Raw genomic sequence first — 72,089 nt, forward strand, 5'->3', positions numbered from 1 at the left:
ATGACAGCATTTTGGAAGTGCTTGTTTTACTACTGCCTGTAACTGATCCGTGTGGAAAAAGCACAACTACCACTGGAGCATTCTAATTGATGTATTCAAATCAGAAACCTAAAAGTCACTCTAACTAATTGTGCATTTGGGATAGTGAGTGGAATTTGCTTTTACTAAATGTTTGCACTTCAGCTAAATGCTGACATAAAATTGCTACCTTTAACACATCAGCATTTAAACATTGATGTAAATGTTTGCATGTTTCACAGCTAGAGTCAAACTGAAAAGGTTGATGCTGCTACGTCAAAGATCAAAATTACATTGGAATTGTTATTTTTATTCTTTATTTTTTATGGTTTGCTTTTGAACAATGTACTTTGCTCCTTGTGGCGTTTTTGTTCATGTCAAATGATCGTTTGATTTGAAGTATGTCTAAAGCTTCTATTTGCATGGGTGATATTGTATTGCCAATAGGCAGACAAAATCATGTTTTAAATCTCAGTTCAAAATGGCATTTATCCATAGACCCACTGTTAAACAAACACACATTCAGGCAGAGCATATATTTTTACATTCTGTGAGGTCAATAAAGCAATCAAATTTATGCAAATATATTGACTTTTCCACATCGTCCAATTCAGAAATACTCTGCATAAATTGATCCCATAAAAGGTGCTAGCAGTTACTGCCTTGTTACGAAACCACAAAGCTGATTTAAAGGAAGCATAAAAGGAACCCAAGCCTGAGTATAATGTTTGATCAGGATTTGAGTTTGATTCAATTTCTATAGGCCCAGGAATACCTTTAAAAAAAATAAAAAATAAACAAAAAACCACATGTTCGGCAAACTTTGTGGACCATACCAAAAAAATAAATAGGTAAAAACAATGTATTCCATTTGGAAGGGGCGGCATTGTCAAACTTGTTCGTCCTACTCTTCAACCACAAAACATAATACATGTTAGTGTACTGTTTGTGAAAGCAGCTTTTTTTGTGCAAAATGTATTAATTTTCTTCTACTATATAAAGGAGAATGGAACTTTTGAAGTTTATTTATATCTATTTTTTTTTTCTTTTTGTAGAAAAAATTGCTGACCTGAAGATACTTCGGTGGTGCGCATTTTTCTTCAGAAACTAGTTCTGTGTGCATTAGCAATGCATCTTGCCTTTATCACTTCACTTTTATGCAACAGTTCAAATAAAACTCTAATTAAAAGTTCTAGTTGCATATGTTAACTATATTCAAAGATGCATTTCATTGCAATGCAAACCACATGTATTAAAATAACAGTAGGCTACTGCGACACCCAAAGATGGGGTTGAATTAATTCCAAAAACTTGTAAGACAATGGATATGGCAATTCTGTGAGTGTGGACAGGATATTCATATTGTCTCTAGATAGATTCATTGTCATAGAAGAACAACAGAATGAAGAAGCAGCAAAGCCTGTCGGGAATGCATTTTATATTGTTGAATGAAGCCTCTTTCACTGTACAAAGGTGCCGTGCACACTGAAAGAAATCCTGGTACAGAAACAGATTGACTTTCAGTGGCAGTGCCTTTTGTTGCCATGTCCTTTTTGTTAAAATAATCTCCCAATGGAGATTAAGGAAGAAAAGACTTGATCTGTTTTAAAAAGATTGCACAAAATGTATTTAAGTTTCCGCCCCTGTGTATATTATCTGTTATATGTTGCATGTGGTGTGTTAAATGTTGGTGTATAGTCATTGGTACACGGGATATAAACAGGTCTGTGTAACACGAGTGTTTAAAATGTATATTTGTATTTAGGCACGAGGCTTGCACAGCACTTCACGTGCAAGTAAAAAGTAATAATATGCCAGCACTGGGAGTTGCACTTCATTAATTCACGTGCAGTTGTACCGAGACTCCAATTGAATGATTGATTAGCAATCGAGTCTTGGTACAGCTGCATAAAAACAACATGTTTTCACCCACTCGGGGTTGGGTGTTCGGTGAGTGGAGAACGGGAGAGAGAGTAGGAGAGTTACAATTTCAATTGCTATTGCGTGCTGGTGGGACCAGCACGATACTTGTTTATTTAACTCACCGTGTTTGTCGATCTGCTCGCCGTTTGTAAAGTGTTAGTCCGTTTTTGTTTGTCTTTATTTTGCCGAATGTGCCGTGTCCTGTGTTTCTCGTGTTTGTTTAAACCTTTTTATTTACAATAAACAGGTGCAAGCAAGTGTCTCATCATTTCACATTCATCTGTTCTGTCTTTGTGTATTTCATTCCTTCCTGGTTCTGACGCCGCCCACTTCGGCCGTCTCTGTGACAACATTATATACATTCAACTGTACATAATAAGTCTGGTGACACAATAAACCACACATGTTGATGTGTGTATTGGACATAGTAACAGAATATCCAGGCCTAAGTGACATTTTACTAAGAGAATTAAATTTATTAAGAGAAAAGGGCCTGACAGAACTATGATTTGCTCAATATTATTAGTTAGTCATTTAGGAGAAAATTGTATCCAAAAGTGACTTGGAGACTAGGAGCTGAACTAGGCATTAAAAACTGCTGCTGCAGAGTCACTTACAAATAGGACCTCAGTTTTGTTTCACGGACTACTCTGGGGCAATTACTTATTAGTATTATTTGTTTAATTTATCCAAGTACTCTCAGCGTAAAATTGAAATCTGAAAGATGTTGTTATTTACTGTGGTGCCTTATTCAATGTCAATAGCTAAAAACTGTTCCCCCAATGGTCACACAAACTGTCAACAGCAGGTTATAAATCCCTAAGGGAATTTCATCTACTGTATTTTGAAAAGGACAATAGGTTTACTTATAAGATTGCTGCATGGAGCTGAGAAAAATAAAACACAATCAATTGCTTTCCAAGACAGTAATTAATGTAGAATTGGTCATGTCGTTGTGTTTTGTTTTAGTCAATTACATTATGAGGTTTAACAAAAAATACAAAAAGAACCTTGTATGCTCAATAATGAGCTACTTAAAATAGATTGGGTGAAATGGTGCTTAATGTTATTAGGAAGACTTTGTCTCCATGCTATCTTAAGACAACAGAAACCAGAATAGTGTAGATAATTATTAAAATAGTTACTTTGCTGTTTATTTTTCAGCAAGTACAGAAATAGATCGATGAGTATCCTGTTAGATATAATACAGCTTGCGGAATTCTCGTTAATATGTATTCCCATTCTAGGTATGATTTAGAATATTGCTAAAATGCCCACTGGAGTATTCAGTAGTGCATTCGGATGCCAAAATAAATGTAACATTTCCCTAGCTACACAGTGCAATAATTGTAGCAGTATAACTGTATTATTACACTAACACGATGTGGTAATGTAATATTTAAGACTGCTATTGCTGACATGCATAATAGTTTGACAATACAATAGTATACAATAATGCCCCCCCCTCCCTACCCTGTACATACCAGAAAATGCGTGAATGATAACCACAAAACAAGACATATTGTTTTCATAGATGTCTCTGTTGTATCCTCAAGCTATTTTTCTTTTGCCAGAAACATAATACAACTTGTTGACAACTTGCACTGACAGAATTGGAGATCAACATATTCATCTTGCGATGCGAAACCATTGAAAAGAGCAGATGGGCCTGCCATTGGTAATCCTGCATTTACAACTCCACCTTATTCAAACGCATTTGCTAAGGGTCAAGCCTTACAATTAATGTATATCACAACAATAAACTAACAATAGTGTGTTATTATTATGCAGAATTTCAAACGGTGTGATTGGTTGGCATTGAAAAGTGGAAGTAAAGCAGAGGGTGGCACCTAGCTCTTGAACCTCTGCAGGCGACGGTGAGTCCATTATCTATAGGTCAACACCAATTTCAATAGGAAGGTGCCAAAAAGTGTTTTTTGGCTTATTCTATCTTATCTTTGGAAATAAAGCCACATTTTAAATATTAAACAAAAAGGTCTAGGAACTGTATTCAGAGGCAGGGCTAAATAAAAATGTAGTTCTAAAAGAAACAGTCAGTGCAGAGAGACATTGGATTACTACTGGTAACTTTTAAAACTCCACATTTAATAAACAAACGTCAGTGTACCTAGCCTCCTAGGGTTGTTTTGAGAAGAGACTGTATGCCCCAGGGTCAATTTTTAAACCACACCCTATAACTGTTACACTATGCTTCTTCAGAAGACTATTTCTCTTGGAAATGAAAAATAAACCAAGCAGGAACGAAAGCAATGCCGGGTTCCCAGAGGAAAGAAAACCTACTCCATGTGAGAATTCCCAAACAGTCTCTTGTTTTCTTCTTCTAAATGGGGTTATAAACCAAATCTTTAAGACATTTCCATGCCTCACTATAACAACACTCACAAGTGCAGTGGATGTTTTTGGTTTCCCAGACTTTTCTTTTAAAAAGTTTGAATCCCTATTTTCCAACTAAGAAACTGAATAATAAGACCCCGTCTGAGCCTTACACTCACGTTCTGTACTGCATATAGGAAATGATGCGAGGTGAGTTCACAGTGAATGGGTCAAGGCACGCAATGCAGGTTTCAAAGCCTTGGTTATTACACCTTTGACCTTATGCAGTCCTTTCTCTTCTCTTAATTAACCTGTATTGTAATCAATACCCTGTCTCCTTTGAACCAGAAACCAAATTAATGTATGTGCTACCCTGCTTTAAAATGTACCAAGCCATTGCTTTGCCTGCCAAAACAAGAGCTAATCACATTAATGCAGGTAACCCGACCCAGCCTTTATGTAAATGTTGATGAATACCATTGAGAACAAAAGCTTTACCCGTTTCTAGGCAATTTGAATCAGGATTAGTTTTGAATCTGTAAACTGGGCTCAGATTTTTAGTTAAAACTTTTGTAATTAGGAGCAGTTTTCCGTGCTACACTTTGTACCAGCTGCCAATTTCCTTTAGTCGCTGATATTAATCAGGCCACGAGAATGCCTGTCGACTGCTTTTGGAGTGTGCTAAATTAGTTACATCATGCAACAGCGGAGGAGAAACACCAACTAAACTTTAGTCACTGTAATCGTAACACTGGGGTGTATTGGAAAGCAATGCGTCGTTCCATGCCATCCACCCAGAGACCCAAAGCAACCTTCACAGCAAATCCAAACCCGCTGAACTTTTGTCTGCACATTGTTGTGTAGGTGATGATACTAAAACTAATTTAGATGGTATAAATAGAAAGCTCTTTTAGTTCCACAAGTAACAGCCTATTGAAATTCCTATTGTTTAGGTCTTTAAAATTATGGCAGGTCAGGCAGTTGTATTTCAAAGAGGACAATCCTGGAAAGCTTTAACCTCTTCACTGCTGAGTCATTGAGACTCAACCTGATGATTTACGTGTAAAGCTACAATGGTTCACAGTCAATGTTCAGATACATTAAAAAATTTGAGTGCTTGGTGTTATACTATATCATACTTTTAAATCTCAGTTACAAAGGTGTCTCGTTTCTGACACTGAAACTTGCTTGCCACTGGGTGACGAGGGAATTTTCAAATGAAGTGCATGTAATTCAGACTAGCATTATGGCCTTGTAAAGTATGTATGCAATACATAATCAATTGGAGGGAAGATACAAAACTCATTTCACTCATTTTCAATATTCATGGGGTCTAATAAGCAATTCACGTAGAAAACATAAAATAAAATATTCATATCAAATCAAATGTACTTCTGCCATGTGGAGGGAGTGGTGTAATTTTCTTTAGAAAGAGATGCAGCAAAAGCACAGTAGAGAGAATGCTGTAATGAAATTTGCCAGCACTTTTTTTTGTTTTTAAGAAACATATAAGATAGCTGGCTAACCATCTGAGATAGCAGCTGTCATGCATGTTTCATTCCAGATTTTATTTAATACGCATCACGCAGAGGTTATAATTTTTTTTTTTTTTTTTTTTTTTTTTTAAATCATTTGCTAAATGATCATTTCCAAACCACAAGCCAAAAACTAACACACACAACGTACAGCAACAGGAGGTCGGAGTTATACTTGTATGTGTGAAACCGCTGTGTTAATTTGCTTGATTGTCAGTTGCAATACAATGGCATCTTGTGACAAATTTGCCCATTAAAAACAGGTGTCTATGTACTGTTCACTTTAAAATACATTTTAGCAGCACTTACATTTTACTCATTAGCGCAGTACCAAGTCACTCCATTGCTCTGAATGAACGCTAGGTATAAGATGCTACTTCTGCACTGAACACCAAAATGGCATTCCATGTACAATCTACACAAACTGCTATTCCACTGTAATTAAACAGTTTTACCAGATCTAAACTAGTAAAATGTGTTTTCATATGTATTTGCAATCTTAGTTAGTGCCGCACTCAAATATTGCATATTTATTTTGTTCGCTAAGGCGTCTATCTAGCTCTATAGTAAATCCTGTGGTTGATTTCCACAAAAGCTGAATATAGAGCAGATAGAGCCAACCATGTTAAAATGTGGAGTCCTGTCTGGCTGCTTAAACCCTGACCTTCCCACAAAAATATGAGTTTTCTTTTTGGCAAGCCATTATCGCTGGTAAATAAAACTGATATTGGGCATACACAAACAAAGTCACATTATTATTAGAATTATTGTTGTTTTTTAAATGCAGTTTTTGACATGACTTCTCTCCACCTACACTACCCTTCAAAAACATAAGCAGACAAACTAATATAGCACAAGGGAAAATCTTCACTCCACTGAAGATGGGGAGGGGGAATAAATGGGGGGGGGGGGGGGGGGGGGCTGACAAGGGAGCTTGATTTTTCAAAGCACTGATTTACTGAGCAGTTTGGATTTAGTTTGTCAACTTTTCCCCCAAATCAGTTTATTATACAACACGAATGGGGTTTATAGTCGATTCTAACTGTTTTCAGAATACAGCATTTTTGGGATACATAGCTTGGTAGTGTGTCAGTATCACAATTGTTCACCTTGGATAGTAAATACATATGGTTTTACGGATTGCAAAGTTGTTTCTCAAGTTGTGTGATTTTATTTATTTATAGTATCCATTTTCTGAATATTTTTTATATCAATGCACTATTTTACATAAAAAATTGCAACATTTAACCTCTCAAAATAGACCAATTAAAAGCTAAAACGCGATGAATTCATTGTAAACCCTGTCAGTGACATTACCATTTATGCATTTAGACATTAAAAAATATTGCATTGTATTGGCTACTGACAATTACAACATTCCCAGGTCATTATTCACTAAAAAAAAACAAAAACAAAAAAAAAATATCCAAACCTTACTTCAGATTTTCAGCTCTACATATTTAAAGTTTATGCAGTTCATAGCACCGTTTTAGACTGTTGAATTTAGTCAATATATACATTACATGCCTGAAGGTTGGTTGCTTGTTACAGCTGTAGCCATTTAACTACTGGGATACATCTGCAATGGGTGCTTCATTTGAAAAAGTATGCTGTGAGGGGGAAAAAAAAACAAATATTTTGAATGAAAATCAATTTAGTTTTGCAATAGTGAGAACAACCATGAACAAATGAGCACACAGTGAATTTTTTTTTTTTTTTTTTTTTTTTTTTTAAATACAAGATTAACAGTGTCTGGTTGCATAAATAAACAGAACGCTATTATAACAGAGAGAAAGGTTTCCATGACCGGTTTTCTTATTTGTTATTTGACCCTTTTTGGGTCCAGTTGCCGTGTCAATGGGCTTTTGTAGCATGGCTATCAGGTTTAAATCAGCTTGTGAGCCAAAAAAATAGATTTTTGATCTTAGTTTTATAGTGGATTTGAACTATCCAATTAGTAGAACTGTTCAAACCCCCCCCCCCCCCCCTATTATTTTACATGCAGCTAAAATGACAGACAGCACTGTTTCTGAGTTCAAAACAGAGGCAAAATGAAAATATGAAGGGGTGTTGAGGACAAGGAGCATTTTCACTCGGACTTCTTGAAGTTACTTTACATAATTAAAATAATTTTAAAATGACAATACACTTAATGATTTATTATTTTATTTTTCAAAATATGTCCAATATAAAAACTCCCCCTAGTCATTTTACAAGGACCGATTTAAAAAGAACCAATATGCCTGCCACCAACACAGATTTAAAAGATGGCCACCACTTATTAAAATGCAGCAGAGTGGTGGACATAAGGCTAATGGGATGTCTGGACACAAGCCATACCCTTTACATTTAATATTGGCAAAAAAAAAACAAAAAAAAAACACAACAACACACAACCCAAAAACACACAGCAATTATTTCCTTTATAGGCAAAAATTAACAGACCAGCAAAACAATTGGTACAAATAGAAATTAGCACCAACACTGGTTTCTCTCAGAGAAATGCAATATACACACACACATAGATATCTAGAACTGCTGGCAGTATGCAATTTCTTCTTGGGATGAAAACAAATTCAAAAGAAATGTCTAGGAAACCAGAGGACTAGATTAAATGGCTTGGCCAAACACAGCTGTTTGTTTTGGAGGTGGTGTAATTGTCAGATTTACAGTTCAAAGACTAGAAATAGGGTGGAATAATAATTTAAAAAAAAAATTAAAAAAACCACACACATTTGCAAATACTCCAAATTGAGCATAATGCTTAGATATGTCAAATGTTTGTGTACAAACGTACAAGTAAGGAGAATATGGAGTGAATAAAAAAACAAAAAAATAGTCTGGTGCGTGCACTCCCCCCCCCCCCCCCCCCCCCAGTCTAAGCAGCTAGGAGGAATGCAAAAACAAAAATATATATTTTTACCAAAGGGCAAAAAGAACACCAACCTGTCATCAAGTAAACCAGTTCAATTGCTTGGCAAGTTATTGAATCTTTCATAGACAGTAAAGGTTAGCGACAGTCCAAAAGCCTTGCTAGAGCACTCACACAAACATTTTCTCAGCATGAAGCACGATCTAGTATGGCTTTGTGAGCACGCCATTCAGAACTGCACAGCACAGAACATTATTGCAAAGGGTTACTCCCCAGATTTAAACACATTTTTTTACAGTAATTCTGTTTTCCCCCAGAACACACTGAACAAATTAAAATAAACATGCTTGACATGATATAGACCAGATGACAGCTGGGTGAAGGATGAAGTCCAAAAGGTGAGAACATACTAAAACAGTGATTATGATATATATATATATATAGATATATATATATATATATATATATATATATATATATATATATATATTATAGCATTAAGAATACATGTCTTTTAAAAGGCAGTTAAAAAATTAAATTCTCTAAAATTGAAAAAGGTGACCTATAAGGAAAAACAATCTGAATCAATTTTCTACGAAGCTCAGCTTTTACAAATTACTGCACGCCGTTTTATATACATTAAACAAATCGGAAGCTGATCAATTTAGTAAAAAAAATTTGATTGAAATTTATTTTGATGATTTAATCTACTGAGACACCCATTTTGCTCCATTTGCTCCGTTGTTTCATCATATGCCTTGAACCATTATGATTTCAGAGCTGTGGATTGTACACATTATTTTTTATTTATATTACTACTGCACTGGTTTTTAAATGTGAGAAAAAGAGCATTACTACATGTACCTACAAATAATCACACCTCAACCAAAATAAACTGCAGGACTTGATGAAGATTTCTAACACCACGATGCCAATTAAAATACAAATAGGTATGGTTAGAATCCAAAAATCACACAATTGCAGTTATTGAGAAATTTTCTAGGTAAAGGAGTATAGAAGGCTACTATGACTTTTCAATCTTATATTTGTAGGCAATCATTTCTACCAAAATCGCAGTGGAATATCAGAAAAATATAATTTTCCACAGAACTGCCTGGAAGCGTCAATCAGCCTCTTCCTCGCTGTCGTTTATCCGTTTTAAAAAGTCTAAAATTCTCATACCTACAAGACATCCTTTTGATAGAATTAAAAGGACCTCTAAACTGCTCGAGCAAAAAACAATACACAAATGAGCTTACCCTTTCAACCTCAAACTGGCTTCTACAGACAACAAATCAAGCTACCTGTTTTAGCGAGCCATCCAGTTTGTATGGAGTCTAAATCAATTATTGGCAAAGATTTAAGTTTTTAAACCAGGATTTGTTAAAAGTTCCTGCAGGCTATTTTGGTGTGGCAGTACGCATGTCTAGCAGAACAAGTTTAGATATACTGTGGACTAAATGAAAGAAAATAAAACAAAAACTTTTTTTTTTTTTTTTTTTTTTTTATTTTCTTTTAGGCTACCTCTTGTTATGCTTCTTTTTGCTAGACATGTGAATAAAGGATAAAAACTGTACAATTAGTGTTAAAGGCATATCTTATTGAATCAAAAACGCCAGCCCCAGTGCTGTCTGCAGGTTTGTTCAAGTCCCCTCCAAGGTTGTGTTGGTTGTTCATATTCTGCTCTTTGTTTTTTTACCCCCTCACCTCCCTAACAAACCTTTGAGGCTGCCATGTTTGGTTTTTATTCTTTTTTTTGTATTACTTGAAAATAAGTCATAAGATAAAAAAAAGGACGATAGTGCGGTTAGGCAGAGAGTTCAATATCAAGTTCAAAAAAACAAAAACAAAGCGCTGGGGTGGGTGAATCTCCTTCAATGCAGTGTTTCATTGCAGAGGCTAAAGTTCAGTTCGGCAATCATATTTGCAGGCTACTACCTTCCCTTTTATCCCCCCCTCCCCCTTTCACAACAGACAACACTGGCGTGGAACTAAAGAGTCCCGTCCTCCTCTCGGAGGTTCCTTTAGAGGTTAAGGCGGCACGTAGGGAGGGGGTGATCTGTAGGGGGTCATGTTCTTTGGACGAGAGCCTTTTCCTTCCATGGGAACAGCGAAGGGTGGGGGAGGCTGATAGGGGGGTGCGTTGGGATCCTCGTCCCGTAACGGGGTGTACTCTCCCAAGAGGTCCTGGTTTAGAGGGGTTGTTTCTGGGCTCGCCATGTTGGGGTACTCTGGAGGGGGCAGTGGGGGCTTCTCCTCCTGCAGGATGAGGGGCATGCTGGAGGACGGAGGAGGCTTGGAGTCATCTAGCTCATCAGCAAAGATAATGGGCACCCCTTTCTTGATGAAGGTGGCCTGGTCCTCAATGGTCAGTTTGCCCTTGCGCTTTTTACGGTAACAGATCATTGCGATGATTCCAGCAATAAGGAGAATAGCCGCCACCACAACAGCTGGGATGACAGTGTGAAGATAGACATCATCTGTGCTCTGGCGTCCAGTGTCTCTTGGTTGGAGAGGAACTGTGGGCCCTGGCATAGGTGGAGTTGTACCAGCTGGTACAAACATATAATTCTTGCAGCTGCCTGTGCCTGTAACGGTAATGTTGATGGGCTGAAACTCTGGTTCCATTGCGCTGCTGAAGAGGTGGCTTGGCTTACCTTGGCCATCTGCAATTCTCTTGCTCAGGGCCTGGATCTGTTCCTTGGGACAGGGGTCTTGAGGCAAACTATTGTTGGTCCACTCCACGACAATTGAGCCCTTGGTGATGTTCTGCAGGGTGACTGTGCTGCTGTTGCGGTCTCCAAAAGCATAAGCTAGTTTCTTGACCAGCTGAATCTTTTTGTGAATATCGTTGACCACTGTTCGTGGATCACCACTGAAACGAGCGGTGAAGCGGACAGGAGGCTTGTAGTTGTGGGGTTGGCGCCGTACATGGATCTCAAATGCATCAACGGCACTCAGACCACCCTTGTCTGTGGCATGCATAAAATATTCATGCTCTCCCACATGAGACAAGTCAGGCATACCATATAAGAGCTGGCTGGTCGTGTTGAACTGGACCCAGGAACCCTCCCCCACCAACTCCTGCTGCTTCAGTTTCAGGGTTAGTCTCAACTTGTCCGTGGTGCCATCCTGCACATCAAAGAAGGTGTCAGAGGGGATTTTCACTTCAAAGTAGGTGCCAATCCATGCATCTACTCGGTCAATATGGTTCATCAGCTCTGGCGGTATGTTGCGCACTCCAGGGTGGACAGCAGAAGACGTAGTACGTCTGGGTGTGGTTGGGGTTGTGGTGTCCATCCTTATACTTGGAGTTCTGGTAGTGGCAGGTGGACGAGGGGTCTTGCCCTTCCTGGGTTTCTTTGTCGCAGTAGATGTGGTGGTTGTGGGGGTGGTTCTTGGTCTTCCAGGAGTTATCCTGGGTTTCTTGGTGGTTGCAGATGGTGGTGTGACCACAGCTGTTGGTTCTACATAACCAGGTCTGGTCACCGTAGGCTGGATGGGTACTGTACTGGTGGTATCCATTACCCTAGTGGGCTGTACTGGGATCAAAGTTGGGGTGTGGGCAATAGGGTCTCTAGTTCTGATGGTAACAGTTGGCTTTCCTGGAAGTGGGACAGGTCCCCTGATTGGAGGGGCAATACTTTCAGTACTGGGAGCAATTGATGGAGAAGTAGGGGTTGGCACAATGCGGGTTGGGGGTTCCTGGGGGGCAGCAGTTGGGGGAAGCACCCCAATTACTGGCGTGGGTGTTGCGTAAAGTTGTCGCCGAATCCTTTTGGGCACATGGGGTTTCTTGTTTGCAATATGCCAGCCGACAACAGGATACCCCAGCTGTGCTGACATGGTGCCACCTTTAGCTGGTGCTTCAACACTACTTATGTCTGGGACATTACTCTGGTCCAGGGCACAACCCAGTTTCCAGGATAATAAGGCCCCATTTTCAACCACCTTTTTTGCATTGCCAGGGCCTGCCATGAAGGCAGACATGTCAAATAATCTGTTGTTGACAACAGGCAGAAGCTTCATGTGATGAAGCCTGACCTCCGAGAACCTCTTCATTCTGTCCAGTAGCTCCACTCGTTGCTTAGAGGTCATTTTGGTCAAATCTGCATCCAGGATCACGGTCAATATGGTCACTGGCTCCTCAGTTCCACAGATGAAAGGCTGAACCTCATTGACAGACTGAACAGCAATCTGCATGGGATCGTTGTCTGCATGCTCTTCAGGGTGAACCTCAATTGAGAAGACATCGCTCTTCCGAGGAACGTGGCTTCCGTTCGCTACAAGCTCCAGCAGAGAGGCTGCAATATAATGGACACCTTTGTCCACTTCCAGAGGAAGGCCCTGCAAAGTGTGGCTCTCAGAATCCCAGTATAGCCAAGAGGGCAAGCTCTCTTTCCCAGCTTCAGTGATCTGAAATGCAAACAAACAGAAAATAAAACATTGATCTTAAATGACCGTTTAATTTCAGCTGAAAACACCACAAACAGTTAACTGACTAATTTGACTATTATAGCCCATATAAATTGTAACCAAAAAATATTCACCATGAAATTGCATATGATCCTGTTCAAGAAATAAAAGCAAAGTGTATACTTGTTTACATGCAACATCCATACTGAAAATCCTATACACATCACCCCCCCCCCCCCCCCAAAACCACATGTGGCATCAGAGGTGCACTAGTTTCTATGGAAACCTGTCTGGAACCCAGGAAGACTGAAGGAATGAGATACAGAACTGGATGGAGGTTTATCAGGACAGGACCAAACCTAACTGTAGTACAGATTTTTCACTCACATTTGATGCGTACAGTAGCAAATTCCTTAGCTAAAATTAGTGAAAACAAATTCATTAACACTACATCTAAAATAGCTAAAAACACAGCTTGAACAATTTAATTTTGTGGCTATTCTGAAGTTAAATTAAAGACTGCTGCGCCAGTGATATAGCATTACATGTATTAACCACTACACATCCAAACTGCAGGGGGGAAACACTGCTGCTGCTGCTGCTTCTTCCTCTAACTCTCAGTTAACTATCCATTCAGTTCCACTGTTTTCTAAAATCGGCACAGAAATTTTGAAACAAAATATACATCACTGGTGTTTAAAAAGACCACTGTTCCCTCATCACAATTCCCGCATCCGTTTTCATTTCCATTTTTAAAAAATGCAGACGTGTTTTACAATTCAACTATGTGATCTGAAAAATATTGTATTTTTTTTTTTTTTTTAAACCAGATTGCTTCCATACAACATCTAAAAGAATGCAAAGATTAACATTAACTAGGTTTATGCTCCAGATGTGCTGCTGCCATTATTATTAGTATTTAATAACACAATACTATTAGATTGCCCTTTAAAATGACCTTGCAAAGTAAAGCAACAGATATCAATACTAGCAACTCATTTCGCTCTAAAAAGGATTCTGCTTGTTCAATCAAGTAATCAATAAATTTATATTTTCATAGGAAAGAAAAAGCTAAATGCCTTCATTTTTTATTTCAAGTGCATTTTAAAAATCACCCAACAAATCAACAGGCTTAGTATTACACTACAAGAATCAATATGCACACTGCAATCCTGCAAGAGATTAATCAGTATGACCACCACAAGACCTGGGATTTCAGCAACTTAAATTTTCTAAAAACAGTTATGCTCGCTGCTGACACCTCGTACAAAACATTGTTTCAGGCTTAGAGGCAGGCAGGATATATGCATCATTTTATGATGCTATGTGAACATGTGAAGTGTGACAGTAAATTATATAAGCCTCTTGATTTGAACAATAGGTTTGCGAGTACTTCGTAGTTTTTTTTTTTTTTTATTTATTTTTTTCATCAAGTGGATCAGTACATTTGGGCTGGAGCCAACTGCAAAACGATGCAGTAACTGTACTGCAAATTGAGCAATTCTAAAACAAGCAAGAAAAAAGGCTGCCCTTTAAATACATAAGATATACATGGCGTGCAAAGCACCGACTAAAAATTGGAAAGGTCCTCCACTGGGGATCAGCTGCTATAAACAGGCAGCAGTCTCTAAAGAGGACAGGCCATGCAGACAGAACTATAAATAGGACTAGCCTGAAATCTAATGAAAAATCTATTTATCAAAACATTTAGTTAAAACTTAAAACAATAATATGGCTACAACTACTGTTTACCAGTTTCCTAAACAGTCAAATATATTCATAAATCAAGGAGCAAACCAAAGACAATGATGCAATCCAAGTAGAATTCCTCACCAGTCATGGTATGCAGTTGTCATAATTAGAAGTACACTCAAACTGCTATATTGAGAAAATATATTGGAAGCATCAAAATTGCCATCAACAATCAGCATCTTAGATGCAGAACTAACATTCTTCACTCTGAAAGCAGTGTCCTGATGAACCATCCACTTCAGCCATTAAGCAACACTGCCTCACAGGTCACCAGTTCAATCCCCTAAACTTTTCTGCCTCACGTTCTTTGGAACTCCATCCGTACGGACTGTAAAAACAGCTTTTGTTTTAACTTTGAGCCATAATACCAAAGAGGACCCTGCATTGCCACTCATCTCTTATTCAGCCAGGATCACACTATGAAGATAAAGTGTCCACAAATATCGAAATTGACTGGTTTTCAGATTTCAGGTCTGGCAGGCTTGTTAAAATGTGCCAGACAGCAGGGCCAATAAACTGTGCAGCAAACAAAAGCAGAGAGGAGAAGAAAAGAAAACCTCTTGGCACTAACCAGCATGCTAATCTGGAATGATTTAGGTTTAAACAATCATGATTCTGTATGCACAGTATTTTATGCATATTCAACCGGTACAGTAGTTCCATCGCCAATGGCTCCAGGGCTATCCACAGTGGTGTTTGTCAGTGTTGGAAAGCCAGGGTTTGAACAATCGCCATTGAATGAGTAATTGTACAGATAGCAGGCTGTGTGGTATCCACCCACCTGAATCTCACAGGCAAACATGCCAAAAAAGCAGCAGGCAACACTGGGAACCAGACTATGTATGCAGTTTTGTTTTTGTGTTGCATTAGCCTAGAGTAATCCATATATTTATGAATCTCCTTCCCATGACACATGCATCAAACGTCGCTTTTTAGATTTCAATCCATGCAAAAAGAATGACATTGAGGTCAAAATTTGTGTAACCTCATGTTTCAAATATTGTCAATGCATAAGAGCATCAAGAAATGGCATTGTGTTTTGTAAAATAACTTTTTTGCATGAAGCGTAACCTTGGCTACCTTACCAGCTGGCAGGAACGCTAAAGTAGAAATTAACATGAGTTGCTTTGTCAACTGTAGCTCAAGAGGAGACAGTATAGGGACTTAAGAACTGTCCTTCTGACAAACTGCTGCACTCCCCTACTTCTCCTTCCTCCAAATCCATATATATTCACATTCTTTAGGCATTGCTACCAGAAACACAGCTTACAGACAAGTTAAAAGCAGGATGCATTGTCCAAATACTGAGTTACAGGAGTCGTCGCTTGGAAAAACAAATGTTCGTGAATAGCAGAGATGGTTGAGAAACCAGAGAACAGGGATGCTTGGGTCAAGAATCTTTAGCTACTGGAGCAGCTTCTCATCTCCATCTGGTGATGTGTGCACTTTGAGTCATCAGCAGGGAGGCATGAGAATAAATAAAATAGATCTTAACCAAACAAATATTTAGAGTGAAGTACATAACAAATTGTGACACTTATTTTAATTAAGATGTGGCAAGTTAAGCATATGGTATAATTAAAACACACAAATTAGCATACGAGTACCGTAAACCATCCATTACTGGTTAGCTAAAATGCCAAGTACACAATCTGGTATAGACCTTCTCTTCTGCATAATATAAACATGACCTTGTTATATGTCTTTGCCGAATGCTGTATGGAAACTAGATCTGGGAACTATGGCACTTATACAGGGCTTGAATTTCAGCGTAGGATCGTGGGACTACAGGTAGCTCCCACGTACGGGAAAATACTAGCATAGACATTTTAAGAAAAGCTGCAATATTCTTCCAATCTCCCTTTTTTTGAATTAGAATGCATAATTTAAAAACACACGCACCATTCTAAGTAGACGCATATGTCAAATGAAGCAAGATTTTAATCTCTCGTACTGCTCAATACAATTCTTGGCGGCCATCTTTAAGCACTGTTTGTTTTTGTAGAAGCTGTCAAGACTCAGTCTATTGCAGTAAGAGGAAAGTAAATAGTACTGGGGGGGTAATGGTATTTAGGACCCTCATTATTTTGCAAAACAGTGACCGGGTTGCTGTTCTTTATAACTTAAAAAAAATAAAAATAAATGAACCATGGCACAAGTCAAAACGACGAGGCAACAAATTGTTCTGCTTAAGGCAAAAAAAAAGGTTTGTTGGAGCCACCGCTGTTAAATGAAAAATGTGATGCAGAAAAAAGTGATGCCAGTGAAGAGAAAGGCAGAACAGATATCAGTCAAACTGACTGAAGATTTACCCATGGCTGGAGTTTAATAATGATAATGGTCAAATTAGTTGTTCAGTCTGCAGTCTCTATGCAACTAACATTTGATAGCCGTTGTTACAATATCGTTACATTAAAAGGAGACATTCTAGTGGCACTGCACACAATGCAGCTTTGAAAAAGAAATGTGAAGCAGAAGCTTCACGTCAGGCAATGGAGAGTGAAGACAAATAGAACAGTAAATACATGCAGAGGTTTTGTTGAGCAGCTTTAAGTCATTCGCATTAATACTTGTTATGCAATACAAATTACTTACCTAAAGCAACACCAGTATAAATGATAATGCATAAAAAAGTGTATCAGTTAATTCCTAATTAAATGTTTTTAAAAGCTGTAGTTTGATGTTCTGTGTTTTTAATTCATCCACAGCATGCCACTGGGTTTCTGGATTCCCTTCCACTACTAGTTTGGCTGTCACGATCAATGTCACGTTTTACTTTTCAGCAGATAAGATACCTTTTTGTTAAGCATTTGCATGCCACAGAAGTAGAATGTTGCCTACTGTTTACAGTCATGATCAACATGTCACGGATTGGCCACTAAAACTTTCCAGGTCCTACCACTGAATTATACTTTGGACTGCCCACGTGGTCGGAAATACTTAATCTTTTAAAATAGTATTTGGGGATGTAGACCCCACATTGTTTGTACAATCATCCAGTGAATAAAACATGTATAGAGGTGCTCATCTGACTAACAGTAACTAACCTTCATTATACTGCTCGTTGTGTCAAATGTTTCCACAGGAACCTTCATCTGAAAGACTCGTCCCACCACAGCAGATGAGTCAGGGATGCCGGCTGGCGCTACCATCCCCACAGATGCCGTCTCCTGCAATTCGGTTAGCAAAGACGACTGCATGGAAGCCTCCAACTGGCTTCCCAAGTCTTGTACTACCTCCACCTGCCCATTGGGCCAGTTGCCATGGACAACGGCTGCCAGCAGCCCTAGAATTATAAAGGTAGTCCTGCTCTGAGCATGGATAAAGGGCCCAGCCTCCACCGATGCTCTTCGTTTATTGAGCATTTCTCTCCCAATGCTATCGGCTCACCAAAGACCTTCAAAAAGTAATGGGCAGCATACACTGCGCTGCTGCGGCACAGATCCCTTCTGCCAAGAGGATTTGCTTTTGATTTGATCTCTGTTCTTGCTTCCAGTTTGCCCCTTCACAATCCCATTATGGTCACAGTTACTTGGGAACCTGAAAACAAACAAAAAAAAAAAGAAATAGCCTTGAATTTTAAAAGAAACAGAACAACCTTTACACCAGCTTCTGTAAAACAAGACATCCATTTAGTGGTACAGTCATTTCATCTAAGCATTTAAAAAAAAACTCATAAAAAACCCATATCACATCCTAACTGCACCCTTTGTCCAAAACCATTTACAGTTCAACTGCATTTTTTCCACAAATGAGATTGCCTGCACACCTTTGAAAAAAGTTCCAAGTTACACAGTAAGAGTCATTGTTTTGTTTTTTTGTCAAAGCTGATCTCAGCCCCTAAAAAACAAAATCTTTTATGCCGACTTTTAATGTGCGTCTGCCGGGGGTGTTTAGACACAAACTTTATACGGTTTTCCAGTTATCTCCGTCTGGCTGGAATTCAAGACACCGGAGAGGAGTGTTGGGAAAAGTCTAGGTCCCACGCTCCCAGAATGTTCTTCCTTGGTGGAAGGGGAGGGGGGAGTGGAAAAGATTATCAAAAGACAGTCTTTTCGGCCTCAAAGAATCTACAGTTCACAACTATTACATACATCATCAGTATCAGCGTTATCAAACAGCAGGTGCAGGGTGTCATGGAGAGGTGGTGAGGTCTATTTTTAAAGATTTTAGTTCTGTATAAATATTACTGTATTTTTTTCATACTAGAAAATATACTAATGTATATTAAAACTGAGCTTACAGGGGGAAAAAATATGATAATAAAAAAATTGAGATTAATAAGTCACAGGTCTGACCCTTCAGCCACAGATCATTTGGCTTAGATGCAAGTTTTAATTAACGACTTGTGGGTGCGAGAAATACAATTCCCACGACAGAAGCCATGTCTCCACAAAACATTAAATATTGTGTCCTTTACATGCAATATTCAGCCACAAACAGCATGCCAACACACAATCAAATATTACTGTGGACTACAGTACAAGTACTGTACTAAATCACTAAGCTTTCACTAAAAGTATGCTTAACAAGAGGTCTTTCATCGCCTTTCAAGAGAAATTCAAAAAATGTGAAAAACTATTGCAGTTTACAACAGTTCTTTTACTCTGTCTCATTTTGAAGGTAGTATAGAAAAAAAAAGTAGTGAAATAACTTTAGAAGAAGTCTTGCTAGGGCCAAGTACTTACATTATTCAATTTAAAAGTATCTAAGACCAATTTGTAGTGTTCCTGTAAGTTATGAACCACCATGTTAATCTCTCTCTCTGCTTGACACAGATTTTACAAAAGCTAAAAAAAGGTATTTTTTTCTTTAACAGACTTATCAAATTGATTTATACAGTTCCAATAATTCTGACAAATAACTGTGTTTAACATACAGTAGTATAGATACAGGCTAACTTTACTCCGTCATTCAGACAGTTGTTAATGTAGCACTCACTGCTAACACAAGCAGGTGAGCCATATTTCCATCCCCCAGTTACCAGGAAAACAAGAAAATGTTTTTATTAAACTGATAACTGCAAAAAACTCCCCCCCCCAAAAAAAAATACTACAACACACACTAAAAATACAGACCTAAAACTAAATTAAAAGGCCACGCCTATTCTGTAAGTTTATAAAGAAAATATAAAATGTGGAGGTACTTGACCTAATAGACACAAAATATTACCTTACGTATGCATTTTGTGAGGCAACACAGTCTACTGTTGGGGGGGGGGGGGGACGACTAACATTTTATTAAACTTTACACACAACTGCTGTACAAAAAAACAGCTTTTATCCTGTCCTGTTATTCCGGTTGAATACACCTTGCTTCCATCAGATTCCAGTGCTACTTTAAAACACCGTACAAGTTTAATTTACATGGAAAATCATTTATTCTGGCACAGCCTTCAATTTCCCAAACTTCCCAACATTGAAACAAATCAGTCATTTTGCAGCTGCACTTTTAATGCAGTCCAACCCTGATTCTTCATATGTATAGAGAAAAAAAAAAAAAAAAGTTAAACATCAACTGTAATCTCACGTTAGTGAAGTAAAATACTTGTGTATGGGTTCATTTTTAAACTACTGCTACAATAGAGAAGGGTACCAACAGTTTAAAAGTGTAGGGAGTAAAAGTTCCCATTCAAGACAGAGAAGTGTCAACTGGTTTGCCTATAAAAGGGTGCTCTGAGAAGTCAAAAAAATTGTCATGCCCGATGCTTGTCATTCTGTAAAGAACAAACATTCACCTTGTATGCTAATGCAGTACCTACAAACATTTAAAAAAAAAAAAAAAAAAGATATACGCCTAGCTACAGTTCAATTCCAGGTGATTTTAAAACACCGTGTTTGCAGTGCCAGTATCGCTCTTTAGTAAAATCACTTAACATCAGCACAGCAGAGTGAAAAAGACAGTGGAAAATGTCAGTCAGACTTGACTCACCAGCTTGAAATCCAAAAAATGAACTTACTAGCACAAAAACACACCCTGTTTAAATTTAATATATAATAAAATATTTTTTTAAAAAACCACACACAATTTAGTAGTGGGTGTGCCTATTTTAATTCATACAAAGAATCCAACACAGCACAAGGTTTCATAGAATACTATGGTATAGGCCCTAGTAGCTTACTTGTTACAGTTCCAGTAAATACAAGCTATGAAAGCTTTACCAGACTTTGATACTATAGTGCGTGAAATTACAAAACAATGCAAGTCTGAAAGTGAAGGGAAGCCATATACTGCACATTAATTTAAAAAGGTGGGCAAGTCCATGGCACTATATATGTACAGTACATTAGCCACAGTGTATCTAGCAACAAGCTCATAGTAAAACCAGGAATGGATCAAACCGCTACGCAACGGGAGTTTTATTTCCATCCATGAACTGGGAACTGCTCTACCGTTTAAATTTGTTGTTTTAGAGTGCTTTATTTTTAATGTTACAGCTCACCACAATATGACGAGACAAATATGCCTTACCCAAGCATTTACTTGAGCAAGGATCTACTGTAATGCAGCTAGAACAGTGCTAGAGTAGCTCACTTTGCTAATATTGTACATACTCCTCTGAGGAATTCTGGCTCGGCCTCAAAGAGGGAGCCGTGTGCCAGAACAGGAAATGTGTCTACAATGGGGAAAGACAGGTGTGTGATAGATACTGCACAGGAATCAAACACAACTCCAACCACCTTAGACAATCTCTTTCTGCACCACTGTCGGCTAAACTTGAAACACCTGTGATGAAATAGGATCTTGGGCATCTGCTTCACTGCCCCGCAACCATTTGTCATGCCAAATAAAGCCTTATGAAAAGGTAATGTACAAAAGCAAGCAAAATACTACTGCTTCTAGTTAAGTGCAACAAGACAATTTTAGCAAATTGTTTCTCAGAAACACATAATGGTAACTTAAATAAAAAGAATGTATCTCACTTTTAATTTTAATGTAAGCTTATCACTTAAACATTTAAAACCCAGTGCTCAAATCAGGATCTAAGACACCATCTTAAAACCAGTCCTTAACACTCGCTGAATCAGAATGAGAACCGCAGTGTCTTAATGGGGCTGCCTGCTGGTAAGCATTACCCATTATGGATACACAAGGGACAGAATTAAATACAGACCTCGTCACCCTGCAGGAGAAATATTACCTCTCCAAGGAACCATTCCACTGTCTCTAAATCAGACCACTCATGGGAGGGAGGAGAGGGTCAGTCGGTAGCAGTTGGCAGACGTTGTGCTGACAGCTGGGAGGACAGGACTCCTGTCTTTTTGCAGGAGACACCTCTGCTCTCTGGCACTGACTGCTAACCGCTAACCCCCCCCCCCCTTCCATTTATGGAGTTTCCTCTCCTGATAGAGGACACCAATCCATAGACAAACTCACTGCCAAAAAAACTCCCTGTTAGGATATTACACTTCACAGGATAAAACTACCAGTACTGGTTTTACTCCATACACAGGATAGAATATTGTATTTGATAAATTCCACAGTTATGAAAGTGTTAAACTGACACTTGGATTACACCGTGTAACAATTTTTTATTATTTTTTTTTTGTTCCTGGGTAGTAAGTGTTATTTCCTAATTGCTTATGCCTCAAAAGTATAGAAAATGGCTATTATTCCCCACAAACTTTGCTTTTGTGACCAGGACAGTGATATTTCAAAATATCACTATTTCCAATGGGAAAACGGGCAAATGTGTGTCTTTTCGTTCACATAGTCAGAAAAAAACAACATATGAATCCAAATTAACATGTATTTATACTAAAGTAATACAAAAATGACTAGAAAAGAGTTAGAAGTGAGTAGTTTTTCGAGATTTACGATTATACTGTATTTACCTAGCCCTAGAAGTAATTTCTTTGTGTGTGTGTAAAGTTCTGAATGTACCTATTTGTGCTGTGCAGTTTTTATTGATCCAGGCCAGTGCAGTATATTAACAGCAATTAAAGAAAAGCACAGCCTCCCTTCAAAAAAACAGAGAACTACAGTAGTAATTTGTGTAACAAAATGATAGGAACACACAGTTCATGGCAGGGTCCCAATTCTTTGAAAAATAAATAGTTTGAATGACAATGATGAAAATTACTTGGCAAGTAAAGGCAATGTCATTTTTACAATGCATCACAAAAAGTGAAAACATCTTCCACTCTCACTCTAGATATAAATCTGTCCAAGTCAAAACGGATAAGAATTCCGACACGGCACATCGACTGGGGCCATAAGGGTTTCCTTGGCTGCGTTTTACTAAAACAAATTGATATTTGTTTTCAAAAATGGTGAATTTTAGCTGAAAAGTAACAAAAAGTTTGCGTGAAAAGTATAAAGCAGGACATCCCTATTGACTGAGCCCGTCAGTGCCACTTTCAAGACTGCTGCTGAAAACACCTCCAGCTCTCTTGGGGAAGCCCACCTACCCATCTGCCACGATGGAAAATAAATTGGTCCTACTTACTGTATGTACAGAAACCAAATCAAACAGACAATTCACCTCAAAACTGCTCCAATTTTTAAAAACATTCAGTCCCTGTTAGCTCCTGTATGCAACATAAGGCACCAAATAAACTTGTAGTGGAAATGAACAGGAAACTAACCTCCTCTCGCTTTTATATGTAAAGGCTTGAACAGTGTGAGAAACAGACACCAGCAGTTTACTGTCAGAAAAGACATTACACCTTTAAAATATGTCAACTTGCCTCCCAGTCCCTTCCACCGTGGCCCTCCGTTTACCAGGGATAATGCCTTTAGCTCTGGGGCTGAATAAAAGATTTCACTGTTTGTCTCAATCAAATAGAGATCCATCTTGTTTGGGTACGCCACTTCTCTCACGTTTTAACACCGACTACAACAGACAGACCATTACAACTGGCTGGAACTGGCTCCTGTTAACTCTTTTACTGCCTTAGTTTGAAGAATTCCCATGGTAGTACATTTTTGATAAATCTCAAGAAAACTATGTGTGTGTCCAAAATAAAGCAATATTGCAATGTTAAGACAATGGATTTATTTTCTTAACTATGCCCTAGTTACTATGCAAACCCACATCAGTTTGCAATAATGCTGTCTGATGACAAAGTGCATTTCAGAAAAGTCATTTTAAATTTTTAAATAGATGTTGGTCTGCTGCCCAAAAAAGGGGAAAAACTTGGAATTTGATGCTTTTTTTTTTTTTAAACTGCTGCTGTTCCTTTGTGCAGTTTCAATGCTACAAGTCAGCAGTGCAAACACCAAAGCTGTGAAGTCATAAGGTTATTAAATGACGTGACTCCACACAGTACAGCCAACAAGGTCACAACCAAGACTGAAGACTGGTTAAACAGGAGTTAGTAAGTTGCAAAATGTCAAGGTCAAGGCACTAACCATTGAAGCTCAAGAGGTTGACAAGTTATTATTATTATTTATTATTATTATTATTATTATTATTATTATTATTTATTATTATTATTATTATTATTATAATAATAATAATATAAAAGCTTGAACACTTTGGTAAAGGCTCTGAGGCAGGTTTTAAAATCAATGGTTATTGCTGAACATTTAGTGTTCAAATACTGCAATAGGTCTAACTGGGTTTTAGTGGACAACTTGACAAATTTCAACTTATTTTCAACTGCAAAAAAAAGTTAGGTCCTTATTATAAGGGTACTCACAAACTAACAATCCAACTCATATACAGTAGCACTGTGGGTGGCGGCTCACTTTGCTCAAATAGAACAATCCAGGAAAACTAACAGCACTATTCCAGTTCCAACAGACTTGACCTGAAAATTGAGCTTGCTGTACTGTACATGATGCAGCTCAAACTTATTGTACAGTTCACTGAACATTCATAACTTAGGAGATGGTGAATTCAGAGAGACCTCCATTCACCACTTGCAAAGACAAACCTAATATATCTGGGTCTTGTACACTCAAACCAACAGTGAAGCTGCAATCTGGTCGATTTGCTTAAGCAAAACAGTTTTACCCTCTCTCCCCCGACCCCACCAAAAATATAAACCAACATCATCCAGCATCACATACTGCATTCTCTCATTACCACTGAAAATAAAATCAACAGCATTCAGATTTCAAGTTCCCTCCTGCTGAACAACAAATTCAGCCTACATGCTAATGCTATCCGAATGTATTCATGTCCTGTGATGAATTAACCACACAAAACAAGAAGCCCAACTTTTCATTTACTTAACTTAATATTTAACTGAGTCAGAGAGGAACATTTAACTAACCACACAGCCTGTTTCACAACAATGCTGGTATACTACACTTCATTTCCCCTCCCCCATCAGTTTCTTATCTTTCATTTTTCTGCACGAACCACCTCCAACCACTTCAAATCAAACACCCCCTTTCCTGCTTATCTCACTGTACAACAGCTCCAGTGTTCTACAAATACCATTCTAGGACTGATAAAAGGACCCTAAAAGGACAATTTGGTCTGCACCTTGAATCATCCTACACAGGTGTGGCAGTCCTCCCATTCCAGCGTCTAAAACTTGCCCTGAAGAAGTTACAAAAACTGAACATTAGACCCTAAACCTATCAATGTCTATACAAATTGCAATATTGGCTAGTAAAGAACTAAAATTTGACATTTAGTTACCGTAGCTAAATATTGCTTAGATTTGACTACACAATCTCTAATTGGTAATTTATATAAATTCAATCAAGTGTAAAGAAGGTTCTTCAGTATTTATTCTAAACACTCCTTTCAAATTACACTTAGCACCACAAGATTTAAGTGCAATAAAAAATAAACTTGTCAGGGTAATTCATTTTCAGTTTACGTCACTGTAGCATTAAAATCATTATGATTCAACCTACAGTACTTTACAGGATGTTTCTTCCCAACAGAGAACAAATTGTAAAAGAAAATGCAATTTTTTATGTGGCCTTGATGGAACATACTGTATGTGACGCTACTTGCAGCAGGATTATGGCCAAACGGGTGGTAATTTCAATACACTATCAGTATGTAAAATGTCCTAAAATTAAATTCACAAAATTAAACTCCCGTCTTCAAGGCAAACTTCAAATGGGTTCCCCACACAGAACACTGCCCCTCCAGTGCAGAGTCTAATGGTTGCCGGGTTTTCTTTCCAACTGTGTCCTGAATCTTGATGCCTGCAGTGTGAATTGGTATTAATTACCAATCAATGATAACAGTTTAAATGCCACAGGTGAACAGGTTACTCTTGAAAAACAAGCCATTTAAATGGAGCACCATTTGGCATTAAATGGTTCTCATTTCACAAATAAGAAGCTGGCAGCAGATAAGTGAAGGATCCTGGTGAAACTATTCAATACGAGTTGCCAACCTCTCAACACCTTTTTAGGGGAGCAATCTGGAAGCAAGATATTTTTCTTATCATAGGAACCAGTAATAGAACTGGATCCCGAAATTTACATAAAGTGCACTTCAGTAGTTAATAAAAAACAGGTGGTTTGGAATGCAATGTAAAAAAAAAAAAAAAAAAAATGTTTTAGGCAGAACGCTTTCTTAAATACACACTTTTCCTGGATAAGTTTGTGAACAAACAAACCTACTAGGCTATTTCCTCAAGGTGAGAAGAAAACCTTTACTCCTTGGAAGTTCTACCTCTCCCCACCAACTGACCCAGTATTTATGGTACAGAATTTTTTTTTTTTTTTAAAGAATATTTGGTTTAAAAACAACAAGTGTGCTACTTGTGGTCATTTGGCAAGCTATCAAATTATCATATTTGGCGTTTCACGTACAAAAAAAATGTACTTAACACATAGTACAAACAAAACATACAATTAATACAACACCAAGGCTAGCAATGAGAAAGCATATAACCTACCTAAAAATCACACACACACGAAAAAAAACATCACCACTTCATTACTGTTATAATATATCCTTTGGGGTTATTAGTCTAGAGAGAGGGTAAAATTATGAAAATATCTTGCTGGGCTAAATCAATTGCTAGCAGTAAGAATAAACTAAGTAAACAAGATATGCTTGAATCAGACATCAAAGAAAAATTGCTTCTTCGAACTGACTAAGAAAGAGTCTTCCACTGATGTGTGTTAAACCCGCTCCAGAAAAAGTGCCAACGAAGACACATTTTGTTTGCATCTATGCTAATAAGCTGTATGGGAATACGGTTTTAAACATCTTACTGTAGGCGAAGAAATATGATGTAAACAATGACTCTGCATAACCTACTGAAAGCAGCATGGAGCTTAGCATTCGATGCAGATTTTAAATTTTGGCTGCTTGGTTTAGTCACTTAAGTGACAAAATCAGGCTCCTGGAAGCCTTGTGACCTCCAGTTAAGCAAGGTTACAATAATAAAAAAAATAGAGTTAATGTAGAAAATATATATATATCAAACTGTTAGTTGCCTAGAGATCTTTCACTTAGTTGCAAGTTAACCAATTGTAAATGTACTGCTAACATTCAGGAATACACTGTCTGGCGGGCCACCAGTTTTTGAACATTGGGTATATGTACTTGATGCACATTGTCTGCAAAGGCCTTTGTTATGAAGAGTGGCCTACAGAGTCCACCACAGCTGAACATAGGATAATTTAGCTTTGCCACCCACAAGTTTAGTAGTGAATGGTTAAACTCGGGGTATTTAACTTAAAATCAGGTCTTACCATGTATTTCCGTTACAAACTCCATAAATAATAAATATCTAGCCTAAATACATGACATCAACATTGATTTGCGAGTAATCCCACCCCCACCCCAACACGGATACAAACACATTTTCAAACATCATCTAAAATATAAAAATCATGCATACCGCACAGATTCATGTTTATTTGACATTAATATCTCAAATGTGGTTTGTACCACGGTGTTGCGGGACGTGAGCGATCGGTTCAAGCACTGGTATCTTTCGTGTAACAGTGTACTGTATTTCAATTTCTGTTTTGCCTTTTCCCTGACCTATTTAAAATTCCCTGGGCTCCAGATTAGATTTCCAGTATTTCGTTCGAGGACCCCACTCCCGTCCCCTTATAGTTAAACAAACAGATTAGACAAATGCAATTAACAAAGAACTATAACAGCTCCATTAAAATGTATCACGTTGAAGACCTTGTCTATTTTTTTTACTCGTGTTACTACTCTTTAGGCATCGAAACTCATTTGATTATCTTGCACATTATTAATTATTATTATTATTATTATTATTATTATTATTATGATTAAATTCAAAACATTCGATAAGATTGTATTTCCCTAAATAATTGAAGTTAACTAAACAAGCAATATAACAAGCAATATAACTACTTAGTTCGTTATCAAACCAAACAAAAGCCAACATTTGTACACTTTCGGTGTTATTACATCCAAATTTGTGTGGGTTGTGTTTTTATTTATATATATATATATATATATATATATATATATATATATATATAATATATATTATATATATATATACACACATACTCACAAAACACAAAAACTAAAAACATATTGGCAAATTTGTTGTCGCCATGGCGGTACCGACAGTGCGCTTAGACTCATAAAGTTTTTTAAAAAAGGTGGGTGGGTTGTTGTTTTTTTTTTTTTTATTTGTTCTATTCTGGATGTACAAATAACGCTAAAAACTAACGAGCAGCACCGAAACAAAACTTGTAGAAGAGGGCAGCCGAGGGAATGTCACCATTAATTTAAATCACTTTTTTTTTATTTTTGCAAAATGAACACAGCCATTTAAAATACTTAAATATATTATAAAAGCATATATAACTTGTCAAAAAGAATATTTGAAGTGCAGGCATATCCAAATTTTAAGTTCAACGGGACTCCGCAGCTCTCGCCGGGTAAAGAAGTTGGTGTATGGCTTCGTTCTTGTTTCGGGCTAAACCCGACTTTTTTGCCGAAGGCCTGCCCTGCCATCCTGACTGAACCGTGTCGGGGCCCTGCAACAACAAAGGCCCCTCAATTAGCTCAACAAGCTGGCCGTGACAAGAAAGAGAAAGGCGGCTAGAGTTCAATACATTCCGAGGGAACACACTGCACTGCTTTTTTTTTTAACCTGCAGGATTAAAACAAAAGCAAAGCAGCTCTATGCGCACGCAAACAGCCGAAATGCACCTGCATAGAAGAGGAAAACGTATGCCCTTACCCAGTTCCATGTAGCAAACTGACATCATATTTTGTTTGCTGTTTTGTGGGGGTTTTTTTTTTTGTTTTGTTTTCAAATATACATAAATATACTGTATCCAGAGAGGCTGGGAGGCGCAAAAAAATCTCCCCTTCAATTCTCTCCCTACCTACAAATAGAACACTAACAGCCAGAGGAGAGGCGGCAGGCTCGACCAACAGATCCCAGCGTCCTGCCACATCGACAAGGGATTAATAAAAGAGCATAAAACTTGGAATTCAGAGACTAACCGTGTATTTTAAATCTTCCAGTACTAAAAGTGAAACGGCATTGCTGGTGTAACCTAGGTCCTCCACGTCTTCCTTCTGACCCCCGCTGTCCGTGTGTTGGGAGTCCTTCCCGTTGATATTTGCTAGCAAATGATTGAGAGGAAACACTGAATAAGAAGGAATCAGCCGATCGAATAAAAAGAGCAGAAAAAGCAACGGCGGTTGATTATCAGCCCTGCCTTTGGCTCCTTAAAAAAACGAAGAAAAGCCAATGGCAATCACATGACAGCATTAGCCAAACAGCAAAGAGCGGAGACGTCTTGAGCTGTCTCTTCTTTGCTAAATAACGATACCACTGCAGACCTAGTGAAGGGATTTTTCTTTCACTCCTGTGCGGCTTGTTGCAAGTAGCTTGCTGTCCGAACTGCTCCTTCAAAATACAGTAATTGTGGCTCCCTCCTTCTTGCTCTCGTCATTTTTTTTTTTCAATCTCCACCCACTTTGCTCTTTCTCTAGTTTTCCACCCGCCTATCTTGAGTTACAGTTACCCGACACCTAGGTATCAAGGAACAAAACGGGGCTGTTCCATTTGCATTCAGAACTAAGTGGGGCGGAGGACTGGCCACAGATTGGAGTGTTTAAAACCACCCTTCCCCAGGCTACCTCCAAAAGCCGACCCTTTTTTAAATAATTCTCCGTCTGAACAAAACAGCGCCGCACTTTGCCCCCTCCCCTACATGGATGAGAGTCAATTATGTAACCAGATTGGTTCCCATGACGACCAAACAAAAGTTTTTTCTTTTTTTTGTCATGCTGGTGGAATTTCTAGGAACATTAGGTTTATTGGCTGTGGTTCAGTGCAGTGAAGGGGGAGTCTATGGCGATACGTGACTTTAGTCATCCCATTGGAAACACTTGCCTTTTTTTTTTTGCAGTATTAATCCGTTTTTTTACTCAGTAACTTAACTGATTCTGCATTGTTCTGCTATTCATTTCCGAATATAACAAAAACCTGATTTATGTTGCACATGACAGCACATGACGTTTTAGAGCAAAATAAATCAAGAACCAAAAAGCCAGGTTCCTAAGGAAATGTGGGTATTTGACTGAACTTTTAGTATGACAATTTTACATAGTTGAAAGATACAATGTGGTTTAAAAATCAGAAACGGGGCATTTAAAAAAAAACAAAACAACAACAACATCAGTATCAGCAGGAACAATAGCTTGTTTTGAACAGATGGTTGGGTGGACACTCATTCTGTTCAAGCCAGTCAGTGTGGGTCTCTCACATTGTAAATGAGGCTGCATTGCCTAGAAGTGAAAGCAGTGGACTGGCAGATTGTATTGCTCCGATCTCCATCCAAACGCCGACACTGATTTATTGAGTGGCCCATAGGGGCAGCTCAGTTGTCCATTTTGTGCCTCATTTACATTCTACTGCTAAACTGATTAAAATACAAGAATGTTCCTGAGGTGGGCAAACTTTGACATTTCAGCTGCTTTATCTCAGTACACGTATCCCTTGCTTAATAATATTACATTTACAAAAAGCTTCAGGAAGTTTGCTGAAGTGCCAGAATATGTCCTTATTATAAGCATTTGCTGACGAAAACAAATTAAATAAAATTGGTCAGTATGCATGTGCAGTATGTGTGGTCACAGCAGTTTTTGTTGGCAAAAATACATGCCGCTGAACAGATTTGTAAGTTTGCACAATGCAATGAAAACACACACCTTGGATTTTCCAGGTGAGGGGGCAGCATATTTCTGAACCGAGCCACATTCCTGGGTGACTGTGAGTTGCTTTGCAATATATAAACTAAAAGGCTGAACAATTAATCCAAATAGGTGATATGAAAAACATTTTTATATTCACATGAGCATTAAAATAGTCACATGCCAACTGTTCTAATTGCATTATTGTAGGACATTATTGTCTGCTGTTATGGGGGTCTGAGGACGTGATCAGCCCATGTGACTGTCCTTTCCAATGCATTGGATTGTATTTACTTTCATATAATTGACGAGCCATTAGCTATGTAGCCCAGATGGAAAAGGGTGGCCCTGTTCCTGACAGTGATTCAGACAATACAAACGCAGTAGGCTTCCTCACAATGTGCTCAGTAAATGAAGGAAATTCACTGTCTGTGTTCTGTTGTTTTTCCTCAAGTCTTGACAGCTCAGGTTAAAAATGTACATAATACAGCCAGGTCACTGGCAGTCAGTTGAGTGTCTTCCCCTGGAATAGTTTACCTTAAAGTAATCAATAAACTGCAATTTCTGAATACTATATGAACTGGGGCACCACAAAGGCAGCCTAGGTTGGCAAATTCTACTTTTAATCAAATTTAGTTACAGGACCTATCCCTGATTAGGCTGTTATTAAATAGGTGGTAGCATTGTCTCCATTAAGGATTACAAAATGAAGGTTTCTGTAGTAAAACAAAAAAATTATGACTTGCAGTTTTATTAAGCATCAAGCAACAACATGCAGAAAATTTGTATTGGAGTTAGGGAATTTTCAGTGAATTGTGGCAAATGTTTGATATTCAGTAGCATAAAGATCTGGCCTTACCTGACCTATAACAATGTTCATATCTGGGTGTAATTATTACTTTAAAAAAAAAAAAAATACTTGAAAAAAATCAACTGGTTACAGTTAAAGTTAAAAGCTTACGTTTTACAGAATTTTTTTTTTTTTTTTAATCGGTTTGGTCGGACTGGAAATATTCTTTGTAGATCCAACTATCAAACCCACTTCTTCCCTCCTTTAGATTTTGATATGAAAAGCATGTTCATCACAAGTCAGGGTGATTTGCACTGTTGAAGTGCTTTGCGATTTCCATGTTATGCATAAGCTGTAGTACTTTGTACTTTTTCTTTTCTACTAAAAGTAACTACTTTATTTATTTCACAGAAAATGACATCTGTTAACACTGTTTGAAAAAGGAACCATTTACAAGTTACTGAAAAGTGCAATCAGATTACAGTAGCTGGATTGCATGGAGCGTGTTACTCCCCAACACTATATTTGTTACAGTAACATAAAACATTTCTTAATGTCAACATTGTTTAGAAAACCGTTTGGGACACTACTCTTTTTAAATGCTAAAATCAGGCATGGAATGAATCTCATTGCCACATGCATGTTTGTACCATTAGTCTGATTTACATACACAATGATCCCAGAGCACTCCAAATTATGCACCAATTGTAGGCTTCAGGGGTTATGCAATGAGCTGTTAACAGGTCTTTAGCAGACCGTGATCCCAATATAAAACGAGGGTAAGCATTTGCAATTCACAACAAAACTGTGAAATGGAGGAGTCAGGCAGACTACCGTGTCTAAAACAATGGCGTCTTGAAATTCATAACACTGCCGTAAAATATCGGAGTGCTGTTACGGACAAAAAAAATAAATAAAATGAAATCAGTATGTTTAAAAAAAGAAAAAGAACAACGATAACAAAAGAATACAAAATGTGTATAAGGCAGTATGGTTGTGACTACCATTTTCCTTTGTACTTATTTCTTTATAAGGCAGAACACATGTAACATTATTATAGGGCACCAGTTCCAGCTTTACAACAAAGAAACATTGTATATTGAGTTATAACTCCTTTTAATAACTGTCACTGAATGTCAAGTCATTTTTAATGTCACATTAACGCAGCCCTCTTGCAATGGGTATATTGGAAAAAAAAAAAAAAAAAAAAAAAAACAATAAAACCATTTTGTTAAATTATTATCTAGACAGACTCATACATTATTTGTTATATTTATTTCTAAGCATTGAATAGTTTAGAAAGCGTGAAGTCACCATCATGCTTTATTTTCAGAGCAGTGAAAAGGTGAACAAATTAAGGGCTTATTTTTAAAAACGTTTACACCTGCTTTTACAGAACCAGAATCAAACAACCTCAAAGAAAGTGTCATTGCATTAGCTCATGAAAATATGGTCACCATCCACCTTGAGGAGGGATTTCATCCTTTGGGATAAAAACTGCCGCATTCCACAGGGAATGTCGTTCAGTTAATCAAGTAAGTTACATGTGGTTTTTACAGTAATGCACCACAGGGAACAGGATTTAAACACTGTGTTAAAGTTAGTATGGAAAGTGAAAACAAATGTGTGCTTTCCCAAATAAATAAGCATCATTTTACAAAGTTGGAAAACCATGTCTTTGCTGCTATACAAACTTAAAGCAAATTACATTTTAAGATTAAAGCCAACTTAAATTGTGTTTGGTGTATCTCATGGGGCTTCCCTAATTTGTATGCAAAAATGGGACACACCACCCCTGCAGCCAAAAAACTTTTAAATTGTTTGTCTACACTACACTGCAGAAATGTAAATAAGGTGTACCCAACTACTTTTTAAACAACTGTCTGTTTGGGACAATAGTTACTCTGGCCAAGTTAAAATAAAGGATAGAGAAAAACTACCATGACTACATTTGAAGGACAAAAACCTTACAGGAAATCTAGGGTATTGCCACAACAATTATGTTTCTGTATCACTCTAAATAATACCAAATCTGTAACGTGGCCCCTTTTGTAAATACTGCATTACTATTTTATGGCTGTCCCTTGTATTCTAACTTGGCTGTTTTTGTACATGTGAAATGTTTTTGTACATACAGATATACACAGTTGAAAGGGTGGTTACATAGTTCAACAACTACTACTGCTACTACAACTACTACTGTTGCTGCTGCTACTAGCTTGAAAACCATCTTGATTGGTGAGCCGGACAGCGGTGGGAAACGAAGGGGGGTTATATAAGGGGGTGCATGAGCCTGGGGACTGGAGACAGTCCAGCACTGAACTTTAATGAAAAACTGTGGGTGCGTCTGAGCGAGCGTGTGAGCTGTGACCGGAGCGAATATGCAGTGAAAGTGCCAAGACTGCAATGTAGGGTTATAATTTTGGTGCGGTGAATTCCGGCCCCTGTAGTTTCAAATAAAACAAACATTTTGAGACTTCAACACCGTCTCCCTGAGTACTACTTCCTAAACATTAAAACGGTACAATATACTTAATGAATGGATCAAGCTTATTATGATAGTTTGCAAAATCAGATGAAACCTTTCAATACAATTGGTACAATAATACAATAATATATAGTCATTATTTGTAAAATCTTGTTTGTCTTGTTACTTGTCAAACTATAACTTTACTGCTACACTACTTGCAAATGTTGTAAAATGGAAGGACAAACTTTGTGGTCTGAAAGCTAGGGCATTTTGCCTTGGAATCATGTCTTGGGTTCAATTCCCACACAGGGTTTATATTTCAAATTAAATGTATTTTATTTATGTGAAAATATGTAGTTGATATGATACACTTTCATTGAACATACATACTTTTGCACACATAACTCTAATGTTATATATATATATATATATATATATATATATATATATATATATATATATATATATATATATATATATATATATATATATATATATATATATATATATATATATTTTATTTTATATATATATATATATATATATATATATATATATATATATATATATATATATATAGAGAGAGAGAGAGACAGGATTTGAACTCTAACTAGTCATACTTTCACTCTAACTACATAGCTGCTAAGCTACACAAATTCACATCTTAACCCTTTTAACAGACTAGGGTACTATTTACATTTACCCTATCCAAACAGCAATGCATTGCTTCAGTATAGTTCCCCCAGTTGTTTCTATTAACTTGGCTTGTGTTTTTCAGGCACAATAAAAGCGGACCGAACTTGCATAAAAAACAAGTTAGCAGAAACAATTTCAGCAACCTTGACCATCACTGCTTTTACAGTTGTGCCTATTTGCTTGGTGCTGGCCAAATATGCCCCAATTGTTTCTTTTAACTTAGCTTGTATTTTTTGGTATCTACACTTTAAATGGCTGGGCACTTTGGTAGCATTTTTTTTTCACATTTCCAAATGTGTTTTTGTTTCAGATGTTATTTTAGAGCTTGCACCTATCTTTTTCCAATGAACAGTGAGGACATAACTTGCAACAGGCAGGCATAAATAAATAAATTAATGAAGCTCCAATTCCCCAGAGAAGTCAATCTTGGAAGCAATCTTAAACATTGGTTAGGAATCAATTTGACTATTCTCCAGTGGCACAGCGTTCCAGACCACAAATGCAGAGCACACAAGCACACACAACCTCTCTAACCTGTAACCCCTTAACCTCCAACCATTTTCTAACACAGTTGTCTATCCAGAGCTAAGCAACAACAATAGAGTGTCATAAATATGCAAGGCCTCATACATCTGTCATACTAAGCCTTGACCAGATTAGTGACGCTGTGTATTAGTTACAGTGGATCTATAAGGGACCAGGGTGGGGAAGAGAAGAGTCCTGATGCAGATGGAAGTATCAGAAATAAACAATTCTGGAGGTAAAAGGGTTAAAGCAACAACATACATTTAAGGAAATAGGCTAGTCTATTGTGGCCTTAAGACATTGATTATAAATAGCATCAAGATTACTCAAGGGATACCAAGGGAACGTGGTATGATAAAATATATATTCGATAATTTGATCGGTGCACAGAGTTTAAAAGCAAAGTACAGTATTTTTTTTTTATCTAATGCGAACTTCACCAAAGCGCCAATAAAGATCGAGACATGGAAACATGTTTTCAAGATTGTCTGTTATTTGTTTTTAATTCTTTTTTTATACCAGGTGTTTTGTATCATGCTGTCAATACAATTATTTTGGAGAGCAGTTACTGTACAACATGTTTATATACCACATCAGGACCACAGTGCAATATTTTTGTCCATTGCGTTTCCTCCTTATTTAGTGTAATTCTAGAGTGGTATCCCAATGGCACTTTTCACACTATGTGAAATGGAAAATAAATTACTTTCTTCTTCTTTTCAATGATCGCCTTGGTATAATTCACCAATATGATAAGAAGAAAAAAATCTGTTTATGGATTGTATCCCATGAAATCTATTACGATTGACTCCCTAGACAGAGTGCCAGACAATGAGGTAAAAGTTTGTTGCTGAGACTGTAACCTGCAAAGGTTTCCACCCAGCCTCCCTTTATGAATTGGAGAATAAAAACATTCCACTGCCATTAAAAAAAAAAAAAAAACCCTATTTACTGTGTGTGAGTTTGTGTATGCACATGCCTATATAAACAAGACAGAGAGTATACATAGGGATGCACGTACATACCTAGCTTCACCTCTAACACACAAAACCAGGAGTAGTAAGAAACTTAGTAGTGTTTTTAAAAGATTCTGAGTTGAAGAATCAGCTTTTTTTGAAATTCAAAGTGTGCAGAAATGCTTTTTGAAAACAGTAAGGCAGGATATAGCACTATTCTGAATATTTCAAAGAGGCTTATCTTTCCGTTACAAAATAAATGTGGTCTCACGTGAGTGGAAACAGGAAGACTGTAGGGAGGCTTCATCAGAATCAGAAAGAAAACAGTAAGCCCCATTATAAATTCAGAATGAGGCTAGTGTTCCAGACCCCTCACCATTCATTCAGTTCTGCCTCATTTAACGAGTGATGCATTTGTGGTGCAGGACAAGGATGAGGGTAGAGTTTCTACCTGTTGAGGAGGAAAAACCTGGACAGATACTGAGTACTTAAAATTCAAAGCAAATTGCAGTTGAGGGCAGCTTAACTCTTAGCTTAACTCCTTAAAGACAAGCATAGCCTACACTCATTCTTTATAAATCAGATCAGAGATTGGAAAGCTACAATTTGTATTACAATGACATGCCATATTTAAACTTGGGAACCTATCATATATGAAGAAAGATGAACATTTAACAATTTTTAGTAGTATTAGAAACTTAAAAAAAATATATGCATCCCACACATATTTTATCATCTCCCAAATATGGAGTTTTATGCCTAGATAGACAGTGAAATCTTGGTTTGTTATGTGGCAATGACAAGGAATAAAGTATTGATTAGCCACTGAAAATCAAGGCCCTCAGTTGTCCTATCAGGGCCCAGGTATACAAGCACACGTTATTGGAAGAGACATCAAAACCCATCTGTAACAGCTCTCTTTCAAACTCTCTCACTACTAAAATATTTTCTTACAAAAGTTGGCAACTCAAGGACACATTTTACAACCATTCAGTAGCAATGCATGCTACAACACTTTGCTAGAGGTTTCAGTACAAAGGGTGCATTTTTAACCTTTCAAGTAGAATAGTGCAACCAGAAATTAAAAAGACTCCATCTGATATGAAGTACTGAATGGTATTAATATGCATCTGCTGTTACTATGAAAGGACAGACTATTCCCAGTTTCATTTCCTATTAGGCTATGATATTTGATTCCAGTGATAAATTAAGTGTGTTATTATGTTTGTTTGCTATGAAAGATTTTCCTGCCTCAAATAGTTTCTGTGAATTGTAATATTCCTGCAAAAAAAAACAAACAACAACAAAAAAAACCCCTGTGATTTAGAGAAATTTGCAGGAGCACATGCACAATGATCCAATCAAACTTCCGTTCCACTTAATTTTTCCATCTCTCTCGGTCAAACGCACAGCAAATTACAAATCACTTCTTGGAGGAAGTCAATTCGCCATCTTAAGACAGAACATTTGTTTGAAGGTTTCATTGCCTAGATTTCACTTTTTCCAATTAAGGATAAATGTTCAGGGATATGTATATATATATACACACACACAGTGCCAAGGAGAATAATATATTCTCCAACCCTTCAGTGGAAGGCCTGCTGGTGCCAAAATATTACAGTCAGGTAACTGGACATTGGAGATATCCAATGAGATAGCACAACTGGAGAGGAGTTTATTATGGACATCAGAGATATCCAATGAGATCTAACAACTGGAGAGGAGTTTATTATGCCCGTGGTGATGAAATCCTGCGGGAAGGGGAGATAGTGAAGGCAGACGTATGGACATACATATGTCACACTGTTCCATATAGAACTGCTCATCCATCTGCTTATTAGAAAACTTGGTATTAACATAATTTAGCACAAGCCATTTGCTATTATCAGATTCTGGGGATATATAGAGGTGTCTGTCTGTCAGTATATCCGCCCATCTGTATATTACATTTTTGCATTTAATTAAAAATCATTACTCAATGTTAGTTGGTTGCCTAAAGTGTTTCATTTGTATAGATATCATCAAGTCAATCTGGCTCCTCTAAACCTGAACCAGAACTGTGCTTTATAATTACTATAAAGCATTGTTTTTTTGTTTTTTTATATATACTTAAAAGTCAATAAAAAATAATATATTCTCCTCAGCCACAAGCATTCTCTGCAGTTACTGCATTTATTATCTTATCTGGCAGAGTATCTCTGCTTAGTATTGGGTTATTTTACTGAGAAGGATCTAATATGCAGCATCAACAAAGCTGAAGTGCAGATATTTTATGTTATTTTACATGACAGCTTAGTCAAGTATGCATCATGTTTAATACATTCCTTGCCCTTTCAAGTTTATTGTTTGAATTGTGCTGAATTCTGCATTTTTCTGACCCTTTTTTTCAATGTCATATTATTGTGGTGTTCTTTTTTTTTATGAAGGTTTATAAAAACTCTCAATCTCCTAGGTGTTTTAAGTCCCAGTTAGAATGGTAAAGTAGTCAAATCCAATTACCATGTCATGATGAGAGCACAGCATCAGAGTAAAAACAGCATCCTGACTGTTATAAAACTATACATTCACCAGCATGAATATTGCTATAATACTAAGACTACTACTACTACTTTGAAGAAGAAGAAGAAGAAGAAGAAAAGAAGAAGAAGAAGAAGAAGAAGAAGAAGAAGAAGAAGAAGAAGAAGAAGAAGTATATTCAAATGTTCAAGTAATTGTAGATTTAAACTCATGTTTGAATTGTGTCAACTGCATTTCGTAATACTACAATAAAATCCTGTAGCATTTTATTATAACCATTGACTCATTAACATAATAAATCATATGTGAGTTATTACAAAACGGTTCAGGGGTGGGTGGGGGGTGTCTTTATTACAAAGTGCAATACGTATTCAAATCACAAGTACGGTATTTAAAAAAAAAAGGTAAACTGTGGCATAGTTAAACAGTTTTAGTATCTCACACTAGTACTGTAGTCTTGCTCTCAGTCGTGGGTTTTAGAACTTCACTTATTTAGATATATTAATGATATGGCAAGCTATCTGGAGTTTGAGCAAAATGTGCTCTGAACTGATCACGCTTATCGCAGCATGAATAAGACTCACCTACTGTAGGGTTACTATTAGGAGTTGTTTGTGCCGCTATATGGGTTAAATCATTTATTTAACAGGGGCCTGATCGCTGAAACGCCTGGATCCTGATCATTGAGATAATATGCTCAAGTAAGGATAGCTCTGAAACCCAGGAATGGGTGCAGGACTAGTGCATTTAACCCTGTTTTCCCATCCCTGAGAAACAACCTTTGACGCTTCAGTGGTTTCACGAACTGCCGAGGTTTCCCTCATAACATACAGTTACACAGCCATCAGTATGTTTGCCGTGATTACACAGACACACATTCCCAATCCTTTCTGCCAAACCAGGATTGCCTACATGCAAGACAACCACAAAATAACACATGGCAGACAACTTCTTATTGACACTCAAACACAGTCCAGACCAGCTTTAAACTGCAGGGGCCAGATCACATACAACACAATGTAAAGACACACGGTTCACAAACACTGTAAAACAATTCCTGATTTCTTATATATGGTACATTGGACCAGACTTGCTTTGTTTTTGCTCTATGTAAAGTCACTCATTGCATTTGTAAAATAACATAAAAAAACAGCTTAATGTTGGAACTAGCAAGAGCTCTAAAGAAAATATCTCTTACATACAGCTATTTTCAAGGACCATGATGAAGTTATTCCAAAGGGTTTTGCAATGCTTGCTTTACACCTTGGCATTATACTTTACCACAGTATTTATTTTAAAAGGCAAATAGACTTTTATAGGGCATTTTTTTGGCCCCTACAGATTCAAAATGTGCAACAGGAAAGGAAACAAGAGCCTTGTAAAATAAAATCAATTCCTTGCTGTAGAACTACCACAGAGCACCTAAAACCTGTCTTGCTTGACATTACAGAGGGGTTAGAATGATCATTGTAACTCATTAGGTTCCTCTTAGCCAATCAAATCTCTTAATTCATAAGCAGTACACTACTTATTATTCTGCCAACGGTCTCATCTGAAATTCTATCACAGATGCAAAACCGCAAAGGAGAAGTGACAGTAAAATTGAAACCTTAATGGGAACATGCAAATTGAAAGAAAAATATACATTTTCTCTTTTAACTGGAGGATTTATTTAAGATAATATGTACATGTCTCTTTTGGTATAAGACAATTTTGCACGAGCTGATGCTTTGCTGTTCTCTTAGTGTTCATAGAAAGAAGACTTAAAACATCAAAATGGGTCCATCCATAGCTGACAGCAAATATTTCCTTAAAAGCTAAACGGAAACCATGCCAAACTGTACTGCCAAATAGAATACCTGACCACAATTTAACAATTACTTTCTTAGGCCTAGGGACGAAACTAAGTTTAATAATCAGCATATGAAACAACAAAGTGTATTTTTTTTTTTTATTTCAAAGCTCATGTTAGCAACACACTAGTTCAAGCCATGATCAGTACCTATTTCAGATTGACTTTGGAGCAGCATGACTTGTGTGAGGATTGCAAGCCGTGGGTCTAAAGATCAACACAATATAGTTTTGCCTGGTATTGGCCATGAACATTGTGGCAGAGTGGACACAGCGTTAGACAGACAGTGCTAGAACTGGGATTGATTTGTCTTTTTAGCTAGGTTTCTTCTGCCGACTTCCAGACTTATCAAGGGCAGTGCCAATTAGTTTAAATTAGTAAAACATTGATTTCCCCACTCAGGTTTTAGCTATCTCCTTTGGCATTCATTTGTTTCTATGGCAGTGTACTAATTATGAGAACTGAGATAATGCAATCGATTTGGTTTTGACAGAATACAAATTAAAAAAGAGAGACAGCGGGAGTAGGGAGGGTGAGGGGATGGTACTATATTGTGTTCATAGTGACAAAATAACTGGATCCTGCAGGAAACAGCTGAGCAAACAACAGTCCAGACAATGGTTTCACAGTTAAGTAACACAGTGACTTCAAGTTAGTCATCTAGGTGAGTTTGCTACTTTTCAACCACCGTAGACTCTTCTTAACAAGGAACAGTGTTGTGTCTAAGGTAAAAAAAAATTAAATAAAAAATACATTAACAAACTGACATGGGTTAACAGTTTGATGTGAGTGTGTGTGTGTATATATATATATATATATATATAAACAACATTGAATGTAGGCATAGAATTAATTGGGATAGTATTTATTGCATTTTACAATTAAATCCAGATTTTTTTGAATGATTATGAAAAAAAAAATACATTGATTATGTGTTGACAGAGAATAATATACAAATGGAAAATGTATTTTTTTTTAGGTAGAATATACTTCAGTTTTGAGTTTTTCATTTTATTGTTACAAATTTATAGTTAAAAATTATAGGATTTTATTTCCAACCTATAGGAATTAAAATAATCCAATTGGATTCATCATTTTTCAGTTCCTTAGGATTCCTTTTAAAATCTCTAGGAAAGTCTTCAAATCTTCATAACTTTTTTTTTTTTCTTATTGGGTTTCCAATAATTTTTTTGTTTTTGTTTTTCACCTAAACTCCTTAAAGACCAGTGACTTTTCTACAGGCTTATCTATGTTAAATGCACCTGGAATGTTTTGTTATGTCTAAAGGAGACAACAATATGAGTCTTCAACCCCTGCAACAGTAAACGCTAAGTAGCCATTACCTGAGGGCAACAATGATACATTCTTAATAACCTTAATGGGCACACATTCTTATTCAATATAATAATCTAAATTCCAAGATGACAAAGTGCAGCCATTCCTTTGTCTTGAAGCATGAAACATGTAGCAGCACGTGCCAACAATTAAACTGACTGCCTCATTCTCCTCTGCTACAAGCCCCCACGCCTTTCACAAGTATGACTTTCATCTACCCTGTGGCTCAAAAGGAGGCTTACGTCAACAGCACCTGTCGTTCCCTCCCTTTCCTTGAGCAAAAACGTCCCCACTATCTATAATATCAAAATGAAGCTATCTCACGGCTGCAGACAGAAATGCAGATAAGCATGACTTGACTAACTAAGGGTCACCTTTTTGCCACCCTTATTTGCTATTCCTCTGTGACACCTTCAGTGACTTTAGATGGATGGGGAGGTTGGACAAAAAAAATATGATATGGTGACCTAGAGACAGCCAGGACAGGATTGGTTCAATGTGTCCAGTTAGCAAGTTGTTTAAATTGTTCTGGAGAGATTTGGGGCCATTTCAAAATGCTTGAGACTCCTCTGTGTAACATCAGAAATGAAAGTGCTTTTGGATGGTAAAGCAAAGAGAGCATGTACAAGCCTTAGTCAAAGCTATTGCTATAAGGAAACTCCAATATAATTGCAGGCCAAGGCGTAAACATGTTAAATGACATACTGTCCCTTCGCCTTATCTTGCAAGCCAAATTAACAGTCTGTAATTCAGAGCCCTGACTCATCACATAAACCATTTTAAAAATCTTATGGGGATTTTTTTTTTACCACAAGTTAAACGAACCACGTGGCAAAGCTCTACAAAACTGTCTCTGTGTAATCCTTATTGGAGATATAAACAATAAATATGCTATTCTGCATAATCCATAGATATTTATTTAAATCCTTAAAAGGCCACACAGGACTAAATATGGGGATGTGTTCAGGTTACTATTTAATGAAGCCCCAGCACTGCCACTCACTTTCTAGTAGCACTATATTTATAATTAAATAAAATAGGATATTAAAGGGATATATTTCCTAATATTCAATTTCTTATTACTTTAATATATGTTTATATGTGTTCTGTATGATAGATACCATGTTGTTGTTTCACATCCTAGGAAAGGGGTGATCTGTGAAAAGTGTTCACCTGCTATTTTTTTTTTTTTTTTACTGTACTCTCTGGGTAATTGTTTTATTTTTCCCCCCTCACTTCCACAGTAGCTGTTTCCAAGTGACATTTACAGTGGGCCAGGAGCTGCTTGTGTTTATTAACTCTCGTCAGACGTGGTTTACAGATTATAATGACAGGACTTACATCAGGCCAGGCATACCTAATCCCCACACATTACTGCTGTGTATTTGTAAATGATGACAGAAAAACAAAAACAGGCCCTGCTGCTGGAGGATGGATTTGCAGAGATTCTGTCAGCTGTTCCTTCAATATAAAAGTTCACCTGGTAAATGTGCATTTTACCAGGGCAATTAATGTCATCAACCCTACAGAAGTAGGAATAGAAAAAGTAAAATAAGACCTTAGTGTTCATATAAATTTCAAAATAAATTTAAAAAGTTAACTAAACAAAACATAAAACTCCACTGAAACATGTTTCCTATTTGAGATTTACACACCCATTTATTTTTTTTGCTGATTCTGAATTCTTCGCGCTATGTGACTTTCCCTAGGAACAAATATCATGGATCATTCTCATAACAACAATCCATCAACAAGATGCAACAAACTAATAAATTTCATTTTAGACACCCGCTCTATGGCTGATGGTGGATTTGCTCCAGGAGTATCTACAAAAACACTGGACATTTCCTTGAGAGGTCTAGCATGAAATAACTTTTTCATACTAGCTGCTGCTGAGAGAATATGACATGTATATATTATATATAAGTATATATATAGAATATATAATATATAATATATATATATCATATATAATATATATATATATAAATATATTTATATACTCCTGCTTGCCTACAATGCTGTTCATCACACAAGTCCAGAGTATCTCTCCAACCTGCTGACACGCTGTGTCCCTGCACTCTCCAGAACACTCTCCCAGCTTTAGTGCTGCAGCTCCCACAGTCACTCGCTTCAAATCAACTCTCAAGACCCACTTGTTCTCATTTGCTTTCAATGCTCTTTAAGCCTGATATCTGTTATTAGCTGTTGTCTAAATTACTATGTCAGGTTTTTCACTCCATCTTATTCGTATGATTCTGTATGACACACGCATCCACAATGTCTAGAATTCACATCCTTGCCCTGTATTTAAAGTAATATGCCTGATTTGAATGTATTTGCATTTTTTTTTTTACTGTTTGTATTTAATGTTCTGTGCCCTGTATTTCACTGTACTTAATGTATTATGCATTGTTCATCACTATCTTGTAAAGCGATTTGTGATTGTGGTCCACAAGAAAGGTACAGTATAAAATAAAGATTTCTTGATTGATTGCTATATTGCATTCATTAATATCCAATGTCTAGAACAACGCTGCGTTGCTAAGCAAATGCAAAGCTTGATCTAAGAAATTTGATCAAAGTAATTTGCTGAATTCAGATGTAACATGTAGGTTTAAACAGGCTTACAACACATAGGATGTCATACCAAAAATACTCAAGATAAACTAAAGGTCTGTGAGTACTTTTATTTCATTTTGGTATCAATAGGCATTGTCATTGACAGTATAAACATAAACCAACTTTAAAATTTCTGTCTGGATTCCCAGATTATTAAGAACTCCTTACTCCAATACTAATAGCAAAATAATACATATTTGGCTCATACATGGCTATCAGGTGGAGGAAGCTTGTGTCCTTATAGCTATTTTATTGTCTGCAACTGAATATGGTTTTGAGACACTGCTGCTTAAAATGAATGGCCATGCTCCCATGGAAGAGTACATGGCTAATAGCAAAAAACGGATGTAGACAAACACAGGACCTGATGCTGGAAAAACACCTCACTCCCTTCAAAATCGATAGCAGCGACTGGATCAATGGTAATTACCCGGACTGTTCTCTGCTCTCTGTAATTGCAATGTGAGGAGAGAGGGGCCTGGTGCCATTGGCTGCCCCCTCAAGTTTGAGATTTTAAAGCTATTGTTGTTCGGATGTGCTGACAGCTTCCTTTCCTTTCAAAATACCCTGTGGATTTTTTATGTTTGTTTACTGACAATGCAGCATCTCCAACTAAAGCATGGGCCCTCAGAGGCATAATCTCTGTGGTGACCTAACAATGCAGCCTTTCGACACTGTAACTGAATTCAAAGGCCGAGCACATGGTTTGTTTGTATACTGCCCTTCATATTGTCGATACACTTTCGCCCATATAGATTAACACATCTGTATTAATCCATTATTGTCTTGGCAAAACTCACTTTGCATGACAGGTGGCAGATTACATGCAAATAGATCACGCATGTACAATAAAAACAGCATCTATCTATGCAACATTTACAATATGACCATAGAGATATTCTTTTTTGGGAAACGAAATATATTAGACAGTGAGGGCCATTTTTGCAAAATCTTAACCATCATGTTAAGTTTGTGTCATTTATTTACTTATTTATTTATTTATTTTGTAAAACGAAAAACAAGATGAATTAATGTAACAGAACAGGTACGAGAAGACCATGTATATATTAATCTCCTGATTTGTTTTTTCTAAAAAGGCTAAGTGCTTTCTTATATTTTCTTGTGTATTCCCTTAAGTTTTCACAGTTTTGTAATCTTTTCAGCATATTATCCTTTATTGCATTTGTACCATCTTTTGTTTTTCATTGCTCTAATTTTAACACAAAGAAACACACACTTCAAAGCTGCCTATTTACTGGAGCTTTACAAATTCCTCTGACAGAATTCCGATTCAGAAATTAATTTAAATTCATTTATCAATGTGTCATTTTTTTTCTGACCACTGCTATTGTATTTCTGACAAACTCCAAAGGAGTCCATGTGGTTATAGTGTATATAAACAAAGTCAAACTGTAGTTTGCATCAACATACTTTGCATCTTTTGCTGCACATTAAAGGTATTTTTTTTTTATTTTTTTTTTACGGCTAAACAAACAGAAAAAAAAAAAATTCTCAGTAAAGAACTCTGTGGGGAATTAGTGTTGGTGTAATTCATATGTGCAAATGGGTGTATTGTGTGATTAAATTATTGTTGACAGACGGGCGCTCGATTGAGACTCGCTGCCTGCTAGGTTCTGTTGAGAGGAAGGGCAGTGAGTGATTGGCTGTGCCGGTCCTTAATCAGCAGGTGGGTAGGTCTCGACTGCGTGTCTGTCAGCATAAAAACATCTGGTGGAGATGGCTCGTGGCGACTGCAACGCCATGCTTCAGGGGGGAGTGGTTTATACTCCGGAGGAGAGCTAAGCAACCCTGAAACTGCAAGCGGTTTCCAGAGCTTTGAAGGCAATGCCCAGCCAGCCATATGAAACAGCGGGAGTCGACGAGTGAACACCAGCTCATAAGTAGGTTAGTTTAGGGGATAGTGATCCCACATAATGTATAGTGAGAGTTACACAGTGTAGCTGGTTCCTGGAGCGGGACACCTCGTTTATAAGAGTAGCGCTCGCCCTGTGTTGCACCTTTTATGTGTAGTTGTTGTATTGTGTTTTATTTTGCCTTTTTGTACAGCTTGCTGTATGTGTCCTCTGTGCATTACCATGGCTGGGTAACACCACCTTTGTTTACTTTCTGTGTTTGTAAATAAATCCTGTGTGCCTGTGCTGGCATTTTCAACTCCACCTCCAGTGTGTCTCTGCATTGCTTAGACAGCGGTTACCCAGATACGTGACACGAGCACCCTGTCACAAACCCTTAAAAACAGTACTGTACCCCATGATGAAGCACAGAAAAGTGTTTTAAAGCATCGTGAAAACATGGTAAGGCTTAGGAAATCATGGTTAACAAAGAATAATGATGATACCCATATATAAATGTACCTGGGTAGGCTCCTTAGAATGACTATAAGCTTAATAGCTATAGTTTTTCTTAAACTCTATGAGTTGCTGCCATACCCTATATCATCAGTGCATACATTCTATCAATAATGCATCAGGTTTTGCTTGACGTACAGGTATAATAGGAATGCCTAGAACTAAATTACCTTAAAACTGTTAGAATGCCTGAAATGTTTTGAGCTGATGCCTGAAAAAGGCCTGAAGATTTTGTTAAGGTGCTAAATAAGCTTGCTAATGAATGCAGCATCACTTCTGCTTTAACCCAGAGGACATGCCAGGGATGCATCACTAGCTTTGAAAGCTTGCTTCTGCTGACTGTGGGAATAAACAAGTCATTACATTTTAGCCCACTGTTCACTAAGGAACTATTGTATTTCAAGTTCCCTTAAGCACTCTCAGGTTGTTTGTTTTTTACATTTTCTGATATTAATATGGAATTTACTCCTTTTAAAACCAAAATATTTAACTGAAGACTGGATTAAACACTTGAAAATATGCCCTGCGTAGTGAACGATCAAATGGACAGGCTATAAAAGGGGGATTATGATATTTATTAGGTCACGATCTAAAATGTAAAAAAAAAATTTTTTTTTAGAAAACTCAAACATTTACATAAAGTTATTGAAATCAAACAGTGCTGCATAAATCACACCATGTTATTTACAGCTAGATAAACAAATACACTTACAAACAGACTGCAATAAATACAGAAATGCAGACAGCTCAAAATCAACCGATTAGTGTGGACAGGAATGTGTACTGCACATTCGCATAAGAGGTATAGACAAAAACATAAAATGCTACATGGATAATAATGGATGCCTAATGGATGTTTAATGAATGGTAGAAAATCAATGGTGACATAGTGTGACAGGAATAATAGTCCGAGGAGATGCACAGAAAATTCAAGCGATCAATAAATCAGACTTAAATGTCCTATAGATTTTCCGTGACCCACTTATTAATATTTTAAGTGACAACACGCCCTTTTTTCTTGGTAGGAATACAAACAGATCAGAAAACAAACTGGCAAATTCACGTTAATTTTTAAAGACTCCAATCTTCATTGAAACCTAAGCTGTTTTTTAATCTCCACGTCTGCAGATAGTTCCTTTATATGCCATCGTATTTGAAGCTTCCAGTGGTTACAGAAACAACAGGTCTATTACAGGTGCTATAAATACTGTTCTGACAGCTTTTGATTACTTGATACACTTCAGCTCTATGGCTACACAGTAAAACAATTCAATTTACAATTACAGTTTACAATGCAGTTATCGGGTACATAAAACAATAGATTTTTTTTAATAGACTCACTCAGTATAGTAATCTGTTTTATCACGGTTTCCTTTTAAATGAAATGTGTTTCTGCAGTAGTATATTACAGTTACATTGCAATAGCCATTAGCAGAAATGTTGAATGCTTCGGTAATAACTACTGTTCAATGTCAAATCACATCACTTATAAAGGTCTAAACAGAGCCAAGTCTTTCATCAACCCTTTCTATCGCTGTGGTTCAATAATAAACCCAGAAGAACATTTCTTCTTTTAAGAGTATTTTTAACCAGATCACCTAAGCAGGCACGAAATAACTCCCAGTGACCTCTCAATGTCAACTCACATTGCTGGTACTGCAAAATCTAGGACCTCTTTGATAACATCAACAAAAAACGTCCATGGCATGCCATAAAAAGGCACTGTAGGGTGGTTCTTATAGATATGGTAAAACATGAAAATATGAAATCTCACCCTCTCATTTTTTTTCAATTGCTGATAAACTATTTCATTAAAATATCATCAAAATTGTATTGTATTTAGAGGTGCCTTATCAACCTTGATATGCACCTTTCCCTTCTCTCTTGTATAGACCATGTGATTATACGTGAGAAGTGTGGACCTCTCACGTCACTACCTGGGTTCTTCGGGGCCAGACATCCAACTCTTCAAGTGTTTCCAAAATCGGTGGGGCCTCATTGATCAAGCCAAGTTTCGGACAAGATTGGATGATAAGGCAGTGACTTTGAAGATCACAGACAACATGAAAGAGGACATTCTCATCTTCGCCCAACAACAGCTTGATGAAACAATCAAGAGAAGATTATTGAGAACTGCTTTATCTGACCATCATCTTCTTGGGTGGCGTGCCTCCTGTAGGAGTTTGCTTCCTAGCTCCAGCAGCACTTCATAGAGCATGATGATTGGCACGCCTGCTGTATGGTTTAAGATCCTCATGTTCGGTCAGACAAAGGAAGATAAAGGATTATTAAATGTCACAGCAAAACAGGAGAATGAACTTAATGAACTCCTTTGCTTTGCTATTGCAGGGTGTACATCCAATCCTGGCTGTCCACTCCCATAGCTACTTCCGTACCACTGCATGATCTGAAGTTCTTGGAAAGGCTCCAGAAGTACTTCAAAATCCACAAGGGTGTCGCTGATGGTGCCATACAGAAATTATTTGGGCACTTGTGCTACTTCTTGCTAAGGAACATCGAAGAGGATCAGGCTGCAGCTTTCTGATCTTGGAATGACCAGGAAGCCCACTGAATTCATCATGCAACAGACTAAAAGCTTCTTCAATGCCTTGGGTCTTCCTGAAGGCTTCCTCCACAAGGATTCAAAGGTCTGTCTTCCAGACAGGCACTATGGAGCTGCCCTGAAAATTGTCAAGGTATTGAAGGTGGTCAATGACACTACGGAGAAAGGCGTGGCTCTGATTCAAGAGTTTAATAACCACCTATCTCACAACAAGGAGCAAAAGCAGTTCTTGCTCCACATTGTCTCTCAGCCTTGGAAGCTGTGCTCTGATTCCAAGAAGACCACTGTGATTTCAGCCCTAAAGTAGAGTACGAATTCAATATTCATCCATTTCTGAAAAACTATTCATGCACAAACATAGGCCTCATTTCTGTGTCATTTACATCGCTTTCGACCACTGTTAAATACTGTTCGAGACAGCCCTTATCAGAGTTATGAATGATCTGCTGTTAAGCTCTGACTACTTTCCATCAGTATTGATTCTTCTTGATCTAAGTGCTGCCTTTGATTCTGTTGACCATTCCATCCTACCGAATTGTCTTGAAAGAACAGTAGGACTGTCTGGCCTTGTCCTATCCTGGTTTAAATCTTATCTTTCTAATAGGTTTCAGTTTGTCTCTATTAGGGAGGTGAAATCGGCATTATCGTTTCTCTGTGGTGATTCACAGGGCTCCATTCTAGGTCCCTTGCTGTTTTCATTATATATGCTACCATTAGGTGACATTATCTGACACGGAGTGAACTTCCGTTTCTATGCTGATGATACCCAGCTATATTTGTCCCTAAAGCCAGGAATTTCTTCTGCCTGGGTATTATTAGCTACTTACCTTACAGACGTCAAGCATTGGATGTCACAAAATGTTCTAATGTTGAATTCAGTTAAAACAGAGGTTATGCTAGTGGGATCACAGAAGCAACTAAAAGGAAATGTGGGATTTCATGAACCCTTGCAGCCTCTCATCAAAACTTCAACTAAAAATTAAGAGTTTGGCGGTCATCTTTGATCCTGATCTATCATTTGAGACTCATATTAGGGAAGTTACTAAAGTATCTTTTTACCAATAATGAGAAATATAGCAAACTTAGAAATTATTTCCATATCTGATACAGAGAGACTAATGCATGCCTTTGTTTAATCTAGAATTGATTATAGTAATGCACTTTTTTTCTGGTGTCCCAAAACATGTGGTATCCTGCTTGTAGCGTGTTCAGAATACTGCCGCTATAATTCTGACTAAAACCATGAAAAGTGAACATATTACCACTGTTTTGGCTTCTTTACACTGGCTCCCTCTACAGTATAGAATTGATTTTAAGATTTTGCTGTTAACTTACAAGACCCTAAATGGATTAGCACCTAGTTATTTGTAGGAATTACTGATCCCATATATTCCAAACCGTACTCTGAGATCATAGGATGTGGGGCTGCTGTTTATTCCTAAGGTCAACAAAAGCAACACAGGAGGGAGGGCTTTTCTTGTAGAGCTCCTAAATTATGGAATGTTCTGCCTTCATTTGTCAGAGAAGCTGGGACCATTACAGTTTTCAAGTCAATACTAAAAACTCATTTTTATAAAATGGCTTTCTTATCTTAGTGGGTGTTAAAGTTTCATCCTGGATAACAACACCTTCGCATCTGTCCACTCTTCCAAATATTGGAGCTGTATTTCACCCTGTTAGATTTTTACTCCCTGGTTGAACTGTATCTCTGCTTCTGTAAATTGTGTAATGCCTCAGAGTTTAACCTGGTCCCTGGTGAATTTGTTCAATTAATCTATCTATATAAAACAAAAGTAATCTAAAATTTAAGAGAGAGATCACCAAGTAGTTTCCAGTGTCTCCCACTGTGTGTATAAACACAGTAATTCAATGCAATTTGTTATGAGTTAGAATGTTTTTCTAACATGTTTCATTGTGTAGGAGCTGTCGGATTAAACTTCACTCTTCAGTTCTAAAAATTGTTCTAATTCACCCATAACAACTCAACACACTCCGTCATAGACATGCAGTGTACAATCATAATTCCAAAACAATTACTCCAGTCTTTAATTAACTCCTATTAACTCCTATTGTTGAATTTATTATTATTATTTTTATTATTATTATGAACTGGAAAAAAACTTAACTTGATAGTGCTTAAGAGACTGATATTACTTTGTTCAGATTATTTGTGTTTTAATGAGGGGAATCAAGGCCATGTTACACTTTTCTTCATATAAGGAGTATAAACATAGGCCTCATGTAAAAACAGTAGCAACTTTCAAAAGTCTTACTTTTACATTGGTAAATCAATCATTAGTCCTAGTTATGCTAGGCAGCAGAAGCCCTGGAATCCATCTGAAGATTGTCTGGACACTGTTTTCCAGCTGCTTTGGACCAGGCTGGTGCTCTCGGGTCTTTCACTGTAGCCTGCAGACTACCTCAGTCTCAGAACTTACAAGTGATTTATTTCCACAGCTGCAGCTCTAGTTAACTAAACAATATCTTCCCTACATTCCTTCTAGTCCTGAGTTGTTTAATCAGGTCCTGCAAAACATATCCATAACAAGGAGAAGTCTTGTTATTTAAACACTGAGGAATTAAAATACCTGTGTGCAACACCAACACACATTGAATGGGAGCCAATTCAGTTCTGAATAACAACAGCCATAGCTGGTCTTTTACGAGAGCGTTGAATTATCTCACAAACAAAACAGGATTCTGGACTAATTCTATTGGAAACTGATACTAATGTTCACTTTACACATAACATTTAATACCCCGAGCTTGTGCAGAAACAGACTCAACATTGGCTATAAAGCTAGATTGATTTTTTTTTATCAGTTTATATGGCAATATCCTTGCAATCTTTTCAATCAGGTCAATGATAGCATTTAGCACCATGACCCTGAGGGTATATCAAAAGCTTCCAAACGTGTGTCAATGGACCTGCAAACCCATAGCAAAGCAAAACTGGATTTCTTAAATATGCTTAAAATAGTCATTTGTATTGATTTTGGTTAGGGGGTACATAAACATTCAGTAATTATTGTAATACGACAGTGTATTCTAAACATAAATTGATGTAAAAATTGATTTGCAGCAGCCCATGTTCATGTTCAAATATAATTTCTTACCTGATTTCGAAATGTCCAATAACTGTAGTGGTGTTAGAATTCCATTCTCACTACAGCCTTCCCTTATCTGCAGTTCACTCTGCAGTATAATGTATCATTTATCTTGGTATTCTTACTCCCCATACCTTGTTTCAAATGTAATATATACTCCCTTCTCTAGTCTTTGTTATAAAAAAAATTCAAACTACGCATTATAACAGCATGCATGCAAGTCTTTATGTTATTCATCCATTGTATTATTTAGAACTAGTGCATAGTACATGTGATAGTAGTATAAAAGAGAATTACAGATAGTGAAAAGGGGCTTCCTATTTTGAGGGTAAAACACAACACCTCCTGAAGAAAGCGGGTAGGCTTTTATTAACTCATTGTTTGGTGTCTGAACAGCTGGAAAACAAAGGGTCTTAGCTAGTAACATGACATCAAAGTATTAGCCATGGTATTTATTTATTTATTTTTTATAAGATAGTAAGTTGTGTGTAGGGTGTCTTTTATTGTATAGTAGCTCTCATCTCGTGCAGTTTGGGCAAGATTGGTTCTAGTGCTTAAACTGTGAATAGACTGAAACAAGAGACGCCCTACACACAATGTATTTACTTAATGCCAATTATCAAAAGGAAGATTGCGCTCAAGAACTATTTTGATACATAAAAAGGTGTTGCACAGTATGATATTTGTACACAGGATAAGATGTACCTGCATTTTGATAAATATTTCTGGTCGAGAGCCTTATTTGACTATTTTCAGTATTTGTCAATAAACGGGTCAGCAAATAAAATGGGGTAGATGAGCTTTAAAAAGAGCTGTCTAAAAGGAGAGTTTCCCATTAGTGACAGGTCTTAAGCCAAGTGCTGATTGATATGGATTGATCAATTAATAGTGCCTCAAATTGGTGAAATGTGACTAAAAGTGTGCCACTTTGTGACAGTTCTTTCAAATACCTTTTGCTATGGAAAAATACTGGAGAAAATCAGTGTTAATGATTCTTCAATGTGGAGGAAGTACATACAAACAGTCAAATGGATAACAATGCCAGTAATTGTTACACAGGGCAGTTAATAGGCATGGCACTATATTTATTACTCCTGCAACAAATTAAGGGTCTAATTAAGTGAAAAGGAAAAATTGTATTGCAAGATTTTACAGTAAGAAAGTAACATGAAACTACTTAGAAAAACACAAGCTTTTTTGCTCATTTATAACAATTGTCTCTGTCACAATTGTTTTGTTCCTCTCCGAAAATTTTACTTTTGCCATTTCTCTCTCTTTCTGTTTTTATTTTTAAAATATGTCTGCGGATACACAGTGTTTCTATATTGGTAACATAAAAATCAACAACAAAAACCATCTTGATTTCTGTTTCTATCATGCATAATAAACCACTTACTATGATGATGGATTTAATTAAGTAATTTATATTTGTTTTACATGAAGTTTAATCTTGGCAAAGTTACTATTGTGACATCACAGCTACAAACTGGCCATTGAAATATAAAAATAAATACACTTTGGAACAACCACTCACATATTTTTTTTAAATAATAATTTATTGATTTGTACTTTATTGATTTGTAAATACTTTGGTCAAGGTTGGGATATGCACTGGCAACATTGTTAGAAAACATTGAACTTGCAAGGGCATGACGAAGAGTTCGGTCATATATTAATTTTAGTGACCCAATGTATCCTCCTTGTCCCTTTTTTGTCTCCAATCTAACACTAACTAATCTGTTAACAATGACAGGTCTTGCAAACATCATATGAAATTAAACTGAATGATTAAATCAATCAGAGATGAATGGAATACATTAAGATCTTTTTGGATATTTTATTCCTCCTGTTCCCTGTTTATTCTGAGATTTCAATTAGAGTCACTTTCTTGTCTGCTGTTTCCAGAATGCTTGGGATTAAGGTCAAGGTTAGTACATGTTTAGACTTCCATGCTGAGGGATAAAAGCAGAAAGTTGTTCCACACCAGTGAGCTTCAAAACCAGTTAGGATATGAAATTAAGGGAGTCCAGAAAGGGGAATACCTGTCACAGAGAGACGTCAAGCCAGCTGTTTGTGATTAGTCACGAGAAACTGATTAATTGGCTAATTGATTTCTCTGTGGACCCAAAAGTGAGGTAATCAGACAGCCTGCTAATGCATTGTAATTGATTATTCAGCACAGCTGTTTCACTGGGGACTTGTAGCTTTTGACTGCAGTTTTAAGGTTAGGTGGCTGGACTCCGGCTGTGCAATTTCTCTACGTGCTGGATGTGAAAAGCATAGAGTGGTGTGACAGGGTCTACAGAGACGACAATATTCTGCTCACGTGACCCAAAAGCAGTTCCTCTCCATACTGAGAGCTTTGTTTCCTCAGACACTGTTCTGCTTCACTTGTTCCCCGGCCATGTTGCCTTAGTTGTTCTCATGACAACATTTATTTTACTTTCTATACTGCTAACCATTCTACTGTTGTCCTGCTCTGTGCATGGTTGGTGGCGATTTGATATTTTGGAACATCAATAAAAAAAATACTGCAGGTTTGATCCCCAAAGGGTGGTGTCTCAGCCCTGTTCTAATTCTAAAGTGATTTATTTTCAGGCAGGCTATAAAAAACAAGATAGACAATACTAAATGATTATGTAAGATACTGAATTGAGGGATGGCATACTACAATATGTACTGTGAAGGACTGTGAAGAATTTAGAACTTCAGAATTTTGAAAGTCCTGCTATCCTCCAATCAGCAATCATTAGTATTAAATAAATCACATGAGTTCTAGGTTCACCTAGTAAAGGCAATGCTTTATGGGGTGAAATGTGATTGTGAGCTTGTTGGTTCAAGTCACAGTTGCCAATCTTGTCCGGGGACCAACAGGGAGCGTTGCATTAGTCATTACACTCTTTTTTTTTTTTTTTTTCAGAAAGCCAAACTTTTTTTTTCACACAGTCTATCATTTTGGCATTCATTAAACAGAAACCAAGATGTAAAAATAATTTCCAGTATAAAAAAATATGATTAACATTGAGTCCATGGTTGCTTTGAAATGTTCTTTTCATTAGAAAATATTCACTGACACTAATATTTCAACAAAAATGTTCAACAAAATCATCTGTTGATTCGTTGCTTCTTTTTTTTTCCAGCATTGTTCAAATGTTTACTTAAAATGCAATTCCAAATGTTATATAAGCAACCTGAAATAACTGTGCCATTCAAGATACAATTCAATTATGTCCAGACCATAACCAAAACAGACTCACACATCGAAAAAAAAGAGAGATCTTGATAATTGTAAATTAATTCCTGTAAACAGCTGTCAGTTCTGCTGCCGCTGCCCGCTTGGAAACTCCCTCTGTGATCCTGCACGGACAGCAGGCACCAAAGGAAAGCAAATCCTCCCATTTTCTGTAGCTTGTTGCCAGATCAGTATGCAAACAACAGGTGCAAAAACATAGCCAAATTAACTGGAAACCTTCCGTTTATATCAATTCAATAAGCAGCATGAATACAAATTCCTGACAATTTCATACTTCAGCGAGGCGAATGAGCAAACTATAAAGAAAGTAAGCGGTGCTCTCTGGCAATGCGTCACTCAATTACCTTTTTTTTTTTAACTGTTCTGGATCAAATGTAATTTGTTTTGTAGTCTTGAAGTGGATTTTAAATAAGCTTTTTTAAAAAATCACTTACTGGTTAAGTAATGAAAATTAACTAGACTGATGTAATGCCTTCAGGTTCAATCTATTTCGGTTCTCTCTGCAATTTTACAGTTCGCCCCAGTAATATTATTAAAGAAAAAAAATAAGATCTACCATTAGAAGAATACAGGAGAACATCAGGCTTTCTTCTGGAATTAGTGTACTGAGAGAAACATGAACTCATCCAGAATACTAAGGACAATGGTACCACATTGGTAGAATGTGTCATGGTTTTGCAAACCATCACAGTGGCATAAACAATAAACACTGGTAATCCACAGCAGTACCATGATAAGCCATATCAGGACCATTGTACAATTTACCTTCCAAGCCCATTGTGCAGCTATGAGTGGTCTGTTATTGGTTCTGCTGGGTTTCTTCTGGAAAAAAATCATACACCAATTGTATTACTGAAGCCTAGCTCTTATGATTAAAATGCAATTTGAAGAATTGAGTTTAAAGTGCTTATAGTAGTGTATTTTCAAATGAACCCTGGATCACAGCTGCATGATGTAATAGATTACTAAGAAAAGGTATTTACGATGAATAAGAGAAAAGGGGTCTCCAATGTTTCATCTAGTAAAAGCACTGCCGTTTTTGGAGGGCATGGCGAGTCAGGTGTTCTAAATTGCCAATCTTGCATGGAAACCCAAAGTGGTGCTATTTGTTAGCTTTTTTTGCTATTGCTCGTTTGTAATATCAGATGGGACTAGTTCTTATACAACTACTACTGGTCAGGCCCCTGTCTCTTTGACTGTGGGGCCATGTTCAGGACCCTAGTCCAGTCCTGGGTTAATTTAGAGCATACCCACGCAGAGTTCACTGGCGACATGACAGCTTTTGTCGACCAGTGGGCTCTAATTGACATGCTTTGTACCACCACCCACCTTTGTTTTGACCATTTAATTTGCATCCTTTCTCCAGCTCTCTTTATTGACATACTAGGCTTGCCCATAACTCATTAGTTTATTAGCTGGGTAAGATCCATGCTTAGTTTCAGGTTCAGTAACTTGGTAACATCAGTTGCTTGACAGCTGGAATGGAGATTGTTTATAGATATTCAGTCCTTATCAGTAAGTGGGTTTCCAATTGTGTAGAAAAAAAACAACAAACTGAGGTAAAATTGAGAAATAATTAATAAAAAAAGAAGACTAATGAAAAGATCTTGTGAAACCTAATTTTAATTGGCACTCACCATTAACTACACTTTTACAAATGTGTAAAGATTCTTTCTGTATTTACTAAAAAAACATATTTTGTAAATGCAATACTTATGGAGGAAGTGATCTATTACATAAAGCAGAGTGTCATCATTTTAATATTATATGGTTCAGTGGTATTGAATATTTCATATTTTCAGTAGGCCTGTCATATACTGATTTAAACCATGAGATTATCTGTAAACTATATATATATATATATATATATATATATATATATATATATATATATATATATATATATATATATACACACACACACACAGTGTATGATTCCTTTTTTATATATATATGATTCACTTATCTTTGTTTTACCAATATTTAAAGCCATCAATATTTATAATTCATGTATATTATTTAATATTGATTTAAAAAAAAAAAAAAAGTTTTTGCTCAAGCGAGCCAACTTCCCTTCATATTAAAAGCAGATTTATCGTTGTTACAATGCTGAATCATTGGGATCCTTTAAGACCTGACATGACACATTTTTTTCAGATCAACCAAAGCTTCAAGCACTGTTGGGCTGAATGGTCTCTTTGTTCATAATTGTTCTCAAGTTCTCAAAATAGCCTTACAGCTTTTCTCGTCAGCCCACCTTGCTTCACTGTTAAAACATCTTGTCACCAGAGTGACCATCATTTTTTCTTTAATCAACATCAACTAAACAGCCTTGGTGACACAGTGGAATTGCGGTTGCCCAGAACACTGGCTCACCTCTGAGACTACTGGTATGTTGGAATCTGATCTGGCTCTCTCTGTACATTCCGAATGAACTGACCAACATCTTAATGATTATGACCTATATGTATGATAGACTCATAGATGCTTCTATTTATGGAAAAGCACTATATAAAATAATTACAACTAGGATTATTAATGCAAACTTCATTATAATATTTAAGAAAATAAATCATATTCACATAACCTTTATGGACAATTGGACTGAAAGCTCCACTTAGCAATTTGCAGATGCTGTGATTGGTTTTTCATTGTGTATGCAAGAGATACAACAGAATTTGAATAATTGTATAAATCATATTAAAGTTAAACTGTAGAAAATACATTTCATTTTAGATATGTCAAGTCTGCATTCGGTTTATCAACCCTGGGCTTTTTGTCTCTTCTATGTTTTGCAAGTTTAATTTTCAGTTTTGCAGCCCCGGTTGGTGGTATATGATGTGAACCACATGCACAAGTGAGTCACTGGTGGCTTGCTTGTTTTATTTTTGGAATGGGTAAATGGAGTATGTATAACTGTAAGATAAAAAATAATGGCTTGAGTCCTCAGTAATCCGTGCATCCTGGGTTTAAAACAAATAGGGATCCTTTACAAGTACTGTTTTGGACAGTATTGCTAATAAGGTATGTATTTTGTATTATTTTGTATTATTATTATTTTAATGTATGGTTTGGTGCTTTAAAAAAACAAACAAACAAACAAAAAAAAAACTGTTTATTGTTATTATTGTTTTACAGCCTAGATGGGGTTAAAATGCCCCATCCAGAGAAAATTGTGAGTGTGTGGTCAACAGTGATTATTGACCAACTGGCTGTGGACCACACATATGAGAAAACCTGTGGCGAATGTGGTCGAGGGATAAACTGGGTAATTGATGGCCAGTTAATTCCTTGGCCATGAGAGTCGGGAGGTAGAGAGAAATAATTAAAATCAAATAAACAAATGCCATGCGTTCTAAACCAGCGCAGTATTTGTTTTATTTAGTGTTTGTTCCATGTCTGTTCTGTTTGTCTGTTTTGGCCATCATGCCTTTTGTTTTGGAAAAGTGTTTGTTTAAATCTTTTATTTGTAATAAACGTGTGCATCATGGTTTCCATACCCCAGTACTGTTTGTGTCCATTCTCCTTTCTGGTCTGATGTCACCCATAAGCCATCCGTTTCACTGGGCTATAAGTTTATTGTTCCAGTAAATGCATTGGACCTCAATGTATTTAGTGTCACGCTAATGCTTCATGAACATGACCCATTGTTCTTTTGGTTTTGTAACTATGGCAACCTTCCCTTATTGCTAGCTGCTGCAAATAAAATAAATTCATGTCTTTGAAATTCCTTGCTGAAAACCATAACAATTTGTTTTGTGAAAGGAAAATTAAACAGTTAATGTTACAAAACTAGTTACACATAATAAGTAATGTTACAGTAACAGTTTTGCTTCCACAAACTATTGCAAATTGCATTTCTGTAATAAAGTGCTTGATAAATCATGACTTCCTGTTCATTATAAATGTATTAAATCTATTGTACCACCATTTAGGACATAAAGGTGCACATTACTGGAGCTTGTGGGATGTAAGCATCAAACAATGGCTCAATTTAATAAAACAGTGGCTCGCTGATGTTTAAGAGTAGTACACTAGGTGGCCTTGTGAATTGAACTCTCCTTATTCTAGAAGGGAAACTGCTTCATTATGGAGCCAAATTACACTGTTGACCATAAATGCTCTATTGATAACATTCAAGGGCACACAAGTGGTTTAATAAAGTTAAGATTTATGCGCATGTAGTGGTGTGCGCATGTACAGTTCCATGATATATATGCTCCTGAATAATGCACTATGGGATAGTAGTTAAAAGCATATAAAAGTAGCTTGTGCAGAGGCTGGATCCAAAATTAGAAATATCTGCCATAAAATTGCCAATAGGGTGAGGGCCACCATGGGCAACCAGAACAGCACTGATTACATATGTAATTAAATTGATCTGAAGACCTTTCCTCAATGATTACTGCTTCTAATTCCTTATTTCTTCCCCAGAAAGGCTTACAGAGCACCACATCACTTGTGTGAGTGTTGCTTCTGAACTGTCTATCATTTGCTCAGCCTAGGTTATAAAAGCTCCTGCCAACATACTTACACACCTCTATTGAAGTCTGTCAGACCTGCTCTCTTACCCATCATGACTGCAATTGACTTGCAACTTTGTGCATTCTACATATTATAGGGGGTTTGATTGTGTATCCAACATGAGCCTATACATATCCATAAAAAAGACACATTTATTTTAAATACTCTTTTCACAGATATGGTTGTATGTCTTTATGAATTACTGTGCCTAACACATGAGAATGTCATATGCACCCTAATGCTAACATTGAAATACTTGTAAGTAATGCAATTTTTCTAAAAATGTAAAATAAAAAAAATAAAATTAAAAACAACACTAATTAACTCCTTACTATTTATTTATTTTACATTCATTTATATTAACAAAAAAGTCCTGGCAGAAAGGTAAAGGTCACATCTCTGATGACATCAGTAAACAGAGGGAAGGTCAAGAAAATAAGCTACCAAAATAACCAGTTTTGAAAAAAGGAGGAACAAATTATAGCATCATGGGGGAAGAATGGTCAGCAGTAAGCCCCTGTCAATGTATCCTTCATGTGGTGTGTTAAAATAGTTGCAGACTACAGAGTCTGTGGACTCACCTCTCAAACTACAGACTACAACCATGAAATACAGCGACCTTTCTTTTTCAAGACAGGGTCAAGCCAGCTGCTGATTGAATTTGGCCTGAAGACTACTGACTGGGACCTCAGAGCCAGCTAATTGAAATATGAAACTATATGTGGTACTGGTATCCCAGACTGAGGCTAATTTAATTAAAGAGAACTCTGTACAAGGAATTTTTTTCAGACCTGAAAGCCAACAGCTTCAAAAAGATCAGTGGTAATGGTTATATTCTATAGCTGAATTGACAAAGAACTAAGGTCTCAAAGCCAGAAACCCCAGAAAAGTCAGAACTGTGTTCAACAGATTTTAAAACAGCAAATTGCAGTATTAAGGATACATTAACTTTGCAAGCAATACTTACAAATAAAAAATCTGGAACCAGAGAATTAGCAAGGTTGAATTCCTCTAGTCTTTAATGAAATAAATAAAATTTAAAAAAATGTGACCCATAAAGAATAGGAGTCAATCATGGACTGCAACGAATACTTTGAAAATATGGCTCATTGTCTAAATTTATTATAAAAAAACTAATTAGTTTTTTCTTTTTTTTTTTTCTTAAGTCAGCCTACTAGAAAGGCCAAATAGTCAATTCTGAAAGCAAAACACAGACGTGTGCTATCGGCAATGGATGAAAGGCTGGTTTAAACAGTGTTCATATCCCCAGATAGTTCAGGTTATACAGCAGTGCTCCAGGCTGGTTTTAACACAAGGCCGTACAAACAATCATTCCAAAACTGCAATTCGGAGGGTTGAAGTCAATTCCAGAGGGAACAACTTTTGATTATAGTACAAATACTCACTCTCTCTCTCTCTCTCTCTCTCTCTCTCTCTCTCTCTCTCTCTCTCTCATCATGGTCTGATATACCCTCTATTTCTACAAAGTGAAATAAAAACCTCTACCACTTAATTTAAACTAGTCATAGAATTCAAGTTTAGTTATGGTGCGTGCTGCTATGCTTATAGCAGCTTTTAAAAAGTACTGAAAAACAAAATGAACAACATCTATGATAAAGAAACCTGATGATTTTGGAAATTTCTGTGCAGTGCTAGCATTAACTAATTGTACATGCCATTATAGCCTTTGTTATTTGGTATTTTTTACAATACTCTATACAGGATAGTGGTGCGATAACTAAAAACCAATCCTAGGGTCAATAAAAAAACACTATTGGATGGTTTCACAGACCCAGCTTAGCACTGGTCTTAAATTAATTTACCTAAAATAACATTAGTTAGTCCAAGATTAGTAATAATTGGGGTCTGTGAAACCAGCCATTAATCTCCATAGCAGATTTGTGTTCAATTTTACAACAGTGAGAAATAATGCTCTAAATAGTATATCAAATAATTCATAACAGGGCACGTTTAATGCTATAAATACCATTATGGGAATGTGATTATCTCCTCTACTAGGTCATTGAGATAGGTTTACAGAGTGACAATACACAACCTGTCAACCTAAAGTTCATCCATAGACAGGGGCCTTGGAGGGACCAGAGATAGAAAGTAGTGCTTCGCTTTCCTATACACACTGACATTAAAAATGAAGCAAATTGTTCATAGTGTTGTTGTTGTTTTGTATATTTCTAGCCTTTTTGGAAGAATACATTCATGTTTTTAAGGGAATGTTGTTTTGTATTTTTTAATCCATTTGGAACAATTCATCATGTCTTTAAGCAAATATGACAAGCAACATTAAGCCTACTGATACAATGGGAATGGAGTTATCTGGAGGCTAAGTGAGGTTGATGAGGTCATGTTTAGTGATTGCCTGCAATGCCAGGAAAATTACATAATCAAGCAGCTTATACGGTGGCCCAAAAGTGCAAGTCAGTGCAGGCCAATCTACAAAGATGCATGTTGAATTCACAGAGAAAGATGGCAAATACAAAAAGCATGACAGAAATAAAAACGTGTGACGAAAATAACATTTTGATTTCTGTCATGTTTTTTTGTATTCACCACTCGCTTAGATGCTGCCAATTTTAATTTCCATTATACGTTTTTCTGTAGTTGCCACCCTTCTCTGTGAATTCGACATGCATCTTCGTGGATTCACCTGCACTTTTTAAGATGACACTGACTTGCACTTTTGGGCCACCATAAGTTTAATACTCAATAGAATAGAACTCTAGATAGAATTCTTTTTTTTAGATTGTTCAAACAAAAAAAAAAAAAACTTTAAAAAGCTTTGCGAAGTGAGCGTACGATCCTTAAATTAGGGCAAGAGAGTTATTTAAAGGTTTTTATATTCTTATATATATGTTGGTGTTTATGAATACAATTGATTTTGGAGTGTGTCGATCTTCAGTTCCCACGTCCTGAGAGCCCGGAGCCCGAAAATGGACAGCTCTGCAGACAGATTCTTTCTGCCAGCCTCGGTCTGTGGCCACGTCCACCGCACTGTGACATCCAGCTGCTTCTCAATGTCACTTTCAATCGGCTAGATCAATCTTAATTTTCAGCAGCGACAGAGATGGATTATTGCAATGTCTGACAGAAGACAACTGCCTGCCTCCAGCTCTGCAATAAAGAGGCAGTGAAAAACAAACATGGGCTTGAAATAAAAGTGTGTTTGCCTGGAACTACGAGGAACCAAACAGGTGGAACTTATAATGGGGACAAACAACTTGTCAATGGCAATTCCTGTCATTTTCTACTTTATCGGAAAACAGAAGCTTGTATCTCCCATCTAAGGAAACTTGATAGACTGCCATGAAGATTGCCCTCTGACAAAGAAGAGTGCCAACTTACAAAAACAAAAGTGATGTGGTTTTCAACTAACCGATACATTGAAAGCTCTGAAAAACAGAACACCAGTCTGGCAATGCTTCTATGTGACAGGTACTGAAATCTCAAATATAATTCAAATTATAATATTAATACTGGTTTAACATGATCACTACATAATAACAACACTTAAAATAAATAAATAATAAAAACAGTTTAAAACAATTTAACAAGCCAAGTTGGTGTTAAAAACAACACATTGTGAAATAACCAAACAAAACACAAATATGTGTTGACTGTGAAAATATGCTGACCTGACACTGACTTGCAAAATACTACATCATGACATTGTGTTTTCTCACAGTGTTTGTCATTACTGGGATCTACAAGAGAGGAATAGGAGTTAAATGTCAGCAAACAACGATGGACATAATACAGCGATAACAGCCATTTAAGCAGAAAGAACTCAATTAGTACAGAGACCAATCAGGTTGTGTAAGGAGTTATACTTGTTTGCTTTTTTTTTTTCCTGTCCAAGTATTTTACATCTGTTTTTATCCCCAATTGTTCCCTCACTGCAGCAACTCCCCACAACAGCTCATGAGAACGTCCTCCGATACGCCAGGCCAATCAACGCTTTGCACCCAGGAGCGTTATACGGTGACACAATTATCTCCCAAACGGACATGATCCCAAACCCACTGCAATGCTGCCGTTGTTGTACGGTTCACAGGATGACATAAAACTACAGCAACCAAATGTATACTGCAGGAAACATAGCAGGCATATCACACCAGAGTTAAACCCAGACAGTTTGGCAAAGTCGCAGCTTGTACAATACAAGAAATGAGAGAAGGCAGAGCAACACCTCGCATGACATGGCAGCTCCTTTTATCACAACACACTCTGCTTCGGAAGATTTATTTTAACTTTGGCTTTTCTTTACACTTCTTCCTCTGCAGTTTAGCACCTGCCCAGAAGCTGTGTGTTTAGTTCAAGCTCTTGTTTTCAGCCTTCAGTCATCCCTGCTATTGAATTACTTTTTTTTTAGTTAACCACACACACACACACACACACACAGACAAAATACAAAACCGAAAAGTCTCTCATGAATATTGAACACACCTACTATAAATGGAAATCCAGTTTCCTTATGGGGGGGATGAGAAAAAAAAAAAAAAAAAACAATATCAAAGTTTTAAAAAGTGAAAAGAAGAAATAATTCTGCATTGATATTTGAACTTTTTACAGCATTAGACAAAAGGCCTTATGGTGTATCTTTCATTTAGCCTTTAAATGGGGGAAACAGTCACATTTTCTGCACTGTTCTAAAGACCTAAAATGTCTGGATTTGGGGTAAGGTAACCAGTCGTCCTGGCTTGACCTGGACTGTCCCCTTTTCCCATCAAATGTCCTGGTGACCCAACATTTTTCCACAAACCTTAATAAAAGTCCTAGTTTGCGTAAGTACGTACACAATCAGCAATCATATTAATGGTTCCAAATTTTTTTTTTTGTTTGTATAGTTTACTCTACTAAATTAAAATTATGCCAAATGATAGAGATTAAAGGTAAAAATAGCAAATCACGTGGTTTCAACATGTAATTAACTGCGGCCATGAATTAGAAAGGGAAGACGCAGTGGTTATGCAGCAGTCAGAGGTTAATGTGAAAACAGTTACATTGACAAAATAACTATATTCAAAAAAAGAAACTTTGGAAAGCTAGTTAAAGAATGTAAAAAGCCAGTACCATGATTGGCCTATTACGTTACTATGGCTGAATTGAGTCTGAGTTTTAAAACCTTTATGGACTAATGTGGGATCAAAGAAGCTAGCTGTGCCATCATCAAAAGGATACTCTACTTATCCCTTCTTGAATACAAAATGGATACAAAAATAAAACGACCCAGTTGTAGTGGGGGCACATGTAGCATTGAAATAATGTGTTGCTCGAAGAAACTGAAGAAAAAAAGAAAAGCTTATTTAAACCATAAATAAATAATTGCGTCAATCAGATATAAATAAATAAAACAGTCATTATTTCAACAGTGTATCTTAGCGAAACTGTCTGCAGCTTAGTTACACTATATTTTCCAAAGAAGTACATATATTCAATATGATAGTTTGTTTGACAGAATTTTTGCATCTTGCCAACATATTTGCTCTATGTACAAGCCTGTGGCAAAAGAAACTCTATCCAAACAAATGTTGCAGCGCACAAAAGAAGCAAGTCAGCAGTCTTCCTTTATTGTTCATTATTATCCACTTAGTAATCAATATCCCAGATAAGTCCCATTAAGCTCTTTTGTATTTCTTATCTTCAGATTTGTATTTCTCAAATCAAGTTAATTTTTTCTCTATTATTTTCATCTAAAAGCACCTTTCTTCTTCAAGACAGTAGAGAAAAATGTGTTACGTAGATTAGTTCTTAAGAAAGGCGTTTAATTTACAGCAATTAATTGCTCTATTTAGCTCCAGAACCTTTAGAGATTGGGCACACTCAGCATGGACTCCCCAACACATTGGGCTTTTAAACGCCACATGAACCACTCAGAGAGATGTCTGCTTTAAACTTGGTGACAAGAACTCACAATAGCCGTCAGGTTGGTAATAACTTGCAAAGATCTTTCTTGAATGAAGGATTTCTCAAATGAAAACTGATTTTTATTTCTTCACTAATATAAAAATAGGTTCTCAAATCACATTTCTTGTTTGAAAATGCCACTTCCACTGCAGAAATCAGATTTTAGGTTTAGAAAATGCCAGTACTTAATTTGAAAATTACAATCTGTTGCATTTGGACATGACCTTTCACATCTGAATGCCTCTTTAGTACAGGTCCGTGACATCCAATTTGGTCTGTGCCAGTCAATGTTTGGTATTCCTGTGTTACAGTTTACAGTACAATCCGCACATATGCCTTTCTTATCCAACTTTGTATATTTAATTGTTTGTCTATTAGCTTTTTCCCCACAGACCACATTCTGACAGAGAAACATTTTGTGCTGTCTGCTGGTTTTTACCCTCTCAGCATTCTCAATTAGGAGCAGGTCTATGACTGAAGCACAGTTATTCTTATACAGGGGGTAGAAGAGAACAGCAAACTGATATCCACATCCTAACCACCAGTGCCAGAATTTACTCGGTCTTGGTGCAAGACTGTAAAGTAGCCCCCCCTCCTCAAGAAAAAAAGAAAGAAAAAGAAAATATCATGGCGCACATCTGCAGCGTTTAACCTAAAGAAAACTTTTTGAAAATAAATACATCATCAGCAACATCTGAATCAGTCAGAAAATGTTTGTTTTTTTTTTCCAACAAAACATATTCTAACATTATTTTAAGCTGACTGTGAACAAGGCAGTAATCAATCATGTAACAGTATATTCAAACATTTTAATAAATCAATTATGTACCGGTAACAAGATTAATCAATGTGATTAATTACTCAATTTAGTTACTACTGAAACATATTAATAGCTTCAAATTAGTCACAAAAACGTATCAATCATAGGCATCAATCAGATTTTTAATGTATTGTTATCAAGTACAAAAGTTAGTATGAAGACGTTCCTATATAAAATGAAGATTTCATTTTTTTTAATATAAACTGAATGTCATAAAACAAATTATTATAATTTTCTAACTTAAGGTCTACACAGCAGATTTTAACGAATGTACATGTTTCGATTACATCAAAAAAGTTTACTTGTCTTGCAAGTCTATATTTTCAATTGACAGTACGGCCAGTGCAAACAATCTCTCCTGTGACATTGTTGACCACGGGTAGTTCTTTGTCAAAGACGGTTTACTTAAGGATCGCTCAGCACTGGCAATTTTGGAATTGTAAGTAGTGCTTGTAGTTCAATGTGGGTGTTGGGAATCCTTGGCTCATGTCTTTCTGAACCACGCACAGCAAATTAAGAGTTCACATCATCAGGTAAGAGAAGAGCACGCAAGGTTATTTCTCTGGCCATGTAGGCATCCGCTAATCTACTGGGATTAGAAAAATAATGTAACAAGGTAGTTTAACAAAAAAAAGGTAAAATAAACCAAAACCATGGAAGCAAAACAAAAGGGCCACTCTTAATCCATTTACAGTACACTTTTTTTTTTTGCATTTTTTGCTTCTTTCTGAAAGCTGCCTTTTTGCTCTTTGTACAACCCAGCTTGCTCGTTGGTACAACCCAGCTTGCTCGTTGGTAGCAGATTTGAAAAGATAAACTACAGACAAAAGCTGAGGCAGTAACTAAACACACTGGTGTACTATTAAAGTCAAACTAGATGAATCCAAACACAGGGCAACCAGAATTAAGGATTCTACATGGTGATAGCTCACTAATGTACAAAGCAGACACTGTTTCAGCAAGTGTCTGATACACAAACTGTACATTTTATTTATCTGTGCTGGAACATCGTGAGTGCTTCCAATCTGGTAGGATCAGTCAAGGGTTGGATGCACTGAAAGACTATCTAGCACCTCTAATAGGCTAGACACAGATGTGAAGCAGGTAAGTGATCAAACTTTGAACCTGTCTATAGGAGTGAGTTTAAGTTTGGTTCAATTGAATTTTGATCCTCATGCACAGGACTTCAGATTGGACTGACAGCCTTACATCCGTGACTGGCATAGATTGCAATTGCAATGGATGCATGAGCAGGATTTTGCTGTGATTGACAGAAAAGGGACTTTTTTCACCCAGCAGGACCTGAAAGTGGCTGAAATTACAAGAGCCAGCGAGACGGAAATACTACAAGAAGGATGAGGACAGAATAGAAAATTGGGTCACACACTTTTGTTTACCGTTCTTCTGAATCCTGTACCGATCTGGGAATTGACTCATTAATTCTATATATACCAGCCATATTTTAATTGTTTTTCTTGTGAGCTAATTTTGCACAGCTCCACTTTTCAGAACTTTGTCCGAAAATATTATTTTCAGAAGCCTTTTTTAACTCTGAGCAATCACATGCTCCACTGGACCACTTGCTGCTATGCAGCTCATTATCTCAGTGCATCTGTTGCTGAGGTACAATTTTTATTTGAAGAGGAGCAAATGAGTCAATTAACTCATTTTATCATTGTTATTTTCACACTTAGTACAGGGTGGTGTAAAATAAGGGGAAAGCAATGCTATCAACCAGGGTTAATTTGTAAACAAAAAAGTACAGGATGTTATATAATTAAGGAAGAGGGATAGCATTTTTGTTTCTAGAGTTTATTTACTGACCTTGATTTACAGAAGCATCCAAAAGGAACTACAGTCTTAAGAATTTTCTAGTGGTGTAGTCGAGGATATACGCAGGTAAACAGCCTTTAGCCACCTTTAATTTGGGCAATATAGCGTTTACCCACTTCTATATAAGGGATATACAGTTTACTAATTTCTACTGTCCTGTGATATGCAAATCCTGGGTTAAAGATAAGATAATATCAACACCTAAGAGGGTTCATAACTGTATGGGGGTGCTATGGTTGGCTGAGAGTCAATAGCAATGTATCTGTTCATGTTTATCTGTTCAATCTATCTGTTCAACTCCACCAAACAGGGGTATTTAGCTACTTTTTATTTACCACAGCACCAGTGGAAGCATCCATATACTGTATGTGCTTCAAGTTCTCATCCTCTTGTAGGTTTCATGCCTTATTGCTGGGTCAGTAGCTGCATGCTGACCTTGCCTAGCCATGTTTTAACATAATCTTCAGGTCTCAATATTACAAGTGGCGGGCCAACTAATTTGATGAATAGTAGCTAGTAAGGACACTGTTGTTTTTAAGAATGCTAGAAAAAAGTTTTTTGGCATTCCACCGTTTGGATTGGGGGGGAAAAAAAAGTTCTCTTACTATTTTCTCTTACTCATAGATGTTGCATCTTAAACTATAGCATTACAGTACATTTTTATCACTCAATTGATTGAACAGGAAAGAGTATTTTATTGTAAATGTTATTTATAGAGAGGGGTTTTTTTTTGCCCCTGAAAATACGTTTTTGTATCACTTTTGCCAGTCAGACAAAAAGGTACTGCATCTGGGATCTGGTGCGATCCGGCACAAATTAACCCCCGGTTATCAATGTAAATCAATCAATCTGGACTGTCCACAGTGGTTGTCTATTCAATTGATTGTTCACAAACTGCATTTTTTTAACATTTCTGATATTAGCTACTAGAGTTATTACATTAGCTACTGATATTTATAATTAATGAGCATTAGACATAGAAATTCCTCAATAGCTAAAAATAGAGGGAAACAAATGTTTGTTACACTTTTAGTTTGAGTCTTTAAAGTTAATCGTAATTAAGGGGAAGTTTTTCAGGAATTTCATTAGCTTTGTGGCAAATTACTCCAAAAATGATTAACCATGTAAACACACTATCGAAATGCACTTCAACCCTGATCCACGTCACCCCCAGACTCTCCTGAGAATAGATACGGAAGAGGAAAGGAAAATGAGTATAAACCATAAATGTTCAGGGGGGTTATTATGTTAGCAATTTACATTCAGTATACCCCTAGTTATTATACCATTTATATAATGAAATAAAACATTTGGCTAGGTAGTGCCATCTGTAGCTTTTAAAACATAAAATGTAATGCCGCAGGATCCTTAACATTCCAGGTGAATTAAGTTCCATATTCTCTGCTGAGTGCACTGTAGTTTACATCAATGTAGGAGATTTACAAATACTTGGCTACTCTGCATTCTGACATTAGCTAACCCCTATCTGTCCTTTACTTCATTCCTGGTCCTAACAAAACACACAGTGTGAAGATCTGGCAGTTGTATTAAAATTCTCTTTATTATCAATGTCACACTGTAAACAAAAGAAACATGAAAAAAAAAAAAAAAAATGCAGAGCACCGTCAGCAGAAATAGAAACCCAGGAGTAACTCAGATCCAGCAGGGAACAGCAAAATGCCCTCCAGCTGTCCAAGGCATAAACTGGGAAAAAGATTTATGTAGACATGGAATTCTGTCGTTTTTTATATCACAAGGAGTTTGCTGATTTCAAAACCCTGCTGATATCTTCTGAACTCTTGGCTGCACACATCTGTAACAGTGCTTTAACAATAGGCTCATTGATATTCACTTTGATGGACTGATTCAAGTGTAACGTTACCATTGTGATTCAGGTTTCATCCATACAGCAGATACCCAGCTTCTAAATGCTGGAGAATAATATCAACTAGCCAGATAAGTGTTCTTGAATGCTATGCTTGATGTTGCTGTAACTTGTTGGTTATCCAACGACCACTTAGTTGTCTTGTAAAGCATTGATGAAAAACAGAAAAGCTTTTTCTGAATTTCCTGAAAAAGGAGCTATGAAGCTTGTGTGCCTGCAGCAAAAACTACCTTTTCGGAATGTTAGCCCTGATAAGCCCACAAGGTCTGTTTACCGCTAAGTAGAGACCTCAGTAGGGTAAAGAATAGAAAAATGTAGCACAGTTTCACACTAGCTATAGTCGTCTGCCGATGCACCACCTGGCTAAGCAAATGTACATAAATGCACTGCAGTCTGTCTCACTTCACTGATGATTAAATAAAAAGGTAGAAAACCATTCAATTGAGAGAGACCAATACTTCCCTTTCCATATTCAGTATAAGTGAAGGGTATGGATACAAGCTGTAAAATCTAAATTATATATTCACACCTCAGCTACTTGTGCTGCAGCCAGGTTGAAGAGACATTGTGTTCTGCTACCTGCCGCAGGGAAGGAGTTAACAACCTGAGCGACAATGCACTGATTTCATAAAGAGGAGCCTGCAGAGGAGACATAGCTCCCAGACAGAGCACATTAATAACAGCACATGGGACTGTCAGTCACATAAATCAAAGGCTTTCCATCCACACAACATGCAGGGAAAAAGCACACTGTCAGACCCTCAATGTATTCACTCCACAGGCACGTACACCAGCGGCATTCTCTAACCTTTCTCACTGAGGTATGTATTTCTGAGCAACGTGTCCTGGATGTTTCCTGTATACATTAATCCTTCAGGGACTGTAAGCCCGGGCTTGCACAAAACAGATTCCCTCACCAGATATCCACAGCCGCCACAACCAGTATTTATTTAGCTATTTACGTTAGCCAGTGTTTCACGATTGATTGAAAAACGATTAAAAAAGAAGATGAACCTAAACAGGGTACCGTTATTAAGAACGCCTTTGGAAAACAAATGGGTTTTAATGCACTGGAAGTTCACAGTAACACTTTCTGCTCAATTGTGCTCTTTGTTGTCAGGGGGT

The 72,089-nt window shown here is 37.0% G+C and overlaps 1 protein-coding gene across 2 annotated transcripts; it reads right to left on the reverse strand.

Moving 5' to 3' along the window:
- Nucleotides 1-7,959: 7,959 nt before the first annotated feature.
- LOC121298487 (dystroglycan-like) lies at nucleotides 7,960-29,793 on the reverse strand. 2 transcript variants are annotated; one of them, XM_041225623.1, is made up of 3 exons: nucleotides 29,228-29,793; nucleotides 17,898-18,390; nucleotides 7,960-13,098 (listed from the first exon to the last, which is right to left on the reverse strand). In XM_041225623.1, the coding sequence occupies exons 2-3, from the start codon at nucleotides 18,213-18,215 to the stop codon at nucleotides 10,714-10,716; spliced, it is 2,703 nt and encodes a 900-aa protein (XP_041081557.1). In that variant the 5' UTR covers nucleotides 18,216-18,390; nucleotides 29,228-29,793; the 3' UTR covers nucleotides 7,960-10,713. The 2 variants fall into 2 exon arrangements, with proteins under 2 accessions (XP_041081557.1, XP_041081558.1); XM_041225624.1 differs by having other exon boundaries at nucleotides 28,959-29,793.
- Nucleotides 29,794-72,089: the final 42,296 nt, after the last annotated feature.

Source organism: Polyodon spathula, chromosome 23, assembly GCF_017654505.1.
Source record: "Polyodon spathula isolate WHYD16114869_AA chromosome 23, ASM1765450v1, whole genome shotgun sequence".
NCBI classification, from domain to species: Eukaryota; Metazoa; Chordata; class Actinopteri; order Acipenseriformes; family Polyodontidae; genus Polyodon; species Polyodon spathula.

Coding starts and splice junctions, on each gene's coding strand:
- LOC121298487 (XM_041225623.1), bottom strand. CDS start 18,215: ATGCTCAATAAACGAAGAGCATCGGTGGAGGCTGGGCCCTTTATCCAT. Junction 13,099..17,897: donor CAACGAGCAGTATAATGAAG/GTTAGTTACTGT, acceptor TTTGCATTTCAG/ATCACTGAAGCTGGGAAAGA.